We start from the raw sequence: 68,386 nt of genomic DNA on the forward strand, positions 1-68,386 counted from the left end.
ACTCAGCTAGAAAGCAGGTGACCCCACCCCAGCATTTGGCCCACATCAGGGTGCCACCACCACCCCTCTCCCCACCAGCGCAGGCTCCAGTAGAGGAAGGATGGACCCCACCAGCCCCAGGCGAGCATCCAACTTGGACGGCCCCCAGACCCCATCCTCGACCCACCCAGCGCACGTCCCAGCTTCAAGGCATCGACTCTCCAGCCATCTCTTGGTTTCACCTGCACCGGGAAGCAGCTCTGACCTCACCTCCGAGGAATGTAGCGCTCCGTAAAAAGGTAGGAAGAGCCTTTAAAGTTCATGGCAGCGCACACACACATCCACAAGAACCTTTTTTCCCCTCCTGTGGGGTCACCAAAGGCTTGGCAGGGCTTGGAAGTTGAGGCTGGGGTTTAGGCAGATGAGGCAAACCCTGCCAACCCTGGCATGGGGCAGCATCCTTCTGGGGATGCTTTTTCTCCCCCCAGGCAACACTCAGATGAAGGACCGGCCCCAAAAGCCACCGTGGGATTGTCCATGCCCCTCTCACCTCCCTGCAGGATGACCCAAAGAAAGGCAACCAGTGGAAAGCAAGATCTACCTACCCACCAGCCCAGCCAGGTAGCATTACTCCATATGATCCACCTCTGAATGAGTGAGCAGATGCCACCTTACTAATGCCCTGATTTGCAGCCACCTGGGGACACAGAGGCCACAGAAAAGCAGAAAGGAAAGGAGAGAAAGGCTCAGCAAGAGGCACGGTGCACAGAGCCGTCAGGGACCCCTGCCAGGCAAGTCGCAGCCTGAATCTGTGCTGGGCAGCAAGAGCACAAGACCAATCTGACAAGCTCCCTGGGCGGTGTGTCAGCTCCCCTTCCAACCCATCCTTGCTCGGAGTATCATGCGCACCCAGACGCCGTCTCTGGCTGGGTATGGGACCAAGGTGGGTCAACACTGTGCCAGCACCAGGTGATCTTCAAGTCTTCCAGACCAGCCCACTCACCCTCAGGAGACGGATGCTGTCCCGCTCCAGCGGAAGGTCTCCTTTTGCAGTCCACCAGGCAGGGTGGCAACGCTTTGGTCACAAGTCATGAACGGTCTGGAAAAATCAGGAGGTGCTTCAGAGCCTCTGACCCATCTGCTGGACGCCATCAGGCAAGCCGGGGCAGAGCAAGGCTGAACGAGTGATGATGTGACACGGGGACATCCAAGCCTGGACTGCAACGAGTCTCTTACAGCCCTGGCCAACGGGGCTGGTGCTGTGCTGGAGGAGATACCTCGCTGGGGATGAGCGTTTCAGCTGGGGAGAAGCACGCGACTAAGGTCTTCAGCCTCACCACAGCACAGGGAAGAGTTAACCCCCTTATTCCTGCACAGGCTGCAAATGCTGGTGTCCCAGAAGAGGAGGAGATGCAGGTGTGCCAAAATCCCAGCAGGATCAGCATCCCCAGCCAGGGCAAGGCCATGCTCTCCACCCTGCTCTGCAGGCGCTGGCTCCTCTGGTCCAGGGCTGAGCCAGGAGCTCACTGGTTTTGCAGCCCCTCTGTGCCCTGGGTTTCCCCGAAACTTGATCTCTTTGCTCCTCCACGTAACCTCTGCCGAAACAGGCTGGGCCTTTGATCGCAGCAGCCTTGCCCGAGATTGATGGGTTCAATAAAGCTCCTTCGTATTCTTCATTTCCCACTATCCATCACTCTCTGGGGAGCTTTTGCATCCCACCGCTATGAATTAAACTGGGGAGGGGAGTGGAGGGAAGAAGAGGGGAGCCATAAGGGAATTCCCCCCCCCCCTCCCATCCAGCCTAATGGTGATGCCTTGTGTACAGCTTTTAATAAAAATGATAAAGATCTCATTTCACAATTGTTCAGGGAGCCCTTGGGCCAGGGAGGCGGAGGGGGGGAAAGAGTTGTTTAAGTGAGATCTCCTCTAATTCAATTGCCATTCAGGAGCCGCACTGGTGGCTGCTGGGTTGGTCCCTGCAAAGCCAGGTGGCACAGGAAGAGCTTTGGAAGACATCAAAGAGGATGGCCTTCCCAAAGGTGGATTTAGCAGCTTCAGCTGATGTTCAGAGGGGCATATCCTGGTCTCATGTCAGCACAAGCCAAACCAGCCAACTTCAGCCCCAAAGTCCACCAAACTTGGTGTCCCAGCCCCAAAATGAGATCAGAAAGGTTGGTTTGTAGCCACTTGTGCTCAGCTAGGAAAGGCAAGAGGACAGTCGGTCCCATCCCTTCCCTCCACTGATGACTTTGGAGCCCTCCAAGCACCAAAGATACCTCAGCCAGCCCTTGCCCAGAGCTTTTTGAAGACTTTGATCATCCTTCTGGAAAATCAGAGCTTTTTCCAGTGTGAAGATCCCACGCTGTCCCCAAGTTCCCCAAACACAAGTGCCAAGGAGCCCACGCGCACCCTGGACCATCCAGCCGGAGGCTGGCACCTCCGGGAATTCGCTGCCCACCCTTTCCCCAGGACAGGCTCAGCCCCAGGGGATTGAGAACAGCAAACTCATTGCACTAGTGAGCTGATGCAGGAAGCCCAGTGGCTGGTGAACTCGCTGCGCCCCAGCCCACGGCTCTCCCCATCACCTTGGGAAAGCCCCTGCCCCGGTCAGGGAAAGCTCCGGAGGAAGTTTTTCATCCCACCCAGCCATCCAGCTCTGATTGATAGCATTTTCCTCCCAGCTAAGACATGGCGAGGCCGGTTCTCATCCAATCCAACCCCCCCTCTCCCCCAAATCCCTCCCGCACCCGACCTCCACCACCCCAGGGAGACCCGTGGAGCCTCTCCAGCTCTTCACAAAGCCTTTCCTCTGCAGAACTGGAGCCTGCAGATAATAAATCCACCACGGAGATCATAAACACACACACCAGAAAGCTGAAGAAGCCCCTTTTGCATTTTAAAAGCAAAGGCAGCTTAAACATTTAAGCCAAGGAGGCTGCTTAAGGTTATTTTTAGGCTCCTGACACCCCCCCCCCTCGTTTCAAAGGAAAGGCAGCAGCACCTGCTGCACACAAAGCCCCCCCTGCAAGCCAGGGGAAGGGGAAAAGTCAGGAGTTTGCAGGATCACACCGAAACCTGCTGACAAAGTCACCCGCCAGCATGGAAAGCAGTGTGTGGGGGGGTTCAGGGCAGAGCACCCCATAACCTCTGCCCCTGCGATGCTGATGGGAAGCGAGCATCTCCCAGAAAAAGCCCCCCCGCCCCAAGAGGAAGGCAAAATCCCTGCTTAAGGGCAGAGCTGGGATTCTGGGGGGGTTCCTGCACCCCCAGAGCAGGATTTGCCCCACCATAAGCAAACAGGCTGCAGATGGCAGCTCACATTTACAACCTGGCATGATCAACTCCATCGGTTCATTAAGCCCAGCTTCTCCCCGCGACGCCGAGCGTGCGAGAAGTGACGACAGAAAGGAGGGGGTTGAAGAAAAAAGAGGAAAGAAGACAAAAGAAAGTTACCTTCTTCCAACCAGCGACCTCCTTGCAAGGCACCTAGAAGCTCGGCTTGGTGGGGGTCTCGGGAGAAGCACGGCCTTGCTAAGCGGGGTCTAAAGCATCCGCTCGCCGGAGCCTGGCGCGGATGCAGCCATGCAAACTTAAAGGCAAAGTTCAGAACACCGGCAAGCGAGCGGAGGCTTGCGGTGGCTCAGGGAACTTTATCCCCTCCATCGCCAGGAGGCCTTGGCTGGGGGCCACCCTGGGGTTTAGAAAATTAAAAACAACCAACCCCGTGCTCTGCTCTCCCTTTGATTAGGCAGAGCTTTTCGGGAGAGGAGGCAGCTTGACCCAGCCCCCTTCTTCCCAACTCTCCACCGGGTTTTGGCTGCTCCCTCCACCCCCCCTCCCATGCCAAGATTTAGGGGTTCGAAGCCCAGGGACTGAAATGCTGGTGTGTGTGTGTTGTATCCCCCCCGCCCCTCCATGGGATGCAAACATCTCTGCTTCCTCCTGGGGTAAATCAAAGGGCCAGCTCCTTACTGGTGTAAATCAGTTGAACCCAATCCTTTGCCCAAATCTCGCAGATTTATTTGGTTTTGCCCCTGCCCGGTGCAACTTGGGAGGGGTGGGAACAGGGAAGGAAAGTTTTGGTTTGGTGCAAGCTTGGGCACAAGCGTCCCTGGTTTGGGGACACCACCAGAGCATCTGCCCCGCGGTCCCTTGGAGGTGGCCAGATCCTGCCCAGGGCTCACACAGCAAGCGCTATGGGTGCAGAGTGACAGTCCCACAGCAGTAAGAAACAGTCTGGAGGAGGTGGGAAAGGGATGCAAAACATCTTGGGGTGTGAACTGGGGGATGCATAGTCCAGGAGACAGCAGTTTACAAAAAAAAAAAAATAATCTGGACAAATATACACACAGTCCACATGTGACAGCAAGTGGAGCAAAGGAAAATTAATCAAGGTTGAAGATTTAGCTTAATTTTTAGCCAAAACCTTGTGGCAATGCCAAACAAAATGACAGGGAGGGTTGAGGTTTTTTGCCCCTTCCTTGGGGTTGTTTTTAAATGAGAAATGCTGCTGTTGGATCCCAAGAGTGTTTCCTGGGAAAGCCGAGGGACTGGGGAAAGGGCTAAGTAGAGATAGAAGGGGCTGAAATTCAGAGTCACAGGGTCCCCATCCCCACCCAAACAAAATATTCCAGCGATGTCCATCCTGATCTTAGCAAAGTGATCATTATATAGATGCACACCAGCCCTGGAAGGGCTTTGTTACTACCAAAACATCTCAAGGCACCCTAATGCCCTACAGAAAGTTGGTATTCCAGCACTTTGGCATTTTTTACTCAAAAATGCCTGTTGGGAAACCAGCCACGAGCCTTGGATATGTGGTTCCCACCTAGGCTCTGATAGTATACCTTGCCAAGATTTGCTGCCCTCTTTTCAGGCAGCAGCAGTGCAGACAGCAGGGACCAGGCTGAGAAGAACCCTGCAAGGTGCAGGCGAACCAGGAGCTCGATGGCATCCCCAGATGCTGCTGCTTGTGCTGGATAAGCATGGAGATGGGATGGTTTTCCTTCTCCTTACACCTCTCCCAGTCCTGAGCAGCAGCTGCAGGGTGCAGAGACCCTCTGACACCACAAGCCCCTCACTACATGCATCCTTGGCCTCTGCCCTACATAAGGTCTCTCCCAAATCCCTTTTCTGCTTCTGGAGAAGTGTCCTCTCCTTGTATGCATTGATGTCCTGAGCCTGTTTGATCTTGTGACACTGGATAAGGAGCTGGAGCACTGAGATTCAGGTACAACCCAGCAGCCAGTAGCAAATCACTGCCTCTCACTGTGCCCATGGGGACCCTTCCCTAAGGGAAAGGGCTTTTACATGAAGGGACAGAGCCAAGGACAGCAGGAACCCACCTCTGGCCAAAACACCCTGCTCTCATCACTGTTACACAGCTTTCCAGACCCAAAACCTTGAGCTCATCACACAGGCGGAGCTCTAACCAAAGGCCACCTTTCATTTTACAGAACAAAAATCCACAGGCTGCCAAAATAGACAGACCTCACACTGTCCTATGAATCAACCTCATTCCCAATAGAGCCATGCAAATTGATATTTAGTTGGGGGGGGGGGGGGGGGTGTCTGTGCCACATTAACACGATGGAGGTGGCACCTCCAGACCTGCTGCACATGTACCTCTGGTACAGCTGGGAAAATGCTGCATGAATGAACTGTGCCTCAGATTACAGGAAAATTAGTCTTTGATGATGTTGTCATTAGCAGTGGCTCCATAATGTGTTTGCACAAGGGTGGGAAGGAAATTAAACAGGCTAGTTAAGGATGAAACAGCTCCCATTTCCCCACATTAGAGCCTGGCAGGGTTTTAATTGAGGCAGAGGAAACTTTCAGAAGCATTCGGGAGCTGAAGACCAGGGTGTGATCCTTCACACAGACACCAATTTGATCACCATGATTGCTCCAGCTGCTGCTGTGCCCCAGGGAAGCAGAGCCCAGCTCAGTGGCACAGGGTCCCCACCATGGCATGGGGGTGCAAGGGGGGCCAGAGCAAGTCCCAGCTGCACATAAGCACAAAGGTAACATCTCCAGATGAAACTAGCAACCCAGACTGCCAGAGTTTTGGAGGTGAAACAGGTCAGAAGAGCATCACACACTCAATTCAAGCCATCTCTGGGCTCTCAGCTGAGAAAAACCACCTTGCTCCAACGCAGCTCTGCTTTGGGAGCACTGAGCAGTCTTCAGCCATCAGGAGAAAGAACCAGCAATTCTTCCAACAGCATTAAAAGCATTTATGCTCTCAGCCCTCTCAAGGAAGCAATCCAGCCATCAGCATTTCCAAGCACACTGGAGACATTAGCACTCTTCCAGGCAGGCTTGACTGGCAGAGGAATGACACCCCACCCCCCCATTTCACCAGCTCAAGCTTGGAACCACACAGAACACCTTTTTCTTCAGCTTTAAACCCAACCCAGTACCCTCAAATTATGACCCATTTCCCTCCCATCCTCATCCTGACCTCCACAGCATCCTCACCATGGCAGGAGGTTAAATGCATCAGCCAAGGTTGTGTTCAGGATCAGCAAGTACCTCATGGTAAGAGTTCACTCCGTATTTTTTCCAAAATAGAAACTGAGGAAGGACCAAGTGGTACAACTGGCCTCCCTGGAAGCATCAGGAAGGTATGGGACACTGGGATTTATTTTTAGTGAGTCCATCCACATCCCCATGCACCCTGCCAAAGGGATTCTTGGAGGAAGTGATTTTGGCACAGGTCTTGGCTAGATGCTTCGCAGGTCCCTGGGCTGCTCCCATACTAGAGAGAAAAAAAAAAAAAGGAAAAAGTCTTATGCCCCAGGGTCTCAGATACTGTTTTATCTGCCAACCCACTCCCCCCAAGGATAATCTTGTTGTTTCAAACTTGCACCAGCATGAAGAGACTGGAATGTGGCTTTTTAGATGGAGTGCGGATCTGTCTTAGAAAAGGGCCATCTGCTAGCCCAGCTCCAGCTCACGTTTCACTGGAAACATCCCGAAAGCTGTGGGAACGTGCTATTCTCAGCAGCGATGGAGGAATGAGATGTGACAGGGCAGGGGGCTCCCAGCAAGAATCAGACTGTGCCATTCCAGCTCCTGCCTACCCCAGACCATCAACCCCCTTTATGTCAGTCCCAGAATATCCGTGGTGGGACTAACCTCCAGATGCACAGCTGGCTTAGCAGCAGGTTTAGCGGGCAGGGAGATCAGTTCCAGTTGCACCAGCGAGAAACACGCACTCCTGCATGGGGAAAAAGCAGTCCATGTAACGCTGAGCTGGAAGAAAGACCTGGAGCAAAACCCCTTTGCAGCCAGCTTTGACTCAGGGCATCACCCCGACCTGCATGCACCAGCCCCAATTTCCCTTCTGCAGCCCAACCGTGACACTCAGGACATCCACAGCCCTCACTGCAGCAGTGAGATCCCAGCTCTGCGTCCATCTCTCAGTGCCCAAAGCCCAGCAAGCTTGCAGGCAGACTGCGAACGCACATGTCCAAGCCATGCATGTAAAAACAAAAAAAACCAAAAAAACATTTCAACTGCTTGCTTTGTAGAGACACTTCAAGTCATGGGGCAGTTTCTGCCTTGGTCTTGTCTGCAAAATTACGAGGCATTAGGATTAAGTGGGTGAATGCCCCCATCCCTTTTGGGAGCTGATCTAACTGCCAAGCACTGCTCCCCAGGCTCATCCTATTCCTCTCCCTTGGCTTGCCCGACCTCATGCCACAAGCAAACCCAGCTAAAAACTTGCCTTAGAGACAAACCAAAACACAGCTGCCGGCTCAGCTGCCCAGTCCCATCAGCAGGGGATGCAGCAAAGAGCCCATGGGTGCAGGAGGAGCAGAATTGTCCCACGGGGGTCAGCAACACATGGGAGCAGCTAGCACAGCTTACACCGTACTCAGCACCAGCATCTCCTGGAAGCTCTGCAACATCCAGCAAACCCCTTTGTGATGAATCACCCAAGGAAAAGGGCTCAAGGAGCCATCAACTCCCTGTTGCAGGGATGTACACATCCCCCAGCACACACGCGTCTGTGTTGCATCGCTTGGCATCACCCTGGATATCCTGGGCTGTTTGCTGGAAGGCAGCCACTGCTTTGCATCTAGTTACCTGGTTTCCCAGCAAACAAACTGGAGTTCAAAGCCCCTGTCCCTGCCATTGCACAGGGGCAGGAAAGCTCTCAGCATCTCCCTGCAGCACCAAAGGATGCTTTTTCAGGAACAGGGATTTCTTTCCCTTTTTTGCTGCTGCCTTTGAAAGCGGCCTGCAGGGATGTGAAGCCAACAGGTACCCAGAGGCACCCCCAGGCACTTTCCCCACTGGAGAGGGAAAGGAGAGAGTGACAGCAGAGGCAACTTGGCTCAGAAAGGCTGCCAGAAGGGCTTGCTCCATGGTAGAGAGCTTGCAAGGTCCCTGCTATCAAGGAGGACACATCTCCAGATCCCACCTCTGTCCCCATGGCAGGCAAGGCAGGGGAGCTTCGCATTCCCCTGACCCTGCAGCGTTCCCGGCTGAAGGCTGAGGAGAAGACCCTGGATTTTGAGTTTGAGGTGGTCAGCGCCCAGTTTAACCAACAGGGCCGCTACGCCCTGCGGCTCACTGTGGAAAACCCACTGCTGCAGGGCTCCAGTGCCGGTGTCCGGCTCTGCATCAACAGCAGGGAGGTCATCCAGAGCAGCACCGGCACCACTGACACCATCGAGCAGAGCGACCTCAACCAGATCTACTCCTTCCAGAGGAGGAAATTCACCTTCATCCTGCCCAGAGGTAAGAGGCTGGAAGCCATGGGGATGGGCTGACAGGGGAGGTGACCCAGGACCATGGCTCTACAGCAAGTAGAGCCCGTCTCAGGCTTGCAAACCCCTACACCATGCTCACATCTTCACCCCCGCAGCAAAACTTTGAGCTGGAGTCAAAGCTGCCTGAGCTTAGTGGGGTGGATGGAGCAGATCCAGCTTGGAGAGTGGGACCAACACTGCCAACGATGCAAACACCCCCCCACCCAAGATCTAGCTGTATCCAGGCTGGATAACCTGTTTGCTAGAGTTCGCAGAGCAGAGCTAACCAGGGCTGCTGATGGATGAGTCCAGGAGATGCTCCTGGTACCACCAGCCCTCCCAAGCAAGACTTCACCCCCCACCGCTCCCAGCAGGTTTCTGCAAGAACGACAACAACCACGATGTGCGGCTCCACATCGAGGCCCTGCACTTCCCCAGGAGGGCAGAGAGGATGAGGAGGAGCAGGCAGGTGGGCGAAGCCTTCTTCGCCATCTACCCCCGCACCAACCAGCCCCGGATGAAGCTGTCTGCCAGGAAGGATGAGGACTGGTACCGCTACAGCTCCGTGATGGCTTTGCTGAGGGTGGGCAGCGAGCAGCCAGCGATGCACTGTGGTCGACTGGCCTTCACTGCATCCCTGCATGAGCACCGGCCACCCACCACGCTGGTTTCACCCCCACCACTCTCCCCCAGCACCCAGGAGGAGGACCAGCAAGCAGCAGGCACAGCCCCAGCATCCCCACCCCTGGACATCCCCATCCCCAGCTGCTCACCCCGTACACCCGAGTCTGCTTACCACTCGCTACCCACTGAGGGCCGTGCCCACTCCCCCAAGGTAGGGGAGCTGAGATTTTGGGGTCAGAGATCCTATGCTCTAGCAAAACAAGAGCAGAGTGGCCTGCTTAGGGCAGGATTTGGCCCTACAGTAGCTAGATGGCCCCACATAGGCACCAGCTAGAGTAAAAGCAAAAAGGGAGGGGTCTCTAGGGCTTTCAGGGGTGTCTTTGGTAAACAGCACAGCCTTGCCTCAGTTTCCCCTCCCTCATTCCCAGCATTGCTAGGTAGAAGCCTAGTGCCATCCCCTGCCTGCTACCAAAGTTATGGACCCTCTTTTTCCAGGACAAGCTCAAGATGCAGGCAGGGTCTTGGTGAGACAGAAACCACCCAAGCAAAGCCAGTAAAGAGGGTCCCGCAGTCAAGTCATGCTTAGAGCTTTAGGAAAAGATCCTTTATGGGGTATTCACCTCATTTTGCCCACCCTAACATAGTCCAACACAACATTAACCATTACCCACTAAGCACAAGACCTACAGCTTGCCCCAGACCTCACCCACAGCACTTACAGCAGCACCAAAGCCTCCACCTCAGCTGCTCAACCCACCCAAATCCCCCTCACCTTCCCAGCTAGTACAGGACAGCCCCTCTAGCAGAGACCCCAGGAGCAGTAAAACTCCCCATCATCACTCTGCCCCACTCTTTTAAGGGCTGGGAGCAGCCTGTCCCCATCAGAGGCAGCTGGGAGCTGGGCAGGTGCTCCCTATAAAGGGTGGAGGGATGGCTAGGCTGCTAAAAACTTATTAATAAGGAAATTTTTGAAGTGAAGAGAGGTGGCTTTTTTTCTTCCCCCTGCCCCCCCCCCCCCCGAGGCAGTTGGGGCTGTGGTAGGAGCAATCCCTAGAGATAGGGGGTTTGGGGGGTGGTCTCTAAATTTAAAAATAAATGTTGTTGGGGTGGTTATGGCTGGTTTAGGGCTTTTTTTAAAATGTATTTATCTCTTGCAAAAGTTCTGCCCTTGAAGGGTGAGGTCCTGAGCCCAAGTATTAGAGGGTGGAGCTGGGATGCAGAGGGGTCTCCCTGGGATGGAGAGGTGGGATTATACGGGGCACACTGGGAGGACAAGGAAAGGGGTGCTGGAGCCCAAAGCTGGGTCTCCAAAGCCCTTCTCTTACCCCCAGAGGCTGCAGGCTGACCCTGTGCTCAGCTTTTCCCCGGAACTCCAGGGTGACTCAGCAGACGAGCATCCTTCCTCCTCCTCCTCTTCCTTAGCACCTGCCTCAAGGCGACCGCTAAGCTGCAGCAGCTTCTATCTCTCCTCGCCAGGCTACAGCCCAGATCTGACCTCCTCGCCAGCACAGGTGAGTGCAGCCGGTGGAGAAGACGTCATCCTAAATTATTAACAAAATGCTATTATTCATAGTAGCTTCCCATGAGAGCTTTGCAGTGCTGGAGGGGAGATGGAGGGGTACAAGGGGACATGGCCATCTCCATCCTGGCCCCAGCTCAGTTTGGGTACCAGCTCTGCTCCTGCTCCCAGGCCATTGCATCCCCAGCCTGATTGTGGGCATGGGGGAATGAGACATCAAACTTTGTATTTCTAGTACCAAAAGGCAGCCCTGCAAGCTGGCTGTCCCCAGGCAGTGGATGGTGTCACCCAGAAGCTCTTAAAGTGCCATCTGCAGGCACCTAGGGCTGACACATCTTAAATATTTCATCTTGCAGCTCAAATCTAGACTTCTAAAAACTGCAGAAACCATAGGGCAGGGCTAATGCGGTCCCAGAGGCTGCATTTCTCTTTCCTTAGCTGTGTTAAAAGCTGTCTAAATAAAGGAAAAAAGACTACCCTTACCCCAGGGGCTCCATTTCCTGCATCTTGCTGTAAGAATAACATGTCCGTCGATGAAGATGTTGTCTATGCTGCTCTCAGAGGTGTCTCATACACCTGTGAAAACATTGCTTGAGAAAGCTGGATTACAGCACCGGAGACGAGATTGATCTCATGAACCCTCCCCAGGCATCCTCTGGGCTCTCTTCTCCTTCCAGGGAGTCCCCCATGTCCTCCAGCTGGGCTGGTGGGAGAGTTGGGGATGGTGGGCTTGATGGCAAGGTCTTCTGCAGCCTCTGGGCCACCGGCAAATGCTGCTGGCTCAGGGATGGGACCGGTAGCCCTTACTCAGCTCCCCCAGCTAAGGGCTTCTGCAGTGGAGAGGTGACAAGGGACTCCACAGGTGGTGGCTTGTGTCTGGGGTGCAGTCACAAGGATGTCCTCAATGCTGGACACGTGCTTCTTGGTCCTGGTGACTACGTCGGTGTGGCTGTAGGGTAAAAAAATTGGGTTGGCATCCCTCTCCCCTGCAGTGTGCCCTGCGTGGGGGCTGTCTGCTGCTGCAGGATGCCTTTCACGCCTCGGCTCTTTCCCCTGTACTGGATAAATGTGTTGCTGATGGCTCTGGGGGACTCGGTCCGTGTGTTTCACAGGAGTTACGGGGTGCTCGAGCCCTGCTGAGCTGCTCAACCGCTGTCTAGGGCAGCTGCCTGTTCCTTGCGCTTGCGGGAAGGATGCCGAGCATTGCAAACCCTCAGGACCCTGGAGCAACACCTCGCCCTTCGCAGCACTTGGCCTCTCTTGATTTTTCAAGTGGATGTGCTATCCCCGCCCTGATCAGCCGAAAATTTACTGGCCAGAAGCGTTTATTAGCGAGGCCTGATTGAGTTTGCTCAGCAAATGTCTAGACGGAAACTCTTTGGAGCTGTGGAAATCGATAGCAATCAGCTGGGATGCGGAGTGGGATGCGGAGCTGGGCCAGGGGCGTAAGGCGAGGCATTAGCAAATGCAATTTTGCTCCTGGGCCCCCAGAGGGAATGCAATAAATCACTTGCTGCTGACGTCACCCGGCAAGTATTTGCCAGGATGGTTTTTATTTAAAAATTAAAAGCTGGGGGGGGGAGATGCTGCCCCCCCCCATCTCCTGGGAGGGCTGGAATGATGGGAAATGTGTTGGAGGGTAGCTGAGCTGTGCTGGGTTATGGGGAAGAGGGATGGATCGGGTGGAGCTGGGAGGGCATTTTAATCTCCAAAAGCACTCCTGGGATGCTGTAGCCCGGAACAAGCTGAAGCTGTAGGAGATGCTTGTCTGTCTGGAGTTGTTTTGGCTCTTGGTGGTCCAAACCTGAGCAACTCAAAGCATCCCATGTTGATCCTGCAGTGCATGGTGAAGTTGAATCCTAAACTGATGTTTGAGAGCCTAAATTTCTTCCTAAATTCAGGCGGGACTTGGGTGATCCATACTTTGGGGAGTCAGTAATGCTGGGGAATGGAGAGGGGCAACTTCAGAGGCGTGAGGCGTCCTGTTGCAGGGCTGCTGCTTGGACCGGTGTCCTGAGAAATCCGGATGCCAGGGTATCACATCCATCTGGTTTGCTTTCACAAATGGCAAAGGCATGAGAGCGCATCCCAGTGGGGGACCAGCTCCTTGACACTGTCTCCGTGCCGAGCATCTCATCTGCAGGACAATGGGGCTGATGGATGGGTGCTGAGCTCCACCCAAAAGGCCAAGGCACAGGGATAATGATTTTTCTCATCTCACCGCAGCCTGCAGATAATGTATTCCTAGGCACGAAGCGGGAGGCTCTGCCGGCTGTTCAAATGCCTCGCGCGTGTTGCGGAGCCAGACGGCTCCCTGATTGTCCCAGGACCCGGGCATGGCACCGAGCAGATCGATAATGTGCTATGGATGATCTCTCTGTCGCCGGGATGGCTGAAGTTGAGCCTTGGAGCTGTCAGCCCCAGGGATACCTCCTCCCCCAGCCTGGCAGGGATGGAGAGGGGACTGGGCTCACCAGGAACCTTGGGGACTTTGCAGAAGAGCGCAGGGCTCAGTTAAGCCCCCAGGTCAGCAGAAGTCAGTCCCTTCCTCTGGGAACCGTTCTCATTTCACTTCCAGCAGGTCTACGTGGTGCTGGGGGGGAAGGAGCCAGCTTTTGGAGATCTCCTTGGCAGTTGGACTTGGTTGCAAGCCCACAGAAGATGGTTTGTTTCCAGTCTCCCTGGACCAGCTGGCAGCACGGCGCCCATCCCAAAACAGCAATCTGTTGCTGTCAGGGTACAAGGAATCGCAGCCTTTCATGCAGCAAACAAATGGGTTGGCACACAGCTTGTGTTCCTGCTCAGTCTTGCTTGTTTACCAGGCTGCAGGGGTATCAGGCAGCTGGGTGAGACGCAGCTGGTGCTTCCCATGGTAAGCATATCCCATCCACACCGTGCAAGGCCAGCTGTGACTTTCTTATGGAGCTTCAACAGGTCTCAAAATTGGGACCAAAACTACTCCTGGCTCCATTTACACTGTGCTTTATCCCTTTGGACTCCCCACGGAGCTGAACAGCTTCCCTAGCAAAGCCTGTGCGGGTGCAGAGTGACTTGGTGTAACATAAATCACAGGGACGAGCAAAAAAGTTCCCCAGGAATAAGGATCACCTTTATTTTTTTAAGAGGGAATCAGAAAGTAAAGCAGTGACTCCTCAAGCACTGAGTATATTTCAGGCACAGGGACCCGGGGGGGTCTGAGCCACAGCTGGACTAATTTTGGCCCCTTTTTGAGGGGTTCAGGCTGGGGCTTTGTCATGGTTTAACCCCAGCCAGCAACTAAGCACCATGCAGCTGCTCACTCATTTCCCCTGCAACCCAGTGGGATGGGGGAGAGAATCAGTGGAAAAAAAACCCAAAACACTAAAACTCTTGGGTTGAGATAAAGACAGTTTAATAGGACAGAAATGAAGAAAATAATAATGGTAATAAAATGACAATAATAACAGAATTGGAATATACAAAACAAGTGATGCACAATGCAATTGCTCACCACTCACTGACTGATGCCCAGTTAGTTCTTAGGCAGCGATCTGCACCCAGGCCAACTCCCCCCAGTTTACATACTGGGCATGATATCCTGTGGTATGGAATATCCCTCTGGCCACTTTGGGTCAGCTGCCCTGGCTGTGTCCCCTCCCAACTGCTTGTGCCCCTCCAGCCTTCTTGCTGGCTGGGGATAAGAAGCTGAAAAATCCTTGACTTACTCTAAACACTGCTTAGCAACAACTAAAAACATCAGTGTGTTATCGACATTCTTCTGCTACTGAATCCAAGATGTAACACTCACTATACCAGCTACTAGAATGAAAATTAACTCTATCCCAGCCAGAACCAGGACAGGTTTCCTTAGTGCATGCAGAGGGTATCTCAGGAGCCCCTTCCTCTGTGCTCAGCTGGGGATGACAGGTAGTGAACTGAATTACCTTGCTAGCTCTGCTGCTTTTTGGTGGGGAGCAGAGCCCAGCCTTGGCTTCTCCCGAATGCTTCAAATCAAACCCAGACCCGACTGCAAAGCTTGGCTCAACCATCCACCTGTGCCGAGGGGCTGGGGGATGGTTTGGGGCTGAGAAATTGTATTTCTGTCCATCCGCGTTTGGGGGGGGGGGGAGCAGGGTTGCAGGGGCAGGGCAAGGATGCTCGCGCTGGGATGCGGATACCCTCACGACGTGCCCCATCTTGCTGAGCGATGATGGTGGCTAAAAGCTTCTGTCTTCCCGTCACTGGAGCAGCAGGGCTGGGGCAGAGGTCTCTGTTAGTGGGTGATGGATGGCGTGTGTCTCCTGTCTGTCCGCTGGCTGGCTCATCCATCACTCATCCCGATGACAGCAGCTGTCATGGGGAAGGTGGCAGGGGTCCAGCCCTTCTCTTCAGCCTGCTGCCCTGACGGCAGGGGGAGGGGCTGGAGCTGCCTCCACTCACTGAAAGCCCAATGAGTCTGAAAAACAAACTTTGCCGGCAGGGCTCGCCCTGGGATGCGGGAGAGATGAATAACGCTGCTCCGGCAAGCAATTTGTAGGGCTTTGAAAAGCTGTCAGCCCAGGGAGGAGCGCGCCTTGATGGGTTCATCGGGGACTTCGCCTTCCTCCAGCAGCGCCCTGGCTCTCGGGATCCCTTGATCGTCCCCGATCCGTGCCGGAGGGAGGTGGGAGCAAAAGGGTACCTGAGGCAAGCGGCTTTGGGGTGCTGCTTGCATAGCTCTGATTTACCAAAAGATGATTTTTTGGGGTGTGAAAATGCATGTTCCTAGTGATGTATTGTGAAGTGATATCCCCTATCATAACGTTGAGGAGCTGAGGCTGCCCAGCTTGGTCCAAAAGTCCCATTCTCCGCATGCTTCTCCCTGCCCGGGTGGAGATCTGGCATGGAAATGGGCCGGGGCAGAGCGGCAATTCACATTTTCTTAGCTAAACTGGAGCAAAATCTTCTCGGATGGAGAAGACAGATCCTCAAGAGGTTTTCCAAACTGCTTCTTGATTTGCTTGTCTGTAGAGCACAAATTCTTTGGATGCTCGGAGGGAACGCAAGCAGGAGGAGCGACTGCTAGCTCTAATTCCTGCAATTTAAGTCATCATGTCCCTTTAAGTGTCAAATAACTGCATTGATGAGAAAAGCAAATGGGGTTAAAAAGAGAAAATTGCTCCTTTTTAAGAGGGGGGGGGAGGCAACTGCACTGGTGCCACTGATAAATATAGAAAGTGTAAAACTCTCCTAATGGAGCAGACGAGGCGGTGCTGGGCTGCCGGCCCATTTAATTATTTGACAGGTGAATTGGGAGTTTTCTACATAAATGGAAGGAAAATGAATTTGGCAATTTTTAGCCCAAAGGGATTCCCAGCCAGCGGCAATGGGGCTCCCCAGGGAAATCGGCTCGGAGTCGGCATCCCTGCTTGCCGATGGGGGAGAGCATCCTCCCTCCCGGCTCCCCGAAACTGCCCTGTGATCTCTAATGAGCTCCCGCAGGGTCCCCTCGAGGAAACAACTTGCTTAAAAATAATAATAAGAAGAATATATCAAGCTCAGCCCGAATCCAAGGAAAAAAATCCCCCCGTCCCTGCTGCTGACTGGGAAATGGGAGCAGAGCAGCAGTGTCTGCCTGCAGCAATGGGGGTTACTGGAGCAGCGGGGAGAGCCGAGGCTGGCAGGATGAAACGATGAATAAAACAGTGTTTGCTTTCCTGCGTCTCTTTTCTTCCTCTGGCTTTTGTTTTGCTGGGGATCTACTAAAGGGCTTTAACCGCTCAGGTGTTTTTCCTTGGAGGGTGGTTTGAACCTGCTGCGTGAAGGTGTTGGGAAATACCCCTTGTAATACAATTGGGTTGGCTTCAAAAAACGAGCTCGGGCTGCCTCGGGCCGTTGGTGGAGCTGAAGTTCTCCAACCATATGGCTGTTTATCTTAGGGCTGTGTTTTGGGCTGCGCTTGCCAGCGTCTGGAGCCTTTGCAGGGGGGAGGATACGCTTCCTAGCTCCTAGAAATGGAAACCATGTGCGCGCCGGCTCCTTTCATTTGGGAAGCTGATGGTTGTTCCTTGCCTTGTGCGCCCACCTCTGTGTCATCCTAGAGGCTATTTTTCGAGGGCGAGGGCTTCTCCATCAGATGCTAAGTGTAGGTGTCATTAGAGGGGGGCTGTGTTCTCCTCCCGTCCCATGCCAAGCAGCTCCAAGGCGTCAGGGAGGAAAACCTCAACATTGAGCAAAAAGGGAGAAAGCATCCATGGCTGGACCCAGCAGGATAACACCATCCCGTGCTGCATCAGCAAAGCATGGATGAGCCCACGTGCCTTCCGCCGATGCAGGGAGATTGTGGCAACATGCAAAAGCCCTTTGCTTTGAAGGGACAGCATCCTGCTGCAATTGCATCCCCTCCTGAAGGACCACGGTGCTGGGGATGCCCGTCGGTGCAGCTCGGTGCTTGTCTCCCCAGGGTGGGAGTGGGGGTCAGAGGAAGAAGAGTGCTGATACTGTTTTAATCTTCCTTTTAACTGTAATTGTGTTTGGCCAGCTCCCCTGAGCTTGTTCCGGGAGATGCATTTTTCCCAGCTAGATTGCTTTCCTTGTTTTGCTCATTGGAGACAGGCCGGGGCCTGTGTCATGCCAGCTATGCATTAATAGAGCCTCAAATGAGATTTCACAGCCTCAAATCTGATTAGCGCCAAGGCTCCGGTTGCTTTGGAAAGCAGGGCAGACAGACGAGGAGCCGTGATGCTCGGGGGGGGAGGTGTGAACCCATATGGATGTGGGATGCCATGCTGTACCCCAACACCCCCGGCTTGCAGGGACCAATGCGGAGCCTGGGGATGCGGGGACAGCAGGGCATGGGGCAGCTGGGATGCAGCGCATCTCCCACCCTCAGAAAACCATGAGTTCAGGATGCAAAATTGTCCCTTGTGCAGCATGTTGGGCAAAGGCTGGTCTGGGCGAAGCAGCTGCATCCACTCACCCATCAGCCGCCGAGTCCTTGCTGTAAGCTCGTATTTCACTGCATTTTTCTGCCTGATGACGTGTAAAATCCCCCTCCCCATCCCAGTTCCCCTGTGCCCGGAGGTGCGTGCTTGCTTGCTGCTGTGATGGAGCCGATCGGTTGTTAGCTGGCTGCTCGCCTCGATAACTGGGAGATGCTCTGCAGTGTCCTGGGGGCTCTTGATGTGCTCTTACATCCCAGAGCCCTGAGGTCCAACCCTGAGAGGTGGCTGGATCTGCTGGGATGCCCCAAGGGACACCTGAGCACCCAGCATCCTCAGGCTGACCTGGCTCTGGGATGTCCTAGCCTGGCTCCGGGATGTCCTGGCCATACTCCAGCCCTACCTCATGTTCAGCCCCCTCATGGTACAGCGCTGGAGGTGTAACCTGTGGCCTGATCCTGCTGCTTGTTTAAAGCCAAGTGGCACTTTATTTCCCATCCTCTCGGCTGCTGGGGGAGAGGAAGCGGCTTGCTCGTGTTTAGCTGCCATAAAGAGGCTTGAAAGGAGCCTGGGGAGACATCACATAGGAAAACTCACACCGGCCCCAGTCCATCTTCACTCACAGAGCCTACTATTATTTTATGAAGTCTCAGGAGGAGGATAAAGCTGACACGTTCCCAACAGCCACTCATAAATTGCCAGGGGTAAGGAGGAGCTCAGGGCTGCGAACGCTCCCACCATAGAGGAGCGGATCCCTGCTCCTGTGGCAGCATCACTCCTGGCTTTAGCTGGGGCTGGGGGCCTTGTGGGGCTCACTACGAAGGACCAGGAGGGTCCTAGTCCTTCCATGGTAAGGCAGGGGCTGGTGTCTTCTCCTGCAGAGCAGCGGTGCATTGTCCCAGGGAGTACTGGCAGAGCTGTGTTCGGGGTTGAGGAGGTGAACGCTGCAGGGGTACGGCCCCAGGCACTCACCTCTGGTCTTGTGCTGGCCAGCATGCCGGCGAAATCAAAATTCAAGGAGCATCCTGCAAGCACCTACCTTCTGGCAGAGGGAAAATGCAGCCGTGGTCTCCAGCTGTGGACAGGGACCAAGGTGGGATGGAGGAGCCCCTGCAGTGCCATGCCTGGAGGTCCCTGCTGGCTCCCGGCCCGGGCTGTCCTCCCTGAACTAAATGTCGGGCTCTTGAGGCTATTTATGTCTTGTCAGCTCGCAGCCAGAAGCAATTTAATCTTGGCTGAGCGCTGCTGTAGAGGAGCCGCCCGGCCCCAGTGCTTCTTTCGAGATGATAAAGAGTTGATAGAAAAACAAATTACGATGATGGCAGCTCAGGCACCGTTAATCAAGCTCCCTGCAACATTGCAGTGTGAATAATTAATAATCATTGTTAAGGATGCTTTAAGGGTGTCTTGGGGTTAAGGTGCTGTGTGGGATCAGGGCAGTGGATTGCGTGAGATACTCTGCAGGAGTCGGTGATGCTCCAAAGGACCTCGAAATGTTTAAAACATGTGGTGTCCCCAGCTGAGACCCTTGAGGACATGGGAACTTTATTTTTTCTCCACCTCCGCAAGCTACAGGTTGCAAACTCTTGAGTGAGAGCACTTGGTTTGGCAAGGACGGAGAAGTTTTTCTTCCCACTGAGTAAGAGAGCTGAAAAACAAGCGTGGGCTCTACCTGGAACCGCAGGCACCCTCCTTTCTGGAAGAAATACTGAATTTCCTCCTGGCTTTGAATAGTGACTGGGGTTTTTTTTTTGGTAGTTAATCACAGCCTTGCTGAGGGTTTTGGGTACCGGCTGCCTGCAAAGCCTGGCATTGTTCACATCTTCTATTTTTAAAATGTTTTGTTCTCCTGCTGAGTTTTACTTAGCTTAACTGCTCGTGAATTTTCTATTAAAACCCCTCACTAATTATCATGCTGTAACCATCGCTAGTGGTAAAACCTACTTGGATTTTCAGGGAGATGTAAATATAAGTGGCGGGTATGAAGAGGCGCACTAAGAAACTTGTTTCTGTTGTCTGGAATGTGAGAGAAAATAGGGAACGCATTGCAAAATGTCCAAAAATAGTGATCTGGAGCTCTAAATAACGGTGTGGTGTGGGACACCGATCTAGCATCACAGCTTAGGTCCTGGAGTCCCCCAGAGCAAGGCTCCATCAGCAAGCTCGGAGATGTCCGTGCAATTCAAAACAAGGTTGTTTCCTGGCTCTGCCAGCTGGAATTCCTCTGGATTGGGTTTTTAGTGAGTATTTGGGGTGCAAATACTCACTAAAACTCCAGAGCCGGAGCCTGAACAGATGCTTTCTTGAAAGGAGAGGGGTCTTCAGGGAGAGCATCCCTGTCTGCACACCCGTACGTGCTTTCTACCTACAAATCCGTCACCCTGCCTCCTCGAAGCTCTCAGACATCCTTGCCCTCCCTCAGTGATGCAGCTTGTGTTGATACAGCCCAGGGGTATTAAACCCAAGTCTGGGCTTTTCTCCTCCTTTCCCAGCTCCACCCCACAGTTTGCCCTCTTTGCTGATGCTGGGATGGGGCAAAATTGTGCTTTTTTTTTTTTTTTAGAATAGTGTTTATGTTCTTCCACATCCCCCCCTTTTCCCTTCCTCTCTGGAAAAGCCTTGCGAAGGTGTCAGGGCTTGCCGTGCTCTGCTTTTGGGGGTGCAAGGAGAGCTGGGGTGCTCGGGTAGGGTGCGGGACAGCTCTGGCTGCCAGCGGGGAGAGCCTGTGCCCGTGGGAGGCATCACTTGAGGGGTATCATCTCACATCAGGTCAAGTAACCCTGTAATTTCCCTTCTCCATCAATGTCACTGGGCTGGGGGATAATTGCCATGGAGCTGGAGCCAGGGTGGGCTTGGGATCCATCCCCTCCATCCGCTCTGCAGGTCAGGGAATCCTCCCTCACTTTAGTGTTTCTGCTCCTTCAGTGCCGCTTTCTGGCTGTCACGGATGCCGAGCCTGTCCCCAGCACCCAGCCCCAAGCTCCAGATGGCTTCTGAGCTGACAGCAAAAAAATAAGGGGCTAGGGGAAGCTGATTTAAATGTTTTTTCTGGGCTGCTGCTGGTCAGAGCACCCAGGTTTCCATCCCACAAGCGATCCTCAGGTTTGGGTTTGTTATCCCCCATGGTGGTGGGTCACCTCCCCACTGCCAAACCCATCACTGCTGCAGCCAGGCAGCCTCGGGATAGATGAGGGAGAGGGCTTAGAACGAACCAGCCCCCCATTACAGAGTTTGGAGGCAAAGCCGTGCGTCGGAGGGGATTTGCAGGCAGTGGCTTTGAGAAGCCCGCGGGGTGGTTGCTGGGCTGGAGCTCTTGCTTCAACCCCAGGAGGTCAGAAGGATGCACGCAGGGTTTGCTTTTCAGGGTCTGAAGCGGTGCAGGGTGGGTTTTAACCCCTTGTAGCCACAGGACTATCTGATATTAGATGCATTAACGCTGTGTGCCGCCCAAGACAGTGGCATGGTGAGGATGCAGCCGGTGGGGGATGGCGCCGTCTCTCACTTGGAGGGGGTGTGATGGGTGAACGGACGGTCCTTCCTGTGGGTAAGGAGCGGCAGCTTGCAGCTCTGCTGCTCCTTATCACATCAGCTGGTGGGAATTAATGAGCTGGAGGGGGGAGCTGCCACACTCTCCCCTTTTCCCCCCTGGACTGGGCTGAGATCCCAATTCCTGCAGAGCGCCTATAAATTGCAGAGATGCCTGGGCTGGTGAGAAGGGGGAGCAGGGGGATGGTGGGGACTTGGTGGGGGGGCAGGGGGGAAATGCAGGTGCTTTAGATGGTTAATCCCTGTTTTGGTGACTTGGCTTGAGGCCTTTGGTTGGACCAGGGTGTAGCTGGCCCCCATGGGACCACACTGAGCAGGGACGCTGGGCTGGTTTCACTCCATGCAGGATGTTCTCGTGCTCCTGGGTGTCCTCCCAGAGAGCCTGGCACCCATTGTAGCCCTGCCGTGGCACGGTGACTTCCAGCTGTGGAGCCACAGCTGGGCACTGGGGACAGGGAAGAGGCAGCTGTGCCGGGGATGTGCCGGGGACACCATCTCCCCAGCTTGTTCTCCCTCATCTGGGATCTCAGCATCGAGCAAAGGTGTTGGGGACAGGCTCAGGTGATGGAGATATGCTGGTGACACCATCTCCTAGCTTCTTCTCCTCCGTCCAGGCTTTCAGCATTAAACAGGGGTTGTGGGGACAAGTTTGGGTCATGGGCATGTGCTGGGGACGTCACGTTCCCCATGTGGGCTCTCAGCGCTGAGCTGGGGCCATGGGGACAAGGTTGGGTGACAAGGACATGCCTGCAGCTTTGCAGGAGCGGCGAGCAGCTCCCCACCTTGACGTCTCTCCTGCTTGCTCCCAGCAGGTATCCAAGTCCCCTGCCAGGAAGGAGAAGCCTGGGCATGCACCAGTGGCTGGTGGGGGACACGTGGCCCACATGGGGAAGGAAGCCATCACCGTCACCCTCCACAGTGCCAGCAACCTGCCGGCCACGCGAGAGGGCCAGGTGCCATGGCCATACGTCATTGTGTGAGTACCCAGCATCCGCGAAGGGGGACAACGGAGATCGTGGGGATGCAGCGAAAGGGTTTAGGATCTGTCACCCTTTTATTAACTCGCAAGCCCCACGGAGGGGGGAAACCTCTCTAGTGGCAACATGCACAAGCGTCACCTCTGTGGGATGCTCGGTGTGGAGAGAGGAGCCGGGACTCCTTGTTGAGATGGGGAAGGCAGGGGACAGGGTGCTTTGGCTCGCTGGGGCATAGGGAAGAAAGCATTCCTAATATTGAAAGTATAAAACGATGTCAAAGAACCCACAGGGTAATGCTGCCTGAGTTTCGAGATGATATCACAATAAATAAAAGAGTGTTTTAATAAATAAAACAGGATGCCTGGGTAAGGAGAATTTGGCTCCTTGTGCATTATGCATGTGCCAGGGGACTCAATTAGCCGGTCATGCTTTGGTCTGTGTTAAGAGGGAGGCTGCTCCGCTCGAAGCTACTGCGGGGTGAGCCTGTGATCCCAAAGAGCCTTTCCAGGAGGCAGAGAGGCTTCGGCATTGCTTCCCTGGAAAAGGGGGGAGAAAGCAGCTGTTGGTGGCTTCAGGGCATCGCCTGCCTGCAGAGTTCGGTTTCTCCGGGGCATCTCCCCGGGGCAGTGCCGAGCACGCTGGTACCCAAGCGGGTGCATCAATGGCAGAGGACAGGGAAGCAGGGCTGGGGCTTGTCCGCTGGGGACAATCAGCAGCTGGGGCTGTGAAAGCCAGAAAACATCTTCTCTGCAAGCGTGTAAAGCAAACTGTTGCTTGCCAGGCATTTTCCCATGTAGAAACCCCGAACTCCATGGTGAAGGGGATCCCAAGGTCTGTTGGTGTGGCACAGTGCGCCTTTTCTCCACGGTGCCCAGCACCAGCCGCATCGGACATCCCGGAGGCTCCCTGGGCAGGCAGGATGCGGCTGTCCATCGTGGGGGCAGCGTCTGTTGGGTTTTGGGGGCTGGCTGGCACCTGCAGCCCAGCAGAAGCTGGCTGGCATGTGGGCTGGCAGCCCCTGATGCCACTCTTCCATCACCCCTTCCCCTCTTTCCCACCCGCCCCCATGCCAAGGACCCGCTCTCCGCCCCACCAGCCTGAGTAACTCCACCACGGGAGTTGTCTCTATTTCCATAAACCAATTATACCCAGATAATCTCAGGAGATTTAAACATCAATATCCTAAATGATAGCACGAGGGTGGCGTGTGATTGTTGCATCTCTCTTTACATTCTGGTGCTGCTCCATCACCGCATTGCCATGGTAACGGGGGAGTGATGGAGGGGAGGGGAGGGTGGTATTAGGGATGCAGGACACATGAGGGGCCTTTTAGTAACCATAGTGAGGGAGCCAAGGCAGAAGGGAATCAGTTATTGTTTTTCAGGGCACTTGCTTTTAAAGGAGAGTAGCATGTTGCAGTTAAAAGGTGGGTTTTTACGGACGGGAAGGAGAAGCGGTCGGTGGATATGCTGGTAGGGACCTGACGGCAGCCGATCCCCCCGAAGCGGCTGGGTACCACCAGCGGAGCCAGCCTGAGCTCAAACTGCCGGCATCCCGAGCATCACCCCCAAAATCAGGAGTGGGATGGGAGGAGGGGAGAAATACCACTTGCACCAGCCCTTTGTGGCTGTGCCTAGTCGCTCGTGCCTGGAGTCAGCATCCCGTGGCGCTCCATAGTTGTGTGCATCGCTTCCAGCTCTCGGTGCAGAGGATCGGGGAGGGAAAGGCTTAGCCGAGTGAATCTGAAAGACCTCGAGCAGCAGGAGAGCCCACACAAGCATCCCGATGGGCTTTGGTTCATCTCTGCCCTGGAGAGGACAGGGCTCTTCCTCCGGGGATGCTCCAGGGACCTGGCAGCGGCTTGGCATTGCTCCTCATCCTCTAAATGCTGAGCAAATCCCCCCTCCCTGCTTTCAGGGGCACCCGTGGGTTTGCTCTGCATTTTCCTTTCATTCCCTCGTGTGCACAGATAAATTGCTCCTGGACCGGCGGGATGCAGGGATGACCTTGGCGCGCCGGAGCCAGGTGTGTTTGCAATTAATGGCACAAAGCGCCTGGCTCTGGCCGGCTTCTCCTCTCCATTGAGTACCGCGGGCGAGTGCAAGTACCTCCTCGCTTCTTCCTTTCTGCTTTTCAGTGCCAAGAGAAGAAACTCAAGGTCACTGTTGAATGCGCTGTCTGCTCCCAGCCTGGGGGATGGGGGGTCCGATGTCCCGCTGCCTGCAGGTCTGCCTGCGCAGGGAGTGGTCCTGTCGTGGTGGGGGTGGGATGCTCCACCTGGGAAGGGGTTAAGGTGTGCCTGCAAGCAAAGCCTTTTGGCTCTGCAATGTGCCCCAAAATAAACCAGGGGCTCAGCCGATAACCCCAGAGCGAGGCGGGAGAAGGGGGAATTGGGACCAAGAGGGGTCTTTGGGGGTCCCCTCCTCACCCCAGCATGCGGCTTAGCTCATGGTGGGATGAAGATGGACCATCCCAGGGTTAGAGAGTCAGGAGCAACATAAAAATTGGGTTTCTCAAAGGAGAGGGGGAATTATAATTCTTCTTTTCTCGTTCTGAATCTTTTCAGAAATTGCTTACACCTCTGTGATTTATTTATCTGTATTTATTTACCCAAACTGCACCTGAGCCCCCCAAGCTCAGCACCAAGCGCAGTGGGGCTGTGTGGTGGCAGGCAGTGTTGCCTTCCCCAGGGCCGGATCATGCAACCGCCACATAAGTAACACCCTGAATATCAGTCCTGTGAACCGTGGCCGTGCTGCATGGGATTTTTCTTCCCTGAGAACGATGCGCCTGCACCACCGCGTTGCCTCTGCAGGGATGTCAGTCCTGAGCAATAACTCACCCTGTAGAGATAATAACTTATAATGCCAGCTAAATAAATATTTACAGGGGCCGGGCACAGCCCTGCTAAGCCCTTTGCTGGGCACGTGGGTGTCACACGCAGCAGGATGGCTGCGTGATGCTGTCCCCAAGCACCATAGCCGAGATGTTGATGTGTAATAACTCCCTGGGGGCGGCCGTCTTTATCTTTTATCTTTATCTTTTATCACAGCGGTGGGTGGCTGGTGCATCCCCGTAGCACAGCAGAGTGCAGTGCCTGCCCCGGAGCAGGCAGGGAGGGATGCAGAGCATCAGAGGAGCATTTCTTGGTCCATTCCAGTCATGTCCTGCCCCAAGGCATGCAATTCCCATGGGCAGCTGTCTGCAGCCCCTGCTCACCAGAGACCCCATCACCAGCCCATCTGGGGCTGATTGGGGTGAGGAGGAGATATCAAACCATCTCCACTTTCCACTGTTCCTGCTGCCCCCGGCCTATTCATTTGATTTTGAAGCACATCCCCATGTGTTGTACTGTGGTGGGTTGTTTCCCGCCCCCTCCCCTCCCTTCCCCACTTCACAGCTCTTTTTGAATGCTTTCTCTTCCTTAGGCAAGGCTATAATGAAGGGGGCCCAGAGCAGCAGGTTCTCACCCTCCTCCTCCTCCCACCCCCCCAGCCCAGGTCTGGCTTCATTCGGACTCTGAGCACGTTGCTGGTAGAGCAATCCCCCACAGAGCTCATTACTGGAGAGCCAATTTTCTTCCAGCCCCTCCACAACGGTGCCAGCCCGATGCTAATTCCCACCTGCCAGAGCTGGCCAGCCCGGCTCCATCCCTGCGGGATGCAGGTGGGCTTCTCCAGTGGGGAAGGGGACACGCGGGAGATGGGAGAGGAGCACAGGACGTGGCGTGCAGATTGGCTGAGGGTCCATTAGACCGGTGTCTTCAGCAACAAGAGGGGATGGAGGTCTTGCAAGCATAAAGCATCCTTCCATCCAGCTGGGATGAACCTGCTTGGTCCCACCACTACCTGGAGCTCATCTTATAGCTGGAAGGGCCTTTGTCATCTCCTTTCCCCCAGAGCCGGGGTCTCCAGCTCTCAGGGGGTGGCAAAGTGCCACCGTTTGCTCTCAGTCACTGCAGTGCTCTGGTAACCTCTCCCTAAGAGCTGCTCTGGCTCTGCTCCAGCAAGAGCTTTTCTGGAGGAGCCAGCACCGGACAGTTTATCATCTTAATATCCAGAGCAACCCGTTGACAGGGCTAGGGCATCTGTGTCACATTGGCCTGATGCCACGTCACCGTCCCCCTTCACCCCACCATCAGGGATGGAGAGGACTTGAGGTCACCATGTCACCAGGCAATGGGACTCTGCCGCGGTCTTAGGACTCCCAGGATATCACCAAGTGTCTCAAGAAGACTGCCTAAAAGATCTGTCAGCCCCCTAATTGGGAGGGGGCACTATTATCATTAGCCAAGCTTGTGACTAATTGATGATCAATTGATAAAAGTGGCAGGAACAACCCCAAAACAGCTCTGATGACGATGGCCCTGCACCAGCACCAGCACAGATGAAGAATTACCCGGGGCCCATAGCTACTAACGCCACTGTAATTATTGCTCAGCCTTGTTATGTGCTGAGTTTAATGATGGCAGTCGTTAACATTCAATCTTCTCTCTCCTTTTCCCAGCAGCCTCCTCCCTGTCCCTTCATCAATACAGCCAGATAATTAGCCTCCGGGGTCTGAAACAGCCTTTTGGATAAAAGGGGCTGCAAACCCCATCACTGGGGGCTTGATAGGATCCGGCAGCCAGGAGTAAAACCGGCCCTGGACCCCCAGCACAGCGGAGATTTGCTAAGGGTGGTGGGAGGGTGGGCTGGCCGCTGTTAGCTGCACCGAGTGGGGACAGTGCTCATCCCTCTCCCAGGCCCAGCTCCCTGCTGACACATTCCCCTTCCTCACCCAGTAACCAGCCTGTTTTGCCTTCCTTTTCCTCCCAGTAAGACCGGCAGAGGGGATGAGCAGAAGGCAGAGGCGACCCATGCATCCTTGGTGCCCACCCACACGCCCACCTGGGAGGAGGAGGTGACGGTGGAAATGGATGCTGAAGATGCGGGCTGGGCAGGTGAGAGCGTTGGGAGGACTGTGGGGACAGGGATGCTGGGGACTGGGACATGGGTCTCACCTTATCCAAGGGTTAATTTGGGGATATTAGGGAGCCCGTGCTCCAAAGCACCCCAAGCAGCACCCAGGCAGAGGGTGGCCATGATGGGGACGAGCCATGCCCTGAGCCCTCGGTGGCTGTGGTGGCTTCAAGGTAGGACCAGGAGGGACATGTCCCCAGATATAGTGCTGTAGGATGGGGCAGGTGACGGTGCTGAGCTCTGGGCATCCTCCAAAGCATCCCATTGGAATCAGCATCGGGGGGAGCACCCCAAATCTTTCCCTGCTGCTGTCCTGGCCCCGACACCTTGTATCAGTTGGACCCACATTGCGACGCTGTTACTCCCCATGCAGGGCTGCAGAGTCTGTAACTGTAATAAAAGTCATGGCATTAGGGGCTGGGATTTGATTTTAATCAGCCCCTTGCAAAACAAACTGTGGGAGCCAATCTTCACATCGTGTTTAATCCCATTAGGTCCTGACCTAAATGAAGTTGAGGAGCTTTTGATGTACTTCGGACCTGCCCTGTGTGGTACCGGGACAGATGCGGGGAGACCCAATGGGACCTCCGGCCCCACTCCTCCGCCTCCCAGCATCCCCTAGATGTTCAGAGGTGTTCATCCCCCAGATGTTCAGATTGGCGGTGTCATTTCCAGGTGCAGCTTGCACCTTTTTTTGCCCAGAAATACTGTTTCCATCCTTTTCTTGCCCAGAAATATGGTTTCCATCAGCGGGGCTGCCGAGCGTTATCTATCATCCATGATGACTAGCAGAAAAGCCACTTGTCTCTCTCGCTCGACCCCAGAACATTTTCCCTAGTGCTCTTTCCACAAGGGGCTGGGAGAAAAATAAAATCTCTGTATAAATTGAGCACTTGCTGAAAAGCATGAGCCTAAGAAAAAGGTGGTCCATGTACTTGCCTGGTCCATCGTCTTCATTTTGGGGCCATGCACAACCTGTGGCATCGCCAGGTTGGCCAAGCAGGAGTTAAGGCGGGTGCCTCAGTGCAGTCATTAAGCTGGGGGAAGGGAAGCCCAAGTCTTGATGGCAGCATAAAGAGAGGGCGGTTTTCCTTTCCATCAGCTCTTTTTTTTTTGATAAAAGGCTCCTGCTCGGGCTTGTCAACTAAATTGCAGCTTTGCTTTAAATTAAGGGAAGAGGTGGGGGTGATGCTGCCATGCTGGGGGACAGACGGTGACCGGGCACCCCTGAGAGGGCAGATGCCATGGTGGCAAGTGTCTGCAAAACCCACCCGTGGGCTGTGGGCTGACCCCAGGGCAAGGAGGGCTCAGGGCAGGATGGCACCCTGGCAGCTGAGCAGGGTGGGCTGGAGCCAGGGAAGCGGATTAGATAGATCAGTGGGAAATCCTGGCTTCTTAGATGGGAATCTGAGCTGCATTGGTGCTGGTTGCTCACCAGCTTCACTTTCTTGGGGATGCCTGGGCTCCTTGGGATGCACGTGTGTGTGTTTGTGCATGCATATAAACCCAGGACAGGTATAAATCCTGTCCCTGTCCACCCCGCCACGACCTGCAAGGGGAAGGGACTGCTGGAAACAAATCAATCCCCCCATCACCTCTGTCCTTCTTCACCCAGACCTTGCCCCAAACCTCTCCCCAGCACTTCACCCTTCCTCAAACCCCACGGCCAGCCCCACTCATCCTGATAGCCGACTCTCTCCCTTGCAGCCCTGACTCTCACCGTGGCAGACAAAGCCACCAAGGAGGCGTTGGGGACCTTCCAGCTGCCAGTGCGGCACCTCCAGCCCTTCCAGCCCCACCATTGCAGGCTGGTGCTGGTAGGTATGGCTCCTGCCCCTCCTTCCCACTGCTTATTCCTGCTTGTAACTCTGATTTTCACCCCAGCTGGAGTTGGGGGTTGCAGGCGAAGGCACCCTTGTGTAACAGTGTAATCCCAGTGGGAAACCTGAATTTGGCAAGTTGGGGAAGGTGCTCAAAGAGGCTTGTGAGCAAAGAGCTGCCCAGGCTTCCCACGAGGTGGGAACAAGGCAGGCGTTGTACTGGGCTTTTTAAATCTCCGGTGGGAAAACGTGGAGGAAAAGTGATGGGATTGCAAGCTGGGAAGTGCTTTTACCCTCAGCATCCTGGGGAAGGAGATGCAGGGCTGGGCCATACATCAGAGTGTTTGTTAAACAGGGGCCACAGTACATTAATTAATGCAAGCAGGTTCTCAGCCCCAGAGAGAAGCCACTGCCCAAGCCCCTCAGTGAGGATTTCTCTGTCTCAACACGTTAACAGTCCCGGGGACTTGGCTGATAGGTCCCTGTACAGCTGAGACCTGGCAAACTCACTCAATACTTCCCCCAAATCAGCCTCCCCTACGCTCTGGCTGGCAGAAATTAGTTTCCTCTTCCCTGCACAAAGATCGGGAACGATTAAATATTTAAATGCAGAAGGATTTATTATATTGATCTTTTCCGGGAAGGCTCCGGGGGACAGTGAGCTTTAATTATCAGTTAGTGCTTTATTGTCAGTGATGGGCTGTCTGCGTGCCCAGCACCCGCATTTAGTGGCCTTGACCATTCCTCCTCCCATGGTTTTCTCTCCTCCGCGAACAGCCGAGGACGCGGGACGCCGCCGGGATGGTCCTGCATGTCACCCTCATCCGCAGAAGGAGCTTCATCCCTCGCTGTGCTGGATTGAGCTATGTGGCCTTGGAGGTGAGAGGTGGCCCTGGGGACAGGAGGTGGCGGGAGGGGTTTGCAGGGTCCGGGATGGACCAGAGCAACTCGACTCGGGGAGGATGCTGCTGCACGTTGTCCCCTGCTCTGCCAGCTGTTGATGCTGAATTAAGGCAGACTTTTTTCCCCCCACATTTACTGACCCCCTTACCGTGGACCCCCCCTACCTCCCAGGTGCTGCTGCGGGGGCTGTCGGCCCCCCTGGCTGCCCCCCCCGGGGCCCTCGTCGCCGTGGCTAGAGTTGTGACCAATGTTCAGGAGTACAAGTGAGTGATGGCCACGGGGGGCTGCTGGTGACATGGGTGAGAGGTGCTGGGCTTGGGACAACCTGAGCATCCCACGGTGCTTGGCTTGGCGGGAGTGGATTTGGCCCCACACATGCTGACTTTCCTCTTTTCCATCACTTCTCAGGCATCGCATGGAGAAGCACCCTACCTCCTGTCCCGGCATCAGCCCCATCACCATCACATTCCCAGACCCTCCGGCAGCAGCCTTCAGCATCGCCCCAGTTGCCAACCACGGCTGCCCACAGGTACGAGGCCGAGCGCATCCGCAGAGATGAACGGTTCTGGCAGCATCTATCCCACTTGAGCATCCCTCCTTTGGCTGGGGAGCTGAGCACCCCGCACAGCAAAAAGCTTCAGGGGCAAAGCGATGCTTTGAGCATCAAAGACACGGTCCTCCTGTCCGCCTCACCCCGCCTGTGGAAACCCACAGGCAGCTCCTCGTTTGTGCCTTTGTCCTTCGTTTTTCCCCCTACTCCGCTCACGCCTCCGGCTCGAGTGCTGCCTCTCGAAGGCAGAGACCTTCTCCTCCCTGGCCCTCAAGTACCACGGGGAGAGCTAGCAACGCACGTCTTCAAAATAGCTGTTGCCAGGGAAACATATGCTTTCGGCACGCGGCATCATCATTGAGCAGGAGGAGGGCCCCGCTTTTGTTCCCGAGCCCTGCCAAAAATTGGTGGAGAGGGAGAGGCAGGGGACTGGAAGGACACAGGGGCAGGGAGGAGGTGTGATGGGGCAGCCGAGCCAGAAGCTGACACCCCTCAGAACCAGAGCTGCTCCATCCTTTTGCCTCTGAAAAGTGTCAGCCGAAAGTGTGTTGAGGGCAGATGTCCAGCTGCCCCCAAAAGACAGATCCAGCTGGTCCCGAACGCCAGTGGAGCACACGTTTCTCCGTCTCGGTCCTTGTCCCCCGTGTGTTGAATTTTGATCGCCTCGGAGCGAAATGCCCTGTATCAACACGTTCGGGGAGCCCATAAATAAAATATTACTTAGAGGAGGCCGGCCAAATGCCAAGTCGCCCACGAGGCGGTGAATTATCATAAAAACCGCTAGTGCATTTCATTCATTGCAATAATTGTTGTTCTATTGCTCCCCCTCCGCCTCCCTGGGTTGTTCTTTGCAGGTGAGTGGTGGGGGGAGTTCGGGGGACCCTCTGCTTTAGGTCTGCACCAGCTTTGGGCCCCCCTGGAACCAGCACCCCCAGCTCCACCATGGCAACGGGTTCGGGGTACAGGCCTCCCACGCTGGCTCCAGAGCAGATTTTAGGAAATTAATCCCTGTGCACTTGCCCCTACGTTATCTTCCCCCCTCCATCTCTTTGCTCCAGGACGCAGCACCCCGAGGCTGCGGTTTCTCAGCCAGAGCGGGGATATTCCTCTCCTCTAACTGCAGCCAAAATGCATTGCCTTTGGATTTATATAGATAAATCCACATGCAAACCCCCAGAAAGTTGGTGGTACCCAGGCGAGCCCAAGCCAAGCCGCACAGCCCCAGCACAGGCAGCAGTGCCAGCGCGGAGCCGTGGGAGCCCAATGCAGGAGGACGAGTGATTAAACCCGGCCATCTGGCCTGCGTTCTCCTCCTCCTCCTCCTCCCCTCCGTGCCCACATGGCTCTGTCTGTCTTTGCACATCGCTGAGGATGCTTTCCCCGGAGATGCATGGACAGGTTGCCCCGGGGAGCTGTGTAACCCCCATCCGCTCTCTCCCCCCATCTCCTGCCTCAGTTTCCCCACCTGCAGGACGTGGTTCCTTCCCAGAGAGGAAGAACTCCTAATGCCCGGGAGGAAAGGTTAGAGAAAGGCTGGGAGGAGGAGGAGGGAGCGTTGCTGCTCCAGTTCTAGAGGTTAATGGCTTTCCCCGAGCAAACTCCCGGGCAGGCTAATCGGATTCAATAATTCTGCCAGCCCAGCGTGTCCTCTCGCCTGTCGGTTCCCATCAGCATCTGCAGACAACGGCGCTTGGGTTCACCTTCAGCAGGACACCCCTCTTACTTAGGGGGGTTTTGGGTTCCTGGGTGGTTAACCCTTCCCTGCCTGGCCGGGGTTCCTGGAGACCTGGTCTTCCTGGCCAGGAGTTAGCCAAGACCTGCACAGAGCCACCTGCAAGAGCGTTGCATGCTCTCCTTGGGTGCTCTTCTCTGGCCAACAGCCCCTTTCTCACCAAAAGGGACGGCTTTGGACATGCTGGTGGCAATGGCAAATCCATGGGGTGGATGGGCACTGGGCTGTGCCTCCTACAGAAAGCCACACTGCGTCCGTCCTCCCAGCACCAAGCTCAAGCCTTCATGATGGTGGTCCCCTCTATGATAAATCTCCTCTGGGGCTCTTTCCCTTGAGGACCCTCCAGTTTAACCCACTTATCTGGAGCTTCTCACTTTCTTCTGGGGTCTGCACCCTCCAGACAGGCAGCCATAAGGACTGAGAGATGGGCCCGTCCCTTGGGAAGGCAGGAGAGATCCTGTGGGCTTGGCCCCCTCTGCCTCTACTTATGCCAATGATGCTGCCTTTGAACCAGCCTTTGTGCAGGAGACAGGCTGGGGTAGCCAAGGAGAATGAAGGCGTCTCCTTCCTCCTCCTCTTCCCCATCCTCTTTGTTGCTTTTCTCCAGGTGGCTCTGGGCAGAGGCGGTTGTTGTGCCAAGACGTCTGCCCAGATCAGTGCATCAGCTCTGACGCCCCGGCACAGAGCATCCATCTGTCCTGCCGAGCCGGTGGGAGACAGCCCGGTCCTTGGCCAGCACTCCTGTCCACCCCACCCCCCGCCCCAGTCCCCCAAATCAGGGGGGGAAAACGGGGAACGTCATCTCCCATCCCTGTCGCGGTGAGAGGAGCCATGTGGGCTCGGGACCTCCGACAATTGGGGTCAAATTAACAATATGCTCCCACATTTGACTTTTCCCTTCCCTGCTGAGTCTAAAACGGCACCACCTCGCAGTGTCTTGTACAGGTCGATGCCAGGAAAAGTAACTGGAGGCGGCGCTCGGTGTTTTTTAGGAGATTTTTTCCCCCCACAACTGGGCTTTCTGAGGCTGATGAAACAGCCCCGTGGGCTGGGATGCAGGCTGGGAAAGGAGAGGAGCGACTCGAACGTGCTTAGCCGGATCCGGCTGCTGGGAGCTGCCCCAGTCCATGTGGGTTTTTCCTAAGGACTTACAAGCACAGACTGGGCTTCCTGCAGTCGAAGCAAGCTGCATCCCAGCTAAAAATCCCAGCTGATTCTAGGGAGCCCCTGACAAATTCCCATCTGAGAAAGCCAAGCCCGGTGCTGAGCCAGCACTAACAGCGCTGCCTGATGCGGCCCATCAGGGAGGTGTTTTCGGGCTCTGAAGCATCCCAGCCCCGTGCTCCCCTTGCTAACAGCCCCCAGGGCTGGGTAATGCACTGCTGCGGGTCTCCAAGCTGCGTAATGTCCATTAGCATCCCCAAATGTGAGCAGAGGGAGACCCCCCCCATCCTTCTCCTCCTCCCACCATCCCCGACAAAGCAGAAATGTGCTGACGCAGAAAAGCCAATCGGCATCTCATCCCTGCTGAGCATTGCTGGCCGAGGGGATAGAGTAACAGCATTAAAAAGGAGCCGCTTGTCAATAATTTCTTGGCGCTGGGCGGCCAGTGTTAAGGCTGACCTTTGGAGAGCTGGCGGGGCTCTCCAAAGGCGAAGAGGAGCAGCTGCTGGCGGGGATGGACCGATGCCATTTCCAACGACAGCTCCTGGCTCTGGGGATAAACACGTTGCCCGCTGTTCGATATCTATTGGGCGACCCAGGCGTCAGGCTTGGGAAAGGGTTTTGCGACGATATACGGACCCCGAAAGCCTGCAAGCAGGCTTTCGGGGTCCGTATATCGTCGCAAAACCCTTTCCCAAGCCTGAGTGCCGGGTTGCCCAACAGATATCAAAAGGCTCATCCTCGAGTCAGCGCTCATCCTCCAGGCTCTTCCCATCATGTTTTTAAGCATGGAGTAGTTGATCCATGGGCTGTTTTCCTCCTCCGGCTCTGCGAGGAGGAAGATGCTGGCAGGGATTAGCTGGAGAGAAGCAGCCAAGCTCGAAGAGCCAGTGAAAACCAGTTCAAGCAACTGGGATTTGGGATTGCTTTTTGAGCCAGGGATGGGATGCAGCTGCACAGGTTGTGCTTTACCTCCATCTCTCCTCTCCCTCCTATCTGTCTGCTTATTTATCTCTAGAGAGAGAAGGTATCTGAAGGATAATTTTCCTGTTGTCTCCTAAGATGTCCCGACCAGCCGGGCCCCCAGAGCAGCCAACCTGGGACACCTCCTTCCTCTTCCAAGGCCGAGACGTGGCCACCCTCTTCTCCGAAGACACCGCCCTGGTGATCGAATATTATCCGTACAAAACCAGTGAGTCTGGGAACACCACTGAGGATGCTCTCCCTCATCCCCGGGTTTGGCTGGGGGCAGGTCCTGGGTTGCCATGACCCCAGCCAGCTGCTCTTGCCCCTTCCCCAGTGTGGGATGTTCCAGGCACCCTCATTCCCGTGGGATACTCAGTGCTGCCCCTCACCAGCCGTGTTTTCCGAGAGCTGGCGGCACGGAGCGGCGAGATGCGTGTGGATGGCCTCGCCGTGCAGGTGAGCCGGGGGCTGCGGGGTGACGCTGGGCGATGCTGGGCAGGGTGGCACAGTGATGGTACCTATAGGGGATGGTACCTATAGCTGCTGGCATGGTGGGAGGGCTCTCCACATCTGGGTGGGCAGCCTGTCACAGAGCTCCCGAGCATCCCACGGGAAGCCAGAGTCCCTGCTCCGAACTGCAGCCCCGGATGCCTGGATGGCATCTGGGTGATGCCAAAGCCACCGAGAGCCCTGGTAGATAACCCAGAGGCCAGCGCAGGCTGTGACCCTTCCTCTGCCTCCCCAGGGCACGGACCTCAAAACCACGTCTGGGGCCATTCCGACTGTGGGGCTCTGCCTGCAGCTCCTTCAATCGGAGGTGAGATGCCGGGGATGGTGAACCCCGAGGCACAGAGGGATGGGGACGGGGACAGGGCAGGAGATGGCTCTTTAGAGCTCCTGCCCTCTCTCTAAACCTCTCAGGCGGGGATGAGCTGGGCTGGATCTGGGTTTTATCCCTTGTGCCTGTTGGCTCAGGGCTCTGGATTGACCCGCTGGGCAGCTGGAAAAAGCAGCATTGTTCTTGCCCTTGTGCACCCATTGCTTTCCCAGGGCTTTTGGAACATGCTCGTATTCCCGGGAAATCCCGGCTGGAGGCAGGGGGGCAGGCAGGGACACAGACAGGGTATTTGGGAGAAGCAGTTCACTGTCTCCATGTGGAGAAGGGCCAGGCTGGTTAACCACAGTGACAAACGTCCAGCTGTCTTCATCCCTCAGCTTTCGTGGTCCCCAGGGATGTCACAGCAGGGAGGGAATTTGGCTGTGTTTCCTGGGGGAGGGGGGAACCCTGCTAGCCTTTGGCTCCAGGACCGGCCCTTGGGCAGGTTAGGATGCGGCCGTGAGCCCGATCGATCTAATTACTGCAGCCGCCAGCCTCTGCTCCCATCTGCAAAAAAAAAAAAAATCCTATCCATAAAGTGAATTTGGGATAGGTCTGGATGCTGCACTGGCGACTGCATCCCCCCTGTCCCCGGGGGACCCGTGGCAGGCCGGGGCCGGCTGGTGGGGGTCTTTGCAGTGATTGCCCAGGGGGGTCAGCGAAAAGGGGTCTGCGTGTGATGAATTATTCACATGGGTGTCACTAAGTGCAGAATTAATCCTTTTGCTTCCAGCTGGCTGCTGCACTAAATTATCACTCGCAGTCATGCGGGAAAATGCTGCGGAATTCATTTAGCTGATTATTGTTTTGATCTGGGAGCCGTAATTTTTTTTCTCCTCTTCCCCAACCTCTCCCTTTCCCCCCCTCCAGCCCTGCCTTCCTTAATATATGTAAGAGCTGGGAGCGGAAACAAAAAACAGGAGAGCCAGAGCTGGCCTTGGGCTCCGCATCTGGATAATTCATCCGGCGGCAGCCCGGGCAGACGGATTTGGAGTGATGCAAATCGATGAACGAGCTGCTACCGAGCAGGGTGAGGGCTGGTTCGGCTCCTCCTGGCTTTGCTGAGGCCCTTGTTTCTTGCCTGGAGGTCAGGATTTTCCGAGGAAGATGCCCCAGCCAGCTGGCTGTGATCCCCAGCACCCTGAAACCGCAGCCCAGTGAGCAAGGGAGATGTTGCTGTGGTTTCAGGGGCAGAACCTCTCCTCTCCGCCTTCGGGCAGCTCCAGGCTTCAAGGGATGCTTGAAGGCTGGATTTCCAAGTCCTCAGCTCGTGGATTGTCCTGAGCTCAGCTTTGGGACAGCAAGAAGGGGCCAAACAGGGACCAAGAGGCAAAGACAGTCAATACAGGACCTGAATGGACCTGGCAAGGCATTGGGGCAGCCTTTGTACCAGGTTTGTCCTTGGGGTGTGAGGAGCCCCAGCATCCCTGCCCCATTCTCCCTCACCCCCCAGCTCTCCCCAGCCAGATGGCAAAAGAGAACAGACTCACCGAGCTCGCCTCGTTTCTTTTCTTATTCTTTTTTATTTGAATGTAGAGAGCTGAAAATGCATAACCTAGATTGGCTGGGCTTTTTATAACAAACAACAGCTAAATAAACCCTGGGCCATCTGTACTCTCCGGCGCACTCGGAGCCAGGCGTAAATCCCGGCTGCTCCGTGGCCTCTGCAGGGATTTCACCGACTCCTACCAGGGGTCTGGATGCTGCCGAGCTTGGCTTTGGATGCTCACATTGACCCGCCATGCTGGGAAAATGTCCTCAGCACCACGGTTTTCTAGGAATAAAGGGCTCCCCATAAATAGGACTCATCCCCCAGTATTTCTGCAGGGTCTCAAACCCCTGCTACATTTGTAATAGCCATGGGGAAATGGTTTGGAGCAGCTGCTTTATTAAAAGCCAAGAGCCCTGACACCAGGGATGAGCAAACAGGAGTCGTGTTATCCCAGGGCAAGGGCAGCACTCGGTTGCAGCCCCCCCGCCCTGGCTCCCAGTAAAGGCACCGCGACCCCCGGCTTTGCCCCCACCCAGCCCGGTATCCCCCTGCGCTCTCTCTTTGGAGCCCAAAGGAGAACAAAAGACTTTGATCATCTCAGGGAGACAAAGAAATCAAAGACTTCAGCAAAACGCTGGCGTTTTAGCAAATTAACGGCTGTTGCTGAAAAAACTGTTGCAGGGGGAAAACCTGCAGCCGACTTCATCCACCTCTGCGCTGGCTTGTGGCTCAAGGCAGGGCTCATCTTTTGCCTTCATTCTTCTTTTTCTACACCAAATTTGGTGTCTTGCCCAGGAAAGATGAGTCTGGCTGTGCAGTAGCCGGTGGCAAATCCATGTGCAGGGTCCCTGGTGCGCCCAGGGGATGCTGCGCCCCATCCAAGGGCTGGAAAATGCACACCAGAGGCATCTTTATTCCTAAGGGATTTATTCGTTGCCCCTGTTTATTAAACAGTCCTGTTTTACACTTCGTTTTGGCACGACCTCACCTCGCTCAGCCCATGAATTCAGCACTTGGGACCTTCAGGGTCACCCCAAGCCTCTGCGACACACTTTGCTGACCACCCTTGGTCACGTCACCCAAGATGGGGTCTGGGGACATGCCAACACGTGGTGACAGCCTCTGAAAAAAAAAAGGAAAAGCTAGTGCTGTTTTTTTCCAGGCAAGAAAAAAAAAATCAACAGGCTGGCTATATCATTGCTTAAACAGCCTTAATTTATGTAATTGCTGCCATTTAAAACCAGAAGCAGATCGGTGCCTGGTGTAAATTGTCACAGTGCCGGGGTGTAAATTGTCACCATGCCAGCCTGGCGATCAAAGCCCTTTTGGGCTGGCAAAAAAAATGGGTTTACAATTGGTCGTGGAGTGGGGAATCGCCATGTGTTTCCCATTATTTCAGCCTGTCTGGCCAGGTTTGTCCTCCACGAGCACCGAAATTGGGTTTTTATCCCCAAACCACGTTGCAGGGGATGCAGAAGCTGATGAAAGGCTTGTTTTGGGGAAGCATCACCCTTCCCTGCTGAGTGTATTCTTTTGGTGAGCCGGCACACCCTCAGAGGGCTTTCGGCACAGCCAAACTGCTGGCAGCCAAGCTCCTGCTTGCCAGCTCTCGATTGACACCTGCCAATCAAACACATCACCCATTCCTCTCATTACATGACGAATTACAAGAGGCGTTATGGCATCGTTGCCGGCCAGGAGCATCGTTAGCCAGGGAGAACCAAGCCAGCGAGAAACCGAAAAAAAAAGAAAAAAAGCAGGGAATGTCTTTGTTAAGCAGAATTTGTTGGGTTTCCACCCGCCGGTCCCCATGGAGCGTTCAGGGCAGCGCTAATTGAATTAAGAGCACGTGCGGTCCTGCGAGCAGCTCTCCGATGGGCGATAGCGGTGGGGCCGGGCTGGCCATCGCACCGGTTCAGCGGGCAGCAGCTGTACGCCGGCCTCGGTAATTGCAGGCAGAGCCTAAACTGTTGCATTTTGCATGATGCCATTCCCCAGGGAGGGGGGAGAGTGGCGGGGTGGGGGGCATCTTCATCCCAGCTTTGATGCTGGAGGAGCTTGGTTGAGGTCGGGGCCGGCGGCGTAATGAAATGCGGCGGCACAGGGGACGATGATGCTGATGGTGTTAATGAGGCAGCGATGGGGAAGGACACGGGGACGCCTACGGACACCTCTTCGTGTCCGCCCCCCGCTGCAGAGGCGGGAGGGGGAGGATGCTCGCTGCCCTCGTTAGCCGCACTAACGAGGCGAGGCCGGGTGCAGGCATGGAGTAATACCCAGCGAGGGCCACTTCGCTGCTGCCCATGCCCGTAGCCAATTTGGAGAGGCCGCCCAGGCTGATTGCTCAGCTGACGAAGCGAAGAGAGTGGTGGGGAGGGGGGGGGGAAGGCGAGGATTTGCTGGGTCACAGTTGCCGGCTCTGGGGCGGTGAAATAGGTGGGTGCCGGGTGCCATGCCTTGATGCAGGGATCCCAGTGGCAGGGCAGGTCCCCATCACCTAAACCTGCCCCAATACTGGGAGCTGGCTTGGCCAAGCCAGGGCAATGGTCCCTGCCCGTGACCTTGCCATCACAGGCGGCAGCAAGGAGCGCATGGACTCCATCGTTTATTCCATTAGATCTGACTTCCCCCTCTAACCGGATTAGAGGGGAGTCTATAAAAGCCAGGCTGGTGGGAGGAAAGTGGTGCACGCAGAGCCGGGCGCGGGAAATGAGGGACAGGGAAATCACATTATTCCTGCCGGCAGCGTCTGGCAGGGGATCTGGCAGGGGCTGCCGGTGTGCCGGAGGTGCATTACCCAGCCGGCACCAAAGCCAGGGGCAGCACCAGGCGGCGAAGTGGCTTTTAGCATCCCTTTGCGCCCACAGGACCTGGGTACCCACCTCCTGCCCACCCAGCGAAGGGGAGAGATGGGCTGAGCTGGGCACGGACCTGCTATTTCCACCAACACAGGTCTCAGTGCGAAGGACTGCCTCCTCCTCCTCCTCCTCCTCACCTTGTCGGTCCACTGCCTTTCACCCCGGGGATCCCCCTCCCTGCCCAAAGCTCCCCTTGCACCTTGCAAAGATGAGACGAGTGTGGCCAACCCACGGCTCTTTCCCATCCCACCCGTCCTGGTGGCATATCAGGGACATGGATGGTGGGACAGGGGACACGCGGCGGGGACAGCCCAGTCCGGGTCCCCCCTCCTTGCCCCTGTCACCACATCCATCCATCCTCCAGACCGTTGCCTCTCTCCCTCCCCAGAGACCAGCGGCGTTCCTGACCCCGTCGGGCAGCGATGCCCTTCCCAGCCCGGGCCCCGCCGACGCCAGCACATTCAAGAGGGGTGAAGAGCTGCGGGCAGCCCCCGTGTGCCCATTTTCTTGCCAGGTAAGAACCCCTGAGAGCAGCCAGCGATGCCAAGCCAACACCCTGCCCGCTTGCATCGCCCTGCCAGCCCCCACGAAGGCACGCACCCTGCCTCCGTAACGGTAAAAAACTGGCATAAATCCCAAATTTTAATCTCTCTTCCGAAGTGCATTGCCGGGAGCAGTGGGTTTTATCCATAGCCTGGTTGTATGAATAATTTCTTGTGTTGTGCCCACGGAGGAGCCTTTCCATGGGTGCCGGCATCCCCGGTCACCAGCTGTTTCGGGGTGGCACAGGGGCTGGATGGGGGACAGTGTCCCATCACCTTGCTGGGGGCAGCGCTCGTCAGAGCAGCCTGGATGCACCAGCTTCGATCTAATTGCTCAATCCCAAATCCATTTAGCAAATTCTCTCCTATTACCGTTGCATTATGTTGGAGACCCCAGGCACCTCCAGCTCATACCTTTCGGCTCCAGGAAAAAAAAAAAAAAGGCAGCTGTTCTCCTCCTCCAGCCCTTTGTACTGATAAATGGAGCCCTTGGATGAATGCAAACCCAGCCCTTGTGGTCCTAATATCTTCCTGTACTTTAAGCCATCTGGCTTTAAAAATAACAGGTCGTTAAACCCCAATTCTGCTTATTAAATAGCTGGGAGGGAAGGAGTGGAGGGGCCCTGCACTGCCCAAAAGCCCAATTATTTCCCCGTCAGCGGCTGCCCAAACCCCACCTTCAACCCAATCCCTCTCCCTGCGATTCAGGCTGCAAAGCGGGAAGAAAATTAGCAATAAAATAACAACCATAAAAATACAGAAAAGCTATTTTTTTTTCCTCCAGCTGTTTTAACTCCTCCAATCCACTGAGCTTTATTACTTCCCTTTCTGTGGCTGCAGCGGCTGCTTTATGCCCAGCCTAATAGAAACCCGTAATGGGGCGTGCAGAGGCGGGTACCACAGCACGGCGTAAATGCGATGAGGCTGCAAAGTCCAAATTTGATAGACTGAATTGCCCCAGGGCTCCAGAGAAGTCCCAACACCCTTCAGACCTGCACAGGATCCAGCCCTGGCATTACTACACAGTCTGTGCAATGTGTTTTCACCCACAGCTTCGCTCTTTGCTTGCGCCGATGCCCTGAGCGGTCTCAAATCCAGTGCTCTGTATCCTCACAAGAGCATCCCTGCATCGATAAAGTGAGGGAGGGTGAGAAGTGGTCTCAAGGATGCTTCCAGCATCCAATTTTAAAGCCTGAGCTGGGTGATGGGAGCCCAGAAAGGGTTTGCACAAGCCCTGGGCACCCCTGCCCTGCCTGAGCATCTTCTCTTTTTGTGGCTAAAAATGCTAGAAAGCGTTGCTGGTAGGATTATTATTTACCACCCCCACCCCACCCCAACCTTTGACAGTCGTTTTCTTTCTTTTGCTTTTTTCTTCCCCCTAAAGTGCAAATTATTTTCACTCCGCTTGCATTGCATTGCTTGGAAAGCCCATCTCCTGACAGCCACAGGAATCAGGGCTGACACCCTACTAATGGAGCGTGTGTGCGGGAGGGAGTAGGGACACAACAGCCCCCCCGGCAGTGGGGTCTTGGGGGGAGCACTCAGCTGATCACAGCCCTGTCACTTCTTCCCGCTCCGCTCCAGCTGATCAAACCTGGATCCCATCCCTACCCTGTGGCTTTGGAGGTCCTGCTCCGGATCTGCTCGTTAATGCCTTCATTAAAAAGTGAGGGGGGCGAGGCAAACAAAGCGATGAGGAATGTTATCAGAGATGGGGTAATCCTTCCCTGCCCTGGTCCCACGGAGCCAGAAAAGCCCCTGTGCAGGTTTGTGACCCCCCCCTCAGGCTTACCAAGGTTTGAGGCTGATTTCTGCTGGACGAGCTTTCTGACCTTAGGCTGAGGTTTATGCTGGATTCAGCCTAACCATGTTTTCCTACTCTTCTGCCCTCTCGCTGAATAGATTTGTGCCTCTCTTACCAGTTGATGAATAATTTACAAGCAGCACTTAACGATTAGGGGGGCGTTTTCTCCAACCTCTTCAAACATTTGCTTCCTCTTCAAGCCTCTCTTTCCCCATTCCCACCACCCATATTTGCCTGACCTGTCCATGCTGGGGGTTTTACAAGCCAAAGGGCCTCTTGGAGGGCTAGGAGAAGTAAATGTCTTTTTTTTTTTTTTTTTCCCCTTTGCTGGCATTTTGTTCCCAGCACTGCACATGTGCTATCACCTCCATCACATAAGATGAGAGCCCAGCTGTAAGGACTGTCCCCCAAAACCACACCGTGACGTGGTAGACCAGGCAGCAGTGGTGGGGACAGGACTTCTTGCTTGCCAGCAGCATTGGGGCCCCTTTGCTGGACCCATTTCCAGCTGCTGGGTGACATCTGAGGAAGATGGAACCTCCTGTGCCCACTGAGTGGGGTCTTCTGCTTCGGCGAGCTGGGAGGGGACCCCCGACATGGTACGGCACTGCTGAGCCCAGCAGCTCCTCGGAGCTGGTGCCTGCAAAGGCATCCCACTGGCAAGGGAAGGGGGGGATGCAAAGGATGAGGGTGCTGCGAGGGAAAAGGATGGTGCAGGGGGAGAGGGTGCTGCAAGGGGTGAAGGTGCTGCAAGGGAAAAGAATGGTGCATGGGAAGAGGGTGCTGCAAGGGGTGAGGATGCTGTAAAGCTTGAAGGTGCCATGATGGCCAAAGGATGATGCAAGGGAAAAGGGTGCTGCAAGGGAAGAGGGGATGCAAAGGATGAGGATACTGCAAGGGAAAAGGAGGGCGCAAGGGGAGAGGGAGCTGCAAGGGGTGAAGATGCTGCAAGGGCTGAGGGTGCTGCAGGGGGAGAGGGTGCTGTGAGAGGAGAGGGGGATGCGAAGGATGAGGGTGCTGCAAAGGGAAAGGGTGCTGCAAGGGGTGAAGATGCTACAAGGGGACAAGGGTGCTGTAAAGGGAGAGGGTGTTGTAAGGGGTGAGGGTGCTGTGAGGGGAGAAGGTGCTGTGAGGGGAGAAGGTGCTGTGAGGAGAGAGGGGGATGTGAAGGATGAGGGTGCAGTGAGGGGAGAAAGTGCTGTGAGGAGAGAGGGAGATGCGAAGGATGAGGGTGCTGCAAGGGGAGAAGGTGCTGCAAGGGGAGAAGGTGCTGCAAGGGACAAGGGTGCTGTAAAGGGAGAGGGTGCTGCAAGGGGAGAGGGGGATGCAAAGGATGAAGATGCTGCGAGGGAAAGGGGTGCTGCGAGGGGAGAGGCTGCTGCAGGGGGTGAAGATGCTGCAGTTGGTAAAGATGCTGCAAGGGGTGAAGATGCTGCAAGGGGTGAAGACGCTGCAGGGGCCGAGGGTGCTGCGAGGGGAGAGGGTGCTGCAATTCGTGAAGGTGCTGCAAGGGGTGAAGGTGCTGCAGGAGCCGAGGAGGCTGCGGCCCTGCTCTCCCGGTGCTGCCGGGCAGCCCCGTGTGCGGCTGCAGCCCCATCTAGCGCCAGCCTCGTCGCCCTGCCGAGCCCCCAACCCACGCTCCGCGGCCGGGCTCGTCCCGTGTCCCCCTCCCCCGGGGGGGTTGTCTTACCTCCCCAGGGTAGCTGCTCCTCTCCCCGGGGCCGGGAGAGGCCGGGCTGCAGGCAGGAGCCGTTGCAAGGTTGGGATGAGGATGCCCCTCTCTGCCCTGGCAGAGCTCGGTTAGGTTTGCCAGGGAGCTGGACACCCACAGATGTCCGAGCACCCACAGGCACGAGGCTCAGTGCCTGCCAGGCTGGGTGGGTGGGTTTTTTCCAGCACTCCCATTATGCAGGATTAAGCCAATTAATAAAAGAGGCCCATAAATCAGCTGACGCGACCCCAGATGATATCGATGCCCGTTTTACTTCTCAAGTAGATTAAGGGTTCGGCAATTTGCTTCCCCTTTTACTTAATTAGCTTTTTGCCCCGGTGATGACGAACCTGGTGCACGAAGGTGCCGTGCTGAGGGTGGGTGCCCCAGTATCTCCCCTGTGTGATGGGGTGACGCACATCCAGCAGTCACAAGGCAGGGGAGAGGCTCTTGATGGAATTTAGAGTATGGCAAAAGCCTCCCAGCCACCCCAAATCTGGTTGCAACAGCCCTGGTCCCTGCTTCCAGCCCTGGTCCCTGCTTCCAGCCCGTCTGGCCTGGGGGAGAGTAAAAGCAGCTGGAAATGCTGTTTTCTTGGGGGCGAGATGGGGCAAGGTGGGATGGCGAGGAGGGGGACAGAGGGATGGCTTTTGCAGGGCAGTGGAGGGTGCTGGAGGGGCAGGGACCCAACGGTGGAGGGCCGGGGGAGACTGGGAATGGGTTGGGGGGTTTGCAAATGGTCTGCATGCCACAGCTACGTTGCACGAGGGGGTTTTTGGTGCTCCAGGCTCCGAGCATGGGAGGGAAACTTGTCAGGCTTGGTGGGCTTTGCATGTGCTTCTCCTGCTTGGGTCTGGGTGGCTGTGGCTGTGGCTGCGGGGGGTACAAACCAGGGATGCCAGCAGTGAGCCAGAGCAGGGGAAAAAGAGAAAACTGCCTCCAAAATACCATTTTCTGTGTGTTTGGGGGTGCATGCGTTGGCATGTGCATGCCCTGTGGTGTGTCCTGTTCCAAACCGGTCCTGGAGGCACTACTCAACCCTCAGTGAACGTAGCATAGAAGGGCTCATTTATTCTCGTTTAGCGACTTCTCATCCTTTCCCAGTGCTAATTAATAAAGGGTGGGGCCCGATGGCCGGGGGCAGATGCTCAGGGTGGTGGGTGGTCAGGGCAGCGGGTGCTGCATGGCTCTGGGTGCTCTCAGCGCTGTGGCTTGGGGTACTGATGGATTTATGCCAGCTGCTGAAATGCAAGGGGCGTTTTTATCAGCAAACAGACTCCATACATAAGCAAACATGAAAATGGATGGCCACGGCGCCAGCAATAAACCGCCTGCCAGGCCAAGGACAAATCAAGGCAGCGCTTGTCACCAGGGGTGATGGGGTTGCTTGGGGTTTATCCCTCTGCAGCCACTTATTTTTCAAAGCTAAGGGAGGAAAATGCTTTGAGGGCACTTAAAAAGTGTGGGGCTAGGGGAGGGTATTTAACTCAGGTCCCATGCGCAGATTTTAAAAGGTATGCTTGGAAAACAGACTCTTCAGTAAGCTGCCAAGTCTCCCACTGGTACTGGGGGGGGTTGTGATATTTCTCCACTTTTTCACATCCCCAGCTGCTTGAAGTATGTTTATCTTAAAACACAGATGCAGATGTTTTCCTAGAAGGAAAAAAAAACTGCAAAGACCCAGTGGGAACCCAGGGTATCAGTCGTAACCTGTTTCGCTCACTTTTTGGTCTCAGGAGGGGACTTTTTTAGGTCTGGCCCCAGTTTGTGGTCAGGGTGAGCAGCAGCACTGGGGGATGCTCTGACCCATGCTGGGACTAGAAACCCATCCTGGGAGGCTCTGCTGACCTCCCCTTCCCCCTGGTCACCATGAGCAGCAGGACATCACCTGGGGACATCACCCCAGCTGTCCCCATCCCTCCCAAAAGCAGCCCCGTGCAGCAGGATGGGAGAAAAATTGTTTTTCAGGAACCAGGAGCTGACTCAGCCAGAGTTTGCTCTCAAAAGTCATCCTACCTCCTCCTAGCCACTGATTTTCTTTTCTTTTTTTTCTTTTTTTTTCTTTTTTCTTTGAGCAAAATAAACCAGCAGCGACTCGCAGAGGAATCACAGTCCCTGCTGGTGGCACGACTGCTTTCTTAAGCCTTATCTTGAAGAAGCAGGCAGGCGGGTGGGAGCCCAAGGAGCAGTCGTCTCTACACGGAGCGTCTTGCCTCCCCGAGTTACCCAGTGTAATCCAGAGGCTTTTATTTCCTTGTACAACATGATATCAGCAGCCGGCAGCTGGGCCTGGAGCTGGATAGCGATGGTAATCGCCCGCCCTAAAATCATCATCCTCGTTAGGAAGGGAGCAGTAGATGTGGTGTCTCTATTAAATCGAACTCGGCTCAGATTAAGCGCTTTTCAATGCAATCCAATTAACTCTTAAATTGAATTGTAATGCTTTGGCTAATATACCCCCCCCCAGCACAGCTCCCACCCTAGCCCCGATGTATGGGAAGGGAGTTCAGCCTTGGTTTAATCAGATAAAAACCCGCTTATTTGCTGCCTTTCACCGGCTGCTACATCCTACGAAGGTGTGTGGGGAGTGGCCAGGCTAAAAATCTCCATATTTCCCTTGGGGGACCTGCAATTCCCCCAGGGGTTGGGGTTCCCCAGGGAAACACTTTGAATTTGGAAGTAGAGGGGAAAAAAAAAAAACAAAAAACATTTGCCCCACCAACACGTCTGCCCAGATGTTGTCCTGAGGATGGGTTTGGGTATTTGACAATCCCCCTCCCTCCGCCCCATCAGGTACCCGTGTCCCAAGGGGATGGGTAAGGTCGATGAGGGCATCAGGCAAAGCAAACAGAGGCATCACTATCTCCTGATGGTTTCGTGAGCTTTTGTTACAGAAAAGAGGGAAAAATGGGATTTTTCTTCCCTCTGATCTTCTTAAGCTGCTGCGGCAATATTTTTCTCAGATATGTAAATCTGAGCTTATCCCATCTTCATTACAATTAAGGAATTGGGCTTAATACTCATCCAGAGACATGTTATTCATTGAGCTGGAGGGAGATTGTGTTGGAGAAGAGGCTGGTGCACTGCCAGGGGCTCAAATGCCTCCATGCTCACAAGTGAAATGAGTTGGCCCATCCTCAGCCTCTCTCTGGGGTGCATTGCTGTCCCCTCCCTGGCCAGGGACAGGATCAGGCCATGCTATGCGGATGCAGAATCCTCTGGTACACCCTGTTTTCAGCCACTTTTGGACCTTCCTGCCTCCCGTGGAGGTTTATTTCTAGCCCCCCTGCCTCTCTTTGCTCCGTGCTGCTCCGTCTAGAGATGAATTGATTCCAGCAGTCAAAGCTAATCGATACATCAAAGCATCTCGGAGCAATTTGTTAAGTAAATAAAAAAAAAACTTGGCCTAAGCAAATACAGGAAGGGGGGGGGGGGGGCTCATCGGGGCGGGTGAAAGGCTCTAAATGCAGAGGAAGCTTCAGAAGCTTGGAAATGATGGGGGAAAAAAAAAAAAAAAAATAGCGAGTGCCAGGAGTTTCAAAGCTTCCATCATTTCAGATGTGGATTCCCAGCCTTTCATCCCAGACCCCTGCAGGAAGGAGAGACACACTATCTCCAGGTGGATTTGAGATAGGTGGTATAGGGGAAAATATGTTCAAATACCCTTAACTCTGCCCCGTCCCCGGAGGCAGCACTGGGGTGATGCTGCCTGCCAGGAATGGTTGCACAGGCAGAAGTATGGGATGGTGGGTGTCCAAGCAGCATTGGGCTGGGACTAAAGGCTGGGGATGCTTTTCCAGCCTCTGCAGGTGTTGTCTGAACCTAGAACAGCCGTGGTTGAACCCAGCACCTTCCAGCACAGGCAGGGAAAGCAGCTACCCAGCCCAGGCGAGCCAAGTGCAGTCCAGTGCATTATTGATGGAGCAGATAATTGCACGCTTCCCACCGGCTCTTTGATTAAAAATTGATGGCACAGGACAAGGTAGTGAGGGACTCCATCGACTTACACCGGCCTCTTTGTTTCTTAACAAACACTGAAGGAGAGGTGGATGCGGGATGCCGCAGCGGGTGGGAGGCACGAGAGCCCCTGTGGGTACCCTGAAAGGGGGGGTTGGGACTGGGGGACCTGTTGGGGCAGAGCATCCCTTCCCTTAAAATGCTATAAATTCAATCTCGGGATGAAAGTGGGGTTTGATCAGTGAATTATTCAGCAAATTATTCTCTGCTTGGGATCGGGCCAAACCCCAAAGCAGAGCTGAAGGCCAATGCCGCCTGGCATCTCCAAGGCGTGGGTCCTCAGAAGTTAATTGAGCGTTTGAAGCATCAGAGGAGCGTGCTGAGAGGGGAGAGCATTTCCATGCCCGCATCCGAGGCAGGGAAATGAGGTGCTGTCACCTCCAGAGCCAGCTGGGCATGCTGGGACCTGGCAGTGGCCGCCACGGAGTCACCTCCTCGGGGCTGCACTGCTGGGAGCAGGAGATAAGGCAACAGCAGCCGAAACGGCAATGGGGATAGGGATGAGGATGGGGAGGAAGGGCTGGGGGCAGCAAGGGGCTGGTGTCTCAAAGGGAGCACTTGCAGGCAGCGCTTGCTGCCCCGATGGCTTTGGAAGCGGCAATGGGACGTGCAGGGGTGGAAGGGATGCTAAAGGGGAAGAGATGCGGGTGCCTGGGGCAAGGAGTGGGCAGAGCCAGCTGCCTGCAGCTGGAATGCACCCGTCTGGGTGCAGGCGGGTGATTTTAGGTGCTGAGCTGCTGCAGGGAGGAGTTGCTAAGAGAAGGGTTGTGTTGTAGCAACGGCCACCGGCACGCCAGGCTGCCGGGAGCCTCCGCGCTACCTAAATCCCTTTGCCAGCAGAAAGGGCCAGGGAAAAACAGCTTTTCCTCATGCTACAACCTCCCAACATCGCCGTAAGTCCACCGGCCAGCAGCTCGGGTGGCGGTGCGGGGACAGGATATTTGCTCGGGGGTGGTGGAGCCATTGAGGACTTTGTTTGGGGCGGGTAGAGCCTGGCAACCCACCAGCGAGCTGGGCTGGCTGCCGGGAGCGGGGTGCCAGGGGGATCAGAGCACCCAAGGAGCGGGAATGATGCTGTACTACAGACCCTTGTCCTCCACCGTGAGTGCCAGGTTGCGGTGGGTGGGGATGGGGACATCATCCTGTTGCTGGTGTCACCAACAGGACACCCAGAGGTCCCTGTTACAGGATGGCACCCGGTTGGGCTTGCTTTTGGTCATAGCCAAATTTCTTCCAAAGGCTGCACGCCTCAATGGTCCAGCAATGAGATGATGCTCAAAGCCAGGCATTTCTAAATGTCCCCATCCTTGGGAGAAGGTCTTCCAGCCCGGTGGCCACACCACGTTGCATCCGAGCCCCAAAGGGGGATGCTTGAAGCATCACAGCCAGCAATGCCAGAGCTTTTTGGGGCAGGGCTGGATCCTGACCCCAAAGCAACGATGGCAAAGGTGTTTTGCTCCAGGTGAAAGCCAGAAGAGCGGCTCTCAGCTGTGGGAAAGGGTCTGAGGGAGCTTGCTGCTCCTCTCAGAGGGCTTTCCCTAGCCTGCTCCTCATCCTTACCCTCCACTCTGACATCTCCTGCCAGCTCCACCGAGACAATGTGTCCCTCCCAGCGGCCGATGCCGTGGCCAGCATCCTGCCTGGAAAGCAGCTGTTCCCGCACGGGACAGGAGCACCATCAGAAGAGCAGAGGTAGGGGGGTGCCACACCGGTTTTGCCCTCTCTTGGCTCCTTCTTCTCATCCTCTTTGGAGTGGTTTCCTCCATTCTCCCCATGTTTTCCCCAGTGGCTTCTCCTCCTGCCCCATCACTGCCGATCTTCCTCCTCATCTCCTCCAGGCTCCCACCCTTCCTGCATCCCCATCCCCACCAGCACTTGCCTTGCCCCCCGGCACCCCAAACAGGCTCCTGTCTCTTACGGAGGGTTCCCCAGCCAAGGCTTTGCTGGTGTTTCACTCTGGCGGGAGCAGCTGGCCAAGGGTGTCCCACCTTCCCGGTCTCTGCTTTGCAGATCCCAAGAGATCACTGGGGACAAGCAGGAGCTGGTGAGTGCCGAGGAGACTGGAGGAGCTGGGGGCACTGGGGGGGACAGCGGTGTCCCCAGAGCGGGTCCTGGCTCCCGTGGAGACCGAAGCTCTACGCTGCCGGTGAGTGAAGGTCTGGCGGGGGGGGGGGCAGCCCTTGAGTTCGGCTGGAGCAGGCTTTATCTTGGGGGTAAACTGACTCCTGGATGAAACAGCTCTCAGGCAGATGGGGAGGAAGGAGAGGAAGTTCTCGCTGCACCTGCCCCCCTATCCCCCCCCCCAAGGCCAAGTGATGCTGTTGCACCCCCTCCCCGCACCCCGGCCCCCCCCGTGGGCCGCTGGCCAAGGCCATCCCCAAGGCTGGGAGTGGGGGGCCAGGGGAGCTGGAGGCACGCGGCTCCCTCTGGCCAAGGTCCCCGCTGCTGGGATCCTTTCCACAGCCCAGCGTGGCAGGGAGGGATTCAGGAGGGTCAGCCTGAGAAGATGCAAACCCTTGGGGAATTTCTTCCCCCCAGCATCACCTGACAAGGCGTTCCCCAACCCCACAGGTGCTAAAAAAAACCCCAGGCTTATCTATATAAAACATTCATCCTTGTGTTATTCTTCACCACCTCCCTTCTTTTAAAGACTTGCAAAGCCCCATAAGGCTCAGAGCTTGAGATTAACGCCCAGCTCCAACGCTGCTCCACCCCATGTCCTTGGCAGAGTTGTTTTTCCCCCAAGGGAGGGGTGGAAAAAGATGGGGAAATGGGGAAGGGTCTCTGTTGGGTGGAGGGAGAGGTGGGTGGGTGGAGAGGAGAAGGTTTGGAGGGACAGGAAAGAAGGATGGATGGGTGGAGAAGAGAAGGATGGATGGATGGATGGATAGATGGATGGATGGATGAATGGATGGATGGTTGGAGACTAGAAGGATGGATGGCTAGAGAAGAGAAGGATGCGTGGTTGGAGAAGGGTGGATGGAGAGAAGGATGGATGGATGGGAAAGAGAAGGATGTATGGTTGCAAGAGGAGGGGAAAAACTGGATGTTTCTTAGCTACTCCATGGTGGCTCTGACCCTCAAGACAAATATCCTCAGCTGAGCTCTTGGTGCTGGGGAAAGCCGTGGCTGGCAGCGGGGTGCCAGCAGCTCTGCTCTGGGCTGGCAGGAGGCGAGCAGCTACCGTCTGGCGCTGAAGCGGATGGCCGGGGACCTTCTGTCCCTGCGCCAGCACGTCACCAGCCTAGAGGTGGAGAACAGGCACCTACGGCGCAGCCTGGCCTCGCGGGAGGAGCTGGGCCACACTCTGCTTGCCGATGTGGACCTGGACGTCATGACGCGGGAGGAGCTGCTGGACAGGCTCGGTGCGTGATGGGGAAGGGGGAGGTAGAAATTGGGGGACCCCTCTCCTTGGCACCATCCCCTGGTTGGGTGATGAGAAAGTGGCATGGGGCTGTTGCAGCCACCCTCAAGCACAAGCTGGTGGCCGGTACAGTGGAGATGAGGAGGCTGAAGGACCGTGTCCAACGGCTGCAGAACGAGCTGATCCGGGTATGGATATGGCAGGAGCGGGCAGGGGCTGCCTGAGGGATGGGATGGGATGGGAGCAGAGGAGCAGGGCGGCAGCAGGGAGAGCATCACAACACCCCCATAGCCAAACAAGTGCCCAAGAGCCCCAGGACGCCCACCATGAGGCTCTCCCAGCCCTACAAGTGATGACCCAGGGCTTGAGGCTCGGCATGGAGGTCCCTGGAGGGTTTTTCCCCCTTCCTCCCCCCCAGAAAAATGACCAGGAGAAGGACCTGGTGCTGCTCCAGCGAGCCCACCAGCAGCAGCAAGCTGTGCTGAAGAGGTGCCAGGAGAAGGTGGCCAAGACAAAGAACTTAGAGGAGACAGTGCGGCAGCAGGAGAAGGTGAGTTGGGAGGTTGGGGGGGCATGAGGTTGGGGTAAGAAGGGCAGGTTGGGGGGCACGAGGCTCTTTGGAGAAGATGGGACCCTCTGGTCTGTTCCACCCTTCCACGAGCACCACCCAGTGCCAGGACCACGGTGGCTGGGGAGATGTGACAGTCACCACAGCCTCGCATCGAGCTGGTGACATGGGGACAGCTCTGCTCTCTCCGGCAGGTGATCGAGGCGATGGAGAGGGTGCTGCAGGAGAAACTCACCAGGGCAGGCAGGAGTACTGAGAAGTCAGCGGGTGGGTGCAAGCAGGGACAGGGACCCTCGAGGGGGGGGGACACCGCTATACAGCTGCTGGCTTCTGCTGGTGGCCATCTCCTTCTGATGGTTTGCACCACGGGGTGGCCTGTGGTGGGCGATCAGAGGAGGTCCTGAGCCCCCTCTTACCCATCCCTGGGCATGGGGGAGGTAGCAACATGGTCCTGGCCCCCATTTCTGCACAAAGGGGGGGTGTAGCACGCATCCCAGTGCCCCCCCTTCACCCCATCCCACAGGTGAAGCCCTCTCCGGGGAGGTGTATGCCGTGCTGCTGGCCGAGAACCGCAGGCTGCGGGAGGACCTGGCGAGACCCCCCCACCTCTTGCCCCCCGTCATCCCGCAGCCCCCAACCTTGCCGGTGAGACCGGGGAGGGGGACACAGGGCTGGTATGGGTGGGGACAGAGCCGTGGCACCCCAAAAAGCAACGCCGGGGAGGAACCGGGCACACCAGGGACATCACCTAAGGCAGCATCTCCGGCTCTGTGGGGCAATAGCCACCCCTGTGTCTTGCTCCCCCCATGAGCAGGGGGTGGGAAGGGGTGTGGGGGGGTAATCTGGCATTGCCTTTCCCCACTCCTGCTCATCTTGTGGCCCACAGGGTGGTTTTGGGCGTGCGGAGAAGCTGTCTCTGCTGGCCAGGCTGGAGGAGGCACAAGCCCAGAGGCGGGTGCTGGAAAGGCAGGTGGGCATCGACCTCCTGCACCCTGTTTGATTATGGGGGGGCCTTGGGGTGTCGGGCTGGGCTGGGGGGCACCTCTGGCCCCCTGCTTTGGAAAGAGCCAGCTTGGTTTGGGTCCGTCCCAGCTGGAGGAGGCGGCGAGGAAGTGGGGACGGGAGAAGCAGGAGCTCGGCACTCGGCTGCTGGAGCGGGAGCACGGCTTCCCCTACGCCCCCACCACGGTGAGCACCTTGCGGGGGGGGACACGACCAGGGCCACCCAACATGGAAGTTGGCAGCCGGTGTTTGCTGCCAGGGGGAAGGAGGGGGGCTCAGAGCCACCCCTCTGCACCCAGGCAGCTGGGGGAGCAGGGTGGCTGGGGGTGTCCATGCCCACCCCCACATCAGGGGGGATTTGCCTCAGTTTCCCTGCAGGACCCTGGGCAAGGCAGGAGGGTGGTCCCCAGGTTTGCAGGACCCCCCCCCCCCCCGCATCCTAGGATGTCCCCCAGGGTCACACACACTACCCCCCCCACCAACCCCCTTATCACAGCCCTCTCCCCCATAGCCAATGCCCCCAAGGGGAGTGGGGATGGATTTACAGCCCCCCTGAGACTTTTTCCCATTCCCCACCAGCATTTGCCGGCAATCTCCACAGCCCCCCTGAGAAGACCCCAGCCCCTGGCCCGCCTGCCCTAGCCTGCACCTGGTGAGAGAGATGGAGAAACCTAAAACGCTGGCAAAAAGGAGCTGGTGCTTTTTCGCAAGATGAAATTACAGAGTAAATCAGAGGCAAAGCAAAACATTAGAGGGTGTCGGAGGAGCACAGCCACGGTCCCCAGTGTGGTCCCTGGGGACACCCCCCCCCGAGCAACTGGAGCTGGGGGTTTGCTCCGGTTTATCTCCACTGTGGCGTAAGCGCAGCCTTGAGCAAGCTGGAGCGAAGGCAGGGATGCGCCAAGCCAAGGCTGTGGCCGTGAAAGCGTCCCAGCCGTCCCCCGAATCACATCCCTGGGCTGGAGACTGGCTGTAAGGAGCTGAAAGCGCTGCCGGGCTGTCGGGGATGGCTCCCAAACTGGGACTAAGCTGGGTGTCACCCAGGATTGGGCTCCTCACGCGTGGGACTCGAGCGGCCGTAAGGTCAAGTAGATGGGTTTGTCCGGGATCAGGATGAGATCGAACTTGGTCCCAACTTCCACCGCTCTCATGGTTTCGATCTTGAAGTTCTCCAGGATCTGGGGTGGAAGAGAAAAGAGCGGCTGGAAAATGCCGGAGGTACCAAAACCCACGTGCCACCTCCCCGGTCCCTTCCAGTGCCAAGTCCCCAGCGTCCCCAGCAGCAGGATGCTCACCTGCATGAGGAAGAGCTGCATCTCCAGCTCGGCAATCCGGCGCCCCAGGCACTGGCGGGGTCCAAAACCAAAACCCAGCCCCTTGAAATGCTTGGGGCCAGCTGCCAGCCAACGCTGGGGGCTGAACTGCTCCGGCTTGGGGAAGACCTCAGGATCCCGGCCCATGGCATAGAGACCAACCTGCACCAGCGTCTGCAGGGAAGGATCAGCCCCGTGGGTCCAGGCTCCCCACGTGGCTTCACTGGTGCTCGGGGTAGAGGGAGGGGGTGCAGGGATGGGATCTGGCCCCAGATGATCCCCACGGCTGCTCCCCACCACGTCACCCAGCCATGCTCCAGGTCCCACCTTTGCCCAGAGACCCGCGTGAAGCGGGTCGGGACGAGGAGGGACCTGGTGGCAGCTCTCACCTTGGGCGGGATGCGGTAGTCCTGGAGGATGATTTCTTGCGTGGTGTACCTCTGCAGGGTCACTGCCACGGGGTGCAGCCTGGAGGGGGGGGACAGGTCCCACACACCTGATTTTGGGGACAGCCTGGCCCGCCCATGTTCCCGCTTGGATGCACGACATCCCAGCAGTGCCAGTGGTTCGGGGAGGGAAGGGGCTGGGGGTGTTTTTCAGCGGGAGCTCCTCCTCACCTGAGTGTCTCCTTGATGGTGGCTTTGAGCAGCCGGATGGTTTTCAGCATCTTCACCCTGTCCCCTGCTGCTTCCCGCTTGGCAGCCAGGACCTCTGCCCGTAGCTGCTCCTGGACCCCCGGGGACCGTGCCAGCTCGAACATGGCCCACTGCAGCGTCATGGAGGTCTGGAGCGGGGCAAGGAAGCAAGGTTAAACACCAACCGGGACCTTCTCCCTGCCCAACAACCCTGCCCACACTTTACCGTGTCCACCCCGCCAGCCATCATCTCGGTGATGCTGGCCTTGATATCATCCAAGGGCAGCTTGTCCTGCATGATGAGGCTGCAGAGGATGCCCATGTACTCCTTGGCACTCTTGCGTTGCAGTCGCAGGTCCCGGTAGACATTTTGTATGCATTTGTCCGCTGAGGAGACGAGGAGACACGGCATGGTCTTCCTCCCCCGGGGCCGTGGTGGAGGAGGAAGGCACCAGATGTGGCACCTTAGGACGTCGTTGCCCCACACTGGTGGCTTCTCCATGGGAGCTGCCCCTGCGGTGGGTTGGGTCTGCGGTCCCGACTGCAGGACCCAGCAGTGGCAGGGTAGGCACGGAGGGTGGGGGGTGAGGGTGCCCCAAGCGGGGGGGACACCCTGCAGGAGGGTTGTCCCAAGTGCCAAAAGCTCTCTGAGGTCACAAGCCCCTCTGGGAGAGCTGTTCCCCTCAACGTGATGCCCATCATCTGCCCTTCACCATTCCTGGATGGTTCCCCACTGCTCCATTCTACCAGCTCCAGATGTGGAAAGCCTTCCTGGCCTTGGTGGCCCCGTGCTGGGTGGTTGGACCCGGGAGAAGGTCTCCACGCTGGTGAGATGAGGCTGCACTATGGAGCCAAGTCCTCAAAAGGGCACAGGGAGGTGTGGGCAGGAGGAGCACTCACCCTGGGAGAAGATGGCATCCCAGGCCTGGACGTGGTCCCGCCACGTCTTGACATTGAGGTGGCGGAGGAGGGCGGGTGGCAGGTAGAGCATGGGCGACGTGGTGTGGAACATCAGACTCACGGCATCAATGAAGCGCTGTGCCTCGGGGTCCACAAAGTCCTGCAGCAGCCCCAGCCGCTCCCCGTACAGCACGTGGCATATGGCTGCAAGCACGGCACTCGTGAGGGGATCTGGCCGGGGGAGACCCCACCCCCATCCCCTCCACCCTTCCAGGGCCAACTCCAGCCTTTCCATGGCTACAGGGACCTGGTTTGGCCTCCTGTTCACTCCGAGCATCACGGGGCCATGAAGGCATCCCTTGTTGGGTAAGGTTGGCTAGCAGGTGATGACTGGTAGATGATAAAACAGTGTTTTATCAACAGTGTTGAGTTGTTCTCTACTTGTCTGGGGAGAGGACATCCCCCTAGATGCTACAGCCTTGGGGGAGAAGCTCGTTTGCCCATCTCTGAGGATGAACTTGGGGGAAACACAGTGTGTTGCCCACCTTGGGCACCCCGCAAAGGGGTGTTTCAGCAGGGGGGGACATGTCCTGCAGAGACTCGTGCCCCTGACACTCACACTCCAGGGCGAAGCGGAAGAGCTCGTGGGTGAAATCGGCCGTCCAGTGCTCCCGGCCGCTCTTCCCCACCTGGGCTCGTGCCCGCCGAACAAAGTCCTCGCCCACCTCGCTCAGCAGAGGCACGAAACCCTCCACCACCTGCGGCAACAGCACCTCCTTGTTCAGCATCAGGCGGTCCGAGCGCCAGGCCTCCCCAGTCCTGTGGGACACCAACGTGGGGGGTCAGAGGCATCCCACCCCACCAAGCCCCCCACCCCCGGAGGATGCCACCCTCCAAAGCACAGGTCCCCATCACCCTCCTGATGCTCCAGCTTCCCACCCTCCCGTGTGCTGGGGCTATCGCGATAGGACCTGGGAGCCCCGTTTGAGGGCACTCCACCCCTCCAACTCACTTGAGGAGCACGCCATAGGGCTTGTTGCGGTAGTCACGGTAAGCCACCCAGGGGGGCACGCTGAAGCGCTCCGGCAGAGTCCCCTCCGCTTGGAAGAGGGTGGCAGCGTCCCGGGGGCTGATGATGTTCACACTCTCGTAGACACCCAACTTCTCCCTGCCAGGGTGAGGAGGGGTGTTGGCCCCGCACCCTGACCCCTACCTGCATCCCCCTGCAGCCCCTCATCTCCCCAGATCAACCACCTTCCCCCTAGCACCCCCAAATCAACCACCGTCCCCCTCGCATCCACCAAAACCCTGCCTGCAGGTCCCATCCCAGGGGGTGCAGCAGCTCAGCACCAGGCAGGGTCAGGGCCCCAGGGCTCAGGCAGGCACAACTGGGGGTGCTGGACCTCGACAACCCCCTGGCCCCCCCACCTTCATCCCCCTCTGCCTGGGGATGTCAGCTCCAGACCCTGCAGAGATTTGGGGGGGGGGGCAGAGTCCCTCTCCAGCCCTGCCGCCCCCTCCTCCCGACATCCCGCATCCTCAAGGCACGAGTGGGTCTCCCCTCTCGCCCCTCACCGTAGCATCAAGCCTGGCCAGCACAGGGCAAGCTAGGCTGCTCCGGCAGCTCAGCCACCTATTTACCACCCAGAGCAGGGCTGGGAATAGCAGCAGCATCCCAGACTGGAAAAGCTGCCGGAGCTGGGGAGCAGGGCGGGGGGGATGCTAGGGCCAGATGTTGCCTCACCTGTAGATGGGTCCGAACTGCTGGAACTTGCGAGCCATGATGTGATGGACGTTGTGCAAGCCGCCCTCCTGCCAGAAGCGGTAGAGGTTGAGCCAGCCGGCTCGCCAGTCACCAGGCAGCTGGTTGAAGGGTCGAGGAGTTGGTGGGATGGGGGTGGGAGCCCCCCCATCCCAGCGGCATCCCCCGGCTCGGGCAGGGAGACATCCCCGCAAGACGCCTGGCTTGGGTGCAACCCGGGTGAGCATGGAAGCGGGTGGTGGGAGAAGGAGGCGAGGGTGGCCTCGCTCTTATCCCCCAGCCGGCCTCGCTCAAGGTGAGATGCTCTCGCCCGCCTCCCGATGAGTCACGGCTGCCCCAGGGACGGGGACGTTTCGCCCCGGCAAGAAGGCAGGCACTGGGGCACGGGGCAGCCAAAAGGGTTTTGCAGAGCATCATCCCCTCCCAGCCTTGCCATAAGGGGTTTGCCGGGTGATGCACGGATCTTGAGCGGCACGGGGTGATGCTGGCAGGTGGCCCGTGCCACCCCAATAAAAGTGGGTGCTGTTGCAAGTGCTGAAAATGAAAAATGAAAAATTAAAACCCCAGCTGCCAAGGGGAGGAACGTTTCATCTGCAGAATAAATGATAAAAACGATCTTGGGGGACAAAATAGCGTGGGTTAGACTTAAAAAAGCTCAGGCCTGATGGGTCACTGCAGGAGGGGACAGCCTCAGGGACAGCCTGGCCATCACTGGGGGTGTCTCACCTCCATCCTCCCCAGGGCAGGGGGTGCTGGGGGTTGCAGATCCCCCCCTTCCCAGGCTCTCCTGCCCCAGAGCATCAGCTGCCATTTAGTGCAGGAACCCCGAACACACCCCCCCACCAGCAAAGAGAGGCTTTTTGGGGTGTCATGGCCCCCGTCGAGGCAGGGACAAAGGCTCCAGCCCCTGAGCTTGGTGGCAGACAAGGCCCCTTGTCCCCAGGCCCAGTAACACCCGCTGGCAACCAGTTGGCGATGGGTGGTGGGAGAGGTAATGGGGAGGGGGTCACTGGGAGATCCCTGGGCCTTTCTGAGGCATCCCTTTGGGGTGTCCCTGGAGTTGGTCTGGCGGGGTCTCTGGGGTGACCCTTGAGGATGGGGGGGGGCAGGACTCCAGGTAAGTCCCTGGGGTTCCCTGGGGGGTCCCCATCCCACAGCCTTGAAGGCCTGGAGGAGGAGGAGCTGACGGACGGCTTCTGCTGGGCTTCTTCCCGTTTTAAAACCTTGCTCCGGTTATCATTTATCCCCGGGGAACTGGGAAGAAGAAGGAGGCAGCGCGGAGGATGCCGAGCCGGGGCTGCGAGAACGGCGGCGGGCACCGGGGGGCGCGCCTGCCCCGCCTGCCGCCACCGGTGCCGGGGACACCCACCGGTCCGTCCCCTCCATCCCCGGGACGTGTCGCCTGTCCCCTGCCAGGCACCGGCTCTTGTCCCCTTCCTCCCTCCCAGGCTCTGTCCCGTCCGGAACCACGGTGCCCGTCACGTCCCAAGGGACAGGGTCTGTCCCCTCCCGTCCTGGCCACCCCACCGCTCGTCCCTGCTGCCACCACCCGCATGAAGATGCTCGCTCGGTGTGGGCCCCAGAGCAGCCCCATAACCCCGGGGACACGGGTGGCACGGTGCCACCCCGCTGTCCTTGACCCCTCGCGCTGCCACTGTCCCGGGTGGGACCTGCTGTCTCCCCTCCGGCCACAGGAACGGGCTCAGATCAGAGCCTTTTGGCCACCTTGGTGCTCGTAAAAACACAAGTGCGGGCCCAAGGGACACGGCCACGCGGCTGAGCTCTGCCCTCACGCAGCGCTGGGTGGCCCCGTTGCCCCCAGCCCCAAGAGGGGACAGTCACCCATCACCTCTGAACCCCCTCTTTCCACCATCTCCCCAAAGCGTGGGGAACCAGCTCATGGGCTCCATCACCCCGTGCCTGTCCCCCGCATCACCAGTGGGTCCCACGCACATCCTCTGGTGGGGCCCTGCCCTTCTCCTTCTGTGCCTCCTGCCCCCGACCCTGGGAGGTCTCCAGATTTTCGGGGCACCTCCCCAATGGCGTTGCCACCCCTGCAGCACGAAGAAAACATGACGGTTTGTCCCCGTGCTGAAAGCCTGTGAGAACGCTGCTTGCAGAGGAAGCCACCAGCTGCTGCGGTGGGTACAGGAATCCGTGCGGTTTGGGGGGGCTCTGATGGGGGGTGGGGGGCAGAAAACGTGTCGGGGAGGTGCTCAGAAACCCACAGCGTCACTCTTTCCCCAGCCAGCAGAAATCGCAGCGGGGATGGGGCTCTGACCGCTTTTGCCGACGGCCTCATCCGTAATGAGCAAAGTGGGCAGCACGTGGATGGGAGGAGGCATTTCCCCCACCTCCGCAGGCAGCAGATCACCCACGAAGCCTGTGAGAATTGACCGTATCCCCTACTATTTTTGGATGAGCCAAAACAGAGAGTCTCTCCCCTCCCTGGTGGCCTTCTCCCCATGCCACCCCGTGCCGCGGACAAGGAGTGACCCTCCAGTGGGACTTCCCACTCCTGAGAGCTGGCACCCATGGGTGTTGTGCTCTCGCTTTCCCCCTGCGGGGCTTTCCTGGCGTGTATCACCTCCCCGAGCGAGCGAGTGAGCAGGGTGAGTAACCACCTGGGCCCTTCACACCTTCCCCCGGTAAATCATACCTCCGAGACGCTGCTGAGAAACCCCCCAGCTTTCTGCTCTGTGGCAGGAAAACCTCGCTGAGCCAGGGCCTCAGCCCCAGCCCCAGCCCCAGCGAAACCCCAACCTCTGCGGAAAATCCCCCTCCTCGACCTCATCCCTCGGTCACCTTGGTCTGGGAATGCCAAGACTGCAGGGATTCAGCAGAGGGAAGGTGTTTTGGCAGAGCAGCTCATCCTTTCTGCATCTCTGCCCCGCAGAGCTGATGGGAACCGGCTGGGATGGGGCTGACTTCAGCCAGAGTGATGCTGGAAAGCGGATCTGGTTTGGAGGGCAGAATAAAGGGACTGCATCACATCGCTGGGATGGAGAGCAGAGCAGAGCAGGTGTGAAATCAGTGGCTGGGAGAAGGGCGTGGAGTTGATTGCGTTGCTTTCTTACCTTAAAAATACAGCCTGCATCCATATGTGGACCCATGCTGCTCGGCTGCCCGCTGCTCGCGCCCATCCCTTGGGAAGGACGGGGCTTTTCATGTATTTTCCAACAGGCTCTTTTCTTTTCCGCAATGATTTCATCCTGGGGTCTTCCCTGCTCTCTGCATGAGCGAATCCATTCATTACAAGCTTTCAGCTCCTGCCCACGAGCAGGTGGTTGGGAAAATTTCAGTAGTAAAACTCCTGCCCAGAAACTCCCTGTGATTCAGTTTAGGGCTGGAGGGGAGGGGGCAAAACTCATTTTCATAATATCGTGTTGAAAAAGAGAAAACTTTCAGCTGCAAACAGACTGTAGCCATGATCAAGCAGTTCTTGCTGGAGGATTTCCCCCGGGAGCAGAGAGAAGGGGATGACCCAGCACGTGTTGGGCAGCATCCCCGAGGCACTCGGGGTTGAGCGCATGATGCTCGAGGAGCTGCCAGGAGCACCCAGAGCTGCTCATCGGGAGGATGGGCCCAGCCACGACAAGCTTTAGTCTGAAACAGGGGTGATTCTAGCTTGTTTTTATTGTCCTGCTCCATTAAACTGAATCTCCTCTTACTAATTTTTTGTGTTCAGTCCCAGACCTCAAAATTGCCAGGGTGATGCCTGGGTTTTGGGGTGTCGATCGAGCCGGGATGGGGTATCTCACCCTGATGGGATGCGTCCTTTGGCCGCAATTGCCCCTCAGGGCTCTTGGGTGGAAACTCATGGCTGGAGGGGGAAGAGCATTTGCGTATCAGCTGTGGGGAGGAGGAGCACAGCCACGTGAGAGGAAGGCACACTGGTTAATCCCATGTTTAACTTCCTCCAGGATCTCCTGGGTTATCTCATTTCTAGTAAACGGCTGGATTTCCCACTCGCATCACTCTCCATGGCCAGCCCCAACCCGCCTCGGTGGCGTAGCATGACCCACACCATGTCCCCCGTGCCCCAGCGTGGACAACTGGCAAAAGTTGCCCAGAGCCATGCATGGACAGACAGACACCTGCCCGAGGCTGGTTAAAGCCTGAGATCCTCAGGGAAAAGCGGGAAACAGCCGCAGGGCAGCAGACACCCCTTGCAAACAAAGCTGCCACATCACAGACAGGAAAAACGGGTCAGACGAAGAGGAGCGAAGGGGGAAGGAGCCGGGTGGGTGGCATGGTTTCAGGCACCTGATCCAGACACATGAGCTCTGTTTATGGTTCTCTTTCGCCAGCCTGTCTCAGGGGAAGCGGGCGGTGACACCGGCTGCGTCAGGCGGGATGGGCAGGATGGGCAGGACACCCACGGGATTGCTGGCCCAGGGGTGACGGCAGTGCTGCTGGGCCCGGTTCCAGCTCTAACTGGAGCTCAGACGTGGCCAGGAAGGGGAGCGTGTGCTGGGCCTGGCTGAGCCCGAGATAAGATGCAAGATAAGAAAAACACCGGGAGAGGGCTTGGGCTGCTCTTCTCCAGGGGACGGGGAGGATGGAAGATGTTGCCGTGATGCAGCAGCACCTCTCCATCCCTGGGATCCCAGCTCTCCTGAAACCAGGGGTGCTCCTCGGGACATCCCGATTCCAGGCTCCAGATGGCTCCTTCTGGAGTTGCTCCGTACCCCCATCCCACAAGGAAAAGCTGCCCAGAGGGATGCTATGACTGGAGACGGCATCTTGGATGCGCTTACGGTCAGTGCACGCCCTGGGTGCCTTACACGGAGCAAGCAGGCAGCTACTGTGGGATTTCTCACCAGCTCTTGCATCCCATCGAGACGGATACAGGATTTCCTGGGTCTATTGTCCTGCCTAGCAAACTCTCCTCCCAGAGCAGTCTCCAAGGCCGCTGCGGAGGCTGGAGGCAGAAATAGCCCCCAAAAACGGCGCTGGGAAAAAATCAAATGCTCTCAAGGCTTTTGTTTCAGGCATGTGGCCGTGCCCCTCCAGCCTGTGCTGGAAGAAGCCTGGAGAAATTGCTGCAGTACCTGACCTTCCTGTGCGTGCCTGCTCTCATCGAAACAAGGCTCCTAAAATAACTTGCTCAAACAATGTGGCCATAGACGGGATGACGACGGTGACGCCTTGGCTTTCCCCTCCCCACACATGGTTTTTCCCTCCAGCAGCCCCAAAGCCCTCAATAAACCCTGGTACATGTGTTTGCCCACAACTTTCGGCTTATTGTATTTATAGGAAGCAGCCAGTGGCCAGGGGAAATGCAGCCCAGAATAAAACACAGCCTGAAATGTTCCGCCTTTGCTGCTTTTCTCAGGAAACTTAGCAAAAGGCTCCATCTTTTGACCCAGCTGTCCTCAGGGAGCCGGGACAGGGACCCACTTGCAAAGGCTGGGATGGGGAAGGAGATGCTGCTGCAGCCCCTTTGCAGGTCCATAGGGTCTCTGTGTTACCCAGGGCTGTCCCTGTGCCACTCGGCCCCGTGCTCTCAGCCTGCTTCTTGGGCAAGAAAACAGAGCCCGGGCAGCCAAAATGGTGTTATCGCAGTCCTGCAGCCCGCACAGCCCCAGCCCACCGCTTCCGACCTGCTCCCGGGGGGATTTTCAGCATTCCTTTCGGGCACTGCTCCCAGCCCTCCTGCTCGCCTCTTCCCAGGGCACCACGAAACACTTGTCTGGGGTTTTAGCAAGGGGTTTTAGAGCTTTGGTAATCCAATGCTCGGCAGCAATAGAACTGGAAATGCAAACGTCTCGGCGTCTGTGTACAGTACCGGGGGGATAACGCCTGGGTACTGGGTTTCTCTCCCTTCCCGTCTGGGGCAAGCTCCCCACCTCCTCCCACCACGGAGGGGGGCCTGCCAGAAATCACACTTCTTGTTTTAGCTCCGCTGAAACCCGCCTGCCTTTTGGGCTCATTTCTCCTTTATACCAAGATGCCGCTGCCGCATATGCTGCCAGCACCGGCAGGAAGTTTTCTGCCAAACCCAGTGCTAAGAAAGAAATAAGGCAAGGGAGGCTTTCGCTTTCAGCTGCCAAGCCCGGCGTCCCCCGCCCTCCCCCCCCAAAACCTTGCAGATCAGGGACCTGCAAAACCCTCCTGCAAGTCCTGGGCCCAGACCTCTAGCACATGTCCCAGGGCACAGAGGTGCCCGTCACCGACATCTCCGTCCCCCTGGCTGGTACCCCATCACCTCCGATAACTTTGCAAAAGGAGCTCGTCGGTGCATCACTGCAAACTGTAGCTTGGGGGAGGGCTCCAACCCAACTGCCAATACCTGAATATTTTCTGACGCTACCTGCAGGAACCGGCCCAGCAGCAAGCACTAAGAATAGCACACGGAAAGGCAGCTGGGCACGGGTTTTGATGAAGCCGCAACCCTCTGAAAGCCCTGCAAAAGGGGGCTGAGCACTGCAACAGGTCTGCTAGGCTCGGCAACCGGTTCTGCCTTTGTGCCAAAGTGCTTTGATGGAGGGTTTGAAAGAGAGGTGGGGGTATTGTTATCTCCTGCTTTTGTTGGCACGTTTTAAAAGCTTGAATTCCTCCTATTGCCTGCTTCCCTCCATCCTGAGCCCGGCCTTTTCCCCCCTGCCGGCTGCCAACCATCAGCTCATTTTTCCCCAAAACCAGCAAAAAAAGAGAGCCACGAGTTCCGTGCCACTCCATTTCACAGGCTGTCAGCCAGGCAGCCCGTGCATTCATTCCTAAAAGCCATTCCCGACGTCAAAGCCAAGGATGCGCGGGAGCATCATGATGCCTGCCCCAGCTCCCGGCAGAGTCGCAGGCAGAAGGTGCTGGGACGGCTCCGTGCCCATGAGGACCCGCCGCCGCTATTTATATCCCTCTTTTTCCGCAAATGGTGGGCGGCGATGAGCCGGGTGCTGCTAACTCCCCCCTTGTTTTTTCCAGGGGGAATTTGCCCAGCTTCTCACTCCCGATGGTGCCAGCCTGAAGCGGGAACAGCAAGCCCCAGGCACAAGGGGTGGCCTGGCATTGGGCTGGGGCTGCTGCTGGAGAGGAGAGGCAGGTGAGACATGGAAGAGGGTGCAGGGACCCCTTGGTCATGAGGGAAGATGGACAGGGGAGACCCCGGCCACCGTCACAGCAGCACCCCTCAGCTCCTGGCGAGAAACACGGCACTCGCCTACTCTTTTCCATTCTTTATTTCAACGATCACATTCTCACTTTGGTCACAGCTCTGAAAGGTTTTTTTGGTAGCTGTTGCGGTGTTTGCTCTTCCTCTTCTCTAATTTGAACTCGCTTTCTACAATATTATAAAATTATACAAGTACAGTAATCATCAGTTGATAATAAATAGGTATTTGTTAGTTCACAAAGTTAAAGTGCTTTGAGAAGGGATGTAAGAAGCTCTATCCTAGATTCGGGGGAGGGGGGTATCTTGGAAATGTAGTGCAGTAGGAAGCTCTGGCCCGTTGTCCGTAGTCTGCGGTCATGAGAAGCCCCCTTGCCAAAAAGACCCCTCGGGCACTCCTGAGTGTCTCTGAGCAGGCACAAAGCAGGAGCTGTGCTGCTGCGACAGGTTACTGGAAGCATGAGATACGATGCCCCCTCGGTTACACGGCCCGAGGCTGGGGCGTTTCAGCTGTCGAGAGGGCTGGGAAAGGTTTGGACAAGGTGTGGGATCGCCCCTTGCCCACAGGTGCAGGGACAGCATCCCGTTTTTCACAGTTTAGTCTTGCTCAGAGACCTCAAAGCCCAAGGGAAGCAAACCCCGGTCCTCCTCTGTCCCCTCACTGTGAGGGAGAGGGGCAGATCTGCTCCGGGCGGTGAGGAGAGCCACAGCCCCCGCTGAGCCCGTCGGCATCACCCTGAGATCAGCAGCCTGCTGCCTCTTTCCCTGAGGAAGCCCGGTCCCTCTCCTGGAGGAGAGGTGCTGGGAGCAGGCGGCTGCCTGCTGCCCACAGATAAATGCCCTTAGCTGCCTGCAGAGGATTTGTGCGTTTAAAACTTCTTCCCAGGGCCTCCCGGGTTTGGTTTGGGCTCTGCTTCCATCTTCCCTTCCTGTCCCCTTCAGGCTGTCCTTCCCCACACCCCAAATCTAGTCACCTTCCAAGGCTTTTCCATGCAAAATGCTAACTTTGTGCCTGTCTTTGCTTTGCAGGTTTCCAGTGCTAGTTCCCGATCTCCCTCTCATGTCAAAGCCAGCTGCAAAACAAAAAAAGAAACCAAACCCTAAAACCCTTCCAGAGCCCAATTCTCCAGACCAGGAGGCAACTCAGATGTGACACTGGGAGCGTTCCAGCTGCTTGCCAACCCAAACAGACATTAGCCCCTAGAAACTCGGAGGCATCAAGTCCCCGCTCGGAGCGAAGCACAGATCAACCAGTTCGAAAGGCCAAGGGCTGGCTCCTCCTCTTCATCACATGCACGTTCCCAAAGAGAGGAGTCATTGTGCCCTGAGGATCAGTGCATGCACGTCGGCAGAAGTCCCCTGAACGTCCGCACCCAGGGTAGGCTCAGGTCAACATAACAGCGCGGGCTCGCGGAGAGGCTGACACCGCTCCCTTCACGCTGCTGGGTACAGCGAACGTCCCCCACCCCTTCCCTCCCTGTCCCCAAACCCTGCTCCATCTGGCCCTGCAGTCGCATATTCCTCACCATGACTCCTCCACCAAGGCCAAAGATGGAGGGGTTGCTGCCCAGGACCCCTCTTGGGACAGTCAAATATTAATGTCCAAGGAGTGACTAAGAGAATAGGAATCTCGCCTCAGGAGCAGACAGCAAGTGCAGGAAGAACGGCGGCAGCAGCCAGGATGGTGGGAACACAGCTCTGTCATGTTCAGTGGAAGAGCTCCACCAACACCACCATGAGCAGCAGCTGCAGCCAAGAGCCAAACGTCATGGTGGCCTGGCCCTTCTGGGACATGAACCTGAGCTGGTTGACCAAGTGCTCCTTCACCAGAGCCTGCCTGAAGCCATCCTCCTCCGAGATGCAGACGTAGCGGCCGTAGTGAATGTGGCTCACATTCTGGATGAAGTGGAAGCAGTCCTGCTGGGGGTGGGTGGTGTTGCAGGTCTTGATGAGGCTGTTGTTGTGGTACCAGTTGTAGGTGGCATAGTGGGATTCGATGGGACAGTTGAGGTAGTAGCGGGAGAAAGGGACGACTGTGATGTTCTGAAAGTCATCTACTGGAAGAGATTAAGAAGCGGGGGGTGAAATAGGCACATCCAGCAACCACAGATTCCCCCACAAGTCTAGAAGGAAGAACAGTTGGGTTGATGGGGACATGTTACACAGCCATTTAACAACAATGGCAGGGCCTGACCCACACCTGGTGAAGTCCATGGGACTCTTCTCCCAGGACATCAGCAAACACAGAGTTTAAACCCTCTCACCCAGCTAAGAAACACATTATCTAGCAATTAAGTCCAAGCTGAGACTTGCTTGGTGTCTTGGTTTCAGCACAGTCGTTCCCAGCTCCCCAGCAATGAATTGGAACATCTTGCACAACCCATAGAAAGACCTGAGAATCAGTAACCCTGCCCCAAACACCCCCTGGATACATGGCCTACAGCTCAAAACTTTTACATACCTTCCTTAATATCCCCGTTTTGGCACTTTCCTTGCCATGGCTCCAGGTTCAGGTTCTGACGCACCTCCCTAGCAGATGGGAATAAGCATTAACAAAGCATTAACATCATGGAAGCAGCATTTCAGGGCCAGGAAAGGAAACGCCCATAAAAGATGCAGTGGATCAGATAAGGAAGAAAGTTTAAACACCTGTTATTAGCTGGGTAGGGAAAAACACACCCCACACCCCCACTTAGGAGGTTGGTGGGTAACAAATACAAGACCCAGCAACTCACCACTATCAACTGCTTTAAACAGCATCACAACCAGCAGAGCTACACACATTTCTAACAGCAAAAGAGGGGCTGGGTGCTCAAAACCCACTGACCTCTCCCCCTCCAGAGCAGGAGTGCTGCAGGAGGGACGGATCCCTGCAGAGGTGCAGTTTTTGGGGACAGCACAGACGTCCGTGCTGTTACTGCCTGGACAGGATGAGCTCATCTCTCTCTGTGATGGGAAGATGGCCTCAAAACCATGTGTGGCCCTGGCCAGGAAGGGGAATACTGAGGGTCTGGGTATTTCTCACATGAAAGAAGCCAGCTGAAGGTGACGGAGAAACAGCAAGCTGTCTGCACCACATACCGGTTTAGATAAACTGACTGACAACTCCCATTGAACCACCCGCAGTACGGGTCCCTCGCCAGCAAGCAGCTGTCACAGTTGTTGCGATACACCCTGCACATGTCCATGGGTATCTCCACAACTTTATCTGTTGAGCCGATGTACAGCATTGCCTGCAGGAGGGAAGCAGAGGGGCTGATCATCTCAGCACTGTGTCCCAGTGCCACCTTACAAGCGTCTAGCACTTCTCCTGCAGCTTCACTGTGATACTGGGGTGGATTTCACCAGCAGGGCTGGTAGGTCTCCAGGCAATGCAGCCATATGTCCCTATCATGGGAGGGAAAGCAGTCATCCTTCCCCCACCAGCCCTGTGTATAAATAAGTTTGCTCCACCAGTGACAGCGGTGTTGTCAACTCTGGGACAGAGCACTAGCGCTGTCTGACAGCTCATCTGCCAGCAAGGCTGGACAACGAGAGGGAAACTGCAGGGGGAGGAGAACACTGTGCTGGGATTTGGCCCAGGGAGCAAACAGCCTCGTTCTTCCCTTGCCTCTAGAGGAGAGGAGGTGTCCAAAAAGCTCCGTTGCCCACTGACCACACAGAGAGTTACCCAGGACTGGGGACATCAGCTCAGCTGTTAGGATTTAGCAAAGCACGCTGTGGGACCCCCCACAAACCCACCCAGAGGCTACTTCCAGATCCAGGGGCTGTCACTAAACCATCTGTCTCTGCCTTCCCTGCTGCCTGCTTTTAAAGCTACAGCCTGACCCACTGCTTTCCTTTCTACGGAGCAGGAAGAGACCCACCCTCTTGTGGTCCAAGATCATGGACTGGATCGGGTCCTTCTTTGGGAAGACCTGGAGCTCCATGATGTTCTGCACCCCGTCCGGCAGCTCCACGATCTTGTGGATGGATCCCCTGTCTAGAAAGAAAGAGGGGAGAGCCCTGATGAAGCGTGCTGAGAGCAG

The 68,386-nt window shown here is 56.4% G+C and overlaps 3 protein-coding genes across 4 annotated transcripts in view; 1 reads left to right on the forward strand and 2 right to left on the reverse strand.

Moving 5' to 3' along the window:
• The first annotated feature begins 8,420 nt into the window (after window positions 1–8,420).
• Window positions 8,421–53,279, forward strand: CCDC33 (coiled-coil domain containing 33). The gene is made up of 22 exons (XM_010572243.1): window positions 8,421–8,730; window positions 9,116–9,576; window positions 22,142–22,305; window positions 27,124–27,248; window positions 28,975–29,084; window positions 29,865–29,966; window positions 30,162–30,253; window positions 30,399–30,519; window positions 34,499–34,628; window positions 34,737–34,858; window positions 35,148–35,219; window positions 40,018–40,143; window positions 49,289–49,395; window positions 49,714–49,849; window positions 50,873–51,068; window positions 51,167–51,255; window positions 51,486–51,617; window positions 51,830–51,902; window positions 52,159–52,280; window positions 52,522–52,605; window positions 52,728–52,823; window positions 53,217–53,279. The coding sequence occupies exons 1-22, from the start codon at window positions 8,421–8,423 to the stop codon at window positions 53,277–53,279; spliced, it is 3,033 nt and encodes a 1,010-aa protein (XP_010570545.1).
• A 338-nt stretch (window positions 53,280–53,617) lies between these two features.
• Window positions 53,618–57,474, reverse strand: LOC104834370 (cholesterol side-chain cleavage enzyme, mitochondrial). Its single transcript, XM_010571598.1, has 9 exons — window positions 57,230–57,474; window positions 56,498–56,653; window positions 56,105–56,304; window positions 55,486–55,689; window positions 54,812–54,972; window positions 54,568–54,734; window positions 54,340–54,418; window positions 53,933–54,124; window positions 53,618–53,815 (listed from the first exon to the last, which is right to left on the reverse strand). Exons 1-9 carry the CDS (start codon window positions 57,472–57,474, stop codon window positions 53,693–53,695), a joined length of 1,527 nt encoding a protein of 508 aa, XP_010569900.1. The 3' UTR covers window positions 53,618–53,692.
• Window positions 57,475–65,846: 8,372 nt separating this feature from the next.
• SEMA7A (semaphorin 7A, GPI membrane anchor (John Milton Hagen blood group)) overlaps window positions 65,847–68,386 on the reverse strand; it is a 25,288-nt gene continuing 22,748 nt past the window's right edge. The window contains exons 11-14 of one of the 2 annotated variants that reach the window (XM_010571604.1): window positions 68,225–68,340; window positions 67,440–67,591; window positions 66,820–66,887; window positions 65,847–66,412 (exon numbers count right to left, since the gene is read on the reverse strand). In XM_010571604.1, coding sequence (XP_010569906.1) covers window positions 66,066–66,412; window positions 66,820–66,887; window positions 67,440–67,591; window positions 68,225–68,340 — 683 coding nt within the window. In that variant the 3' untranslated portion in view covers window positions 65,847–66,065. Of the gene's footprint in view, window positions 66,416–66,819; window positions 66,888–67,439; window positions 67,592–68,224; window positions 68,341–68,386 lie in introns of both variants that reach the window. The other variant, XM_010571603.1, reaches the window with a different exon arrangement.

Source organism: Haliaeetus leucocephalus, unplaced genomic scaffold (assembly GCF_000737465.1).
Source record: "Haliaeetus leucocephalus isolate CR32 unplaced genomic scaffold, Haliaeetus_leucocephalus-4.0 Scaffold339, whole genome shotgun sequence".
NCBI lineage: Eukaryota > Metazoa > Chordata > Aves > Accipitriformes > Accipitridae > Haliaeetus > Haliaeetus leucocephalus.

Coding starts and splice junctions, on each gene's coding strand:
- CCDC33 (XM_010572243.1), top strand. CDS start 8,421: ATGGCAGGCAAGGCAGGGGAGCTTCGCATTCCCCTGACCCTGCAGCGT. Junction 8,731..9,115: donor CACCTTCATCCTGCCCAGAG/GTAAGAGGCTGG, acceptor CGCTCCCAGCAG/GTTTCTGCAAGAACGACAAC. Junction 51,256..51,485: donor TGCAGAACGAGCTGATCCGG/GTATGGATATGG, acceptor CCTCCCCCCCAG/AAAAATGACCAGGAGAAGGA.
- LOC104834370 (XM_010571598.1), bottom strand. CDS start 57,474: ATGCTCACCCGGGTTGCACCCAAGCCAGGCGTCTTGCGGGGATGTCTC. Junction 54,973..55,485: donor GGATGCCATCTTCTCCCAGG/GTGAGTGCTCCT, acceptor TCGTCTCCTCAG/CGGACAAATGCATACAAAAT. Junction 54,125..54,339: donor ACTACCGCATCCCGCCCAAG/GTGAGAGCTGCC, acceptor CCTTCCCTGCAG/ACGCTGGTGCAGGTTGGTCT.